This window comes from Moschus berezovskii, chromosome X (assembly GCF_049115385.1).
Source record: "Moschus berezovskii isolate FMDL1 chromosome X, NW_MosBer_1.0, whole genome shotgun sequence".
NCBI lineage: Eukaryota > Metazoa > Chordata > Mammalia > Artiodactyla > Moschidae > Moschus > Moschus berezovskii.
This window is the reverse complement of record NC_142488.1, coordinates 65,739,191-65,811,279: the sequence shown is the minus strand read 5'-3', so window position 1 is coordinate 65,811,279 and position 72,089 is coordinate 65,739,191. Positions and strand designations below refer to the sequence as shown.

At 38.8% G+C, this 72,089-nt stretch overlaps 1 protein-coding gene across 1 annotated transcript; it reads right to left on the bottom strand.

Moving 5' to 3' along the window:
• Positions 1-28,310: 28,310 nt before the first annotated feature.
• On the bottom strand, positions 28,311-70,359 carry UPRT (uracil phosphoribosyltransferase homolog). Its single transcript, XM_055437900.2, has 7 exons — positions 69,819-70,359; positions 54,689-54,731; positions 50,826-50,895; positions 49,588-49,650; positions 47,221-47,382; positions 46,444-46,542; positions 28,311-41,320 (listed from the first exon to the last, which is right to left on the bottom strand). Exons 1-7 carry the CDS (start codon positions 70,193-70,195, stop codon positions 41,214-41,216), a joined length of 921 nt encoding a protein of 306 aa, XP_055293875.1. The 5' UTR covers positions 70,196-70,359; the 3' UTR covers positions 28,311-41,213.
• Between the last annotated feature and the right edge of the window lie 1,730 nt (positions 70,360-72,089).

Sequence of the window (72,089 nt, the reverse complement as noted above, 5' to 3'; positions counted from 1 at the left end):
CAGATCTGCATTTCCATCACTGCCTCTGTCTGATTATTGTAACAGAACAGATCTTGGGTGGCCTTGGCTTGCAACAGCTTAGAGCAAGGCTTGGATTTCCAACCAGAGACTGAGGCCAGGTCACGGTGGTGAGAGCACCAGATCCTAGCCAGTAGCCCAGGGGTTAATGACAAGGGCCCTGGCCTTTTGGCTTTGCAGAAAAGAGTTCCTACAAAGACAGAAAGTAGTGAAACAAGTAAAGTATTTATGAAAGGGGGGACAAAAGTACAGTACGTCTGGATAAACACATGGGTGGACTTGGAGAGGGTCCCTGAGCCATGCCCTCACGGCAGTTTGAATTACTTTTATGGAGCATTTCTTTTGACCAATCCTTTGGCATCCTTGCACAATGAATGAATTGCAATTATTTTTCTTGAATTTTTATATGATACAACCAGATTTATTTTAGAGTTTGCCAATGGCAGCTAAAGAATGTTGCTTGCCATCCAGGTTTCCTTTGGTTAATCATTTTGATTTGCCTGGTTCACAGTCCATAGTTGGTATATCTCAGGATCCTCCCATATGTGTGCATGCATCTCTTAGCCAAGATGGATTTTACTGAAAAGACACGTATAGCCTGGCATTAATTAGCATCACTCACCTTTGGTCTCCAAGGAGCTTTTCTGGACATGTGTGGTCAGGGAGGTCTCCTGACTTCAAGAAGGAGAAGTATGTGGTTTTGACAAGGCCTAGCTTCCTCCCTTAATTGTCCTTCTATTCTCATCTTGGAGTTTCAGTCCATAGGGATGAATCTCCAATCAATATACCATGGGGGAGGGGGGCATCTACCTCCTGGCCCAGAAACACCTGGAGTATATAATTATAAATATTATTTTTAAATACTTTCATTGATCCTGAACTTAGGAAGTTATTGAAGACCTAGGTTTGATCCCTGAGTTGGGAAGATCCCCTGGAGAAGGGAATAGCTACCCACTCCAGTATTCTTGGGGATTCCCTGGTGGCTCAGGTGGTAAAGAATCTGCCTGCAGTGAGGGAGACCTGGGCTCAGTCCCTGGGTCAGGAAGATACCCTGAAGAAGAGAATGGCTACCCTCTTCAATATTCTTGCCTGGAGAATTCCATGGACAGAGGAGCTTGGCAGGCTACAGTACATGGGATCACAAAGAGTCAGACATAACTGAGAGACTAACATTTTCACTTTTCCCTTAGGAGGTTTTCTACTTTTCATGCACCTGATAGTTTTAGACAAATTCAGTTCAACCATAGTAATCAGAAACAACTTTGCCTTCTATGACTGTTTTCAAAAGGTATAGATACTACAATCCTAGTTGACAAATAAAACAGTGTACTTTTAGATGCAGTCTTTCCAGTGCTATCAAATCTAGCTCTAAATCTGCTTCTTTATAACAATTCTCACTGTTGTGAGCAATTAATATTGTGAACACTAATGTCAAGAAAGAGAAGATGGGTAGTAGAAAGAGAAGGAGAGAGAAATTGAACTCTTTTGAGGTTGCATTAAACCAGAGACCCTAAACCTTATTTTGGTCATGCACTCCTTTAAGAATCTAAAGAAAGCTATGGACTCTCTCCACATAAAAGTGATGCACACACAGAGAGAATTTTATAATTTCAGAGGGCTTCCAGAGTCTCTAAAATGTGTTCATATATGCTAGTTATGAACTACCACACAATTGTATTCATCTCACACATTAGCAAAGTAATGCTCAAAACACTAACCGTAACTTCCAGATGGTCAAGCTGGATTTAGAAAGGGCAGAGGAACCAGAGATCAAACTGTCAACATCCACTGGATCATCAAAAAAGCAAGAGAGTTCCAGAAAAACATCTACTTCTGCTTTATTGACTACAACAAAGCCTTTGACTGGGTGGATCACAATAAACTGTAGAAAATTCTAAAAGAGATGGAAATACCAGACCACCTGACCTGCCTCCTGAGAAATCTGTATGCAAGTCAAGAAGCAACAGTTAGAACTGGATGTGGAACAATGGACTGGTGCCAAATTGGGAAAGGAGTACGTCAAGGCTGTATATTGTTACCCTGCTTATTTAACTTATATACAGAGTACATCATGGGAAATGCCAGGCTGGATGAAACACAAGAAATCAAGATCCCTGGGAGGAATATCAGTAACCTCAGATATGCAGATGACACCACCCTTATGGCAGAAATTGAAGAACTAAAGAGCCTCTTGATGAAAGTGAAGGAGGAGAGTTAAAAAGTCGGCTTAAAACTCAACTTTCAAAAAATGAAGATCGTGGCATAAGGTCCCATCACTTCATGAAAAATAGATGGGGAAACAATACAAACAGTGACAGATTTTATTTTGGGGGGACTCCAAAATCATGGTGGACAGTGAATGCACAGATGAAATTAAAAGATGCTTACTCCTTGGAAGAAAAGCTGTGAAAAACCTAGACAGCATATTAAAAAGCAGTGACATTACTTAGCCAACAAGGTTCCATCTAGTGAAGGTTATGGTTTATCCAGTAGTCATGTTGGATGTTAGAGTTGGACTGTAAAGAAAGCTGAGCACTGAAGGATTGATACTTTTGAACTGTGGTGTTGGAGAAGACTCTTGAGAGTCCCTTGGACTGCAAGGAGATCCAACCACTCCATCCTAATTGAAATCAGGACTGAATATTCATTGGAAGGACTGATACTGAAGCTGAAACTCCAATAATTTGGCCACCTGATGCAAAAAACTGACTCATTGGAAAAGACCATGATGCTGGGAAAGATTGAAGGCAGAAGGAGAAGGGGACAACGGAGGATGAGATGGTTGGATAGCATCCCTGACTTGACAGACTTGAGATTGTGCAAGCTCCAGGAGTTGGAGATGGACAGAGAAGCCTGGTGTTTTGCAGTCCATGGTGTCACAAAGAGTCAGACATGACTGAGTGACTAAACTGAACGCTAGTTAAAAATTCCTACCTTAAATTGTGTTGAATCTTCAAAAAATCATCAAATCAAATAAGTGAACCTGTATGTGGTACTGTGTTACATTATCAAATGGAGCTACAGATTACCAATTAAGGCAAAGTCTATGACTGATGACCATTATATCTACTACTGTGGGCAGGAATCCCTTAGAAGAAATGGAGTAGCCATCATGGTCAACAAAAGATTCTGAAATGCAGTACTCGGATGCAATCTTAAAAACGAAAGAATGATTTCTGTTCGTTTCCAAGGGAAAACCATTCAATATTACATTAATCCAAGCCTATGCCCCAACCATAACGCTGAAGAAGCCGAAGTTGAATGGTTCTGTGAAGACCTACAAGACCTTTTAAAACTAATACCCAAAAAAGATGTCCTTTTCATTATAGGGGGCTGGAATGCAAAAGTAGGAAGTCAAGAAACACCTGGAGTAACAGGCAAATTTGGCCTTGGAGCACGGAATGAAGCAGGGCAAAGGCTAATAGAGTTTTGTCAAGAGAACGCACTGGTCATAGCAAACACCCTCTTCCAACAACACAAGAGAAGACTCTACACATGGACATCACCAGATGGTCAACACCAAAATCAGATTGATTATATTCTTTGCAGCCAAAGATGGAGAAGCTCTATACAGTTAGCCAAAACAAGACAAGGATCTGACTGTGGCTCAGATCATGTACTCCTTATTGCCAAATTGAGGATTCAATTGAAGAAAGTAGGGAAAACCACTAGACCATTCAGATATGACCTAAATCAAATCCCTTATGATTATACAGTGGAAGTGAGAAATAGATTTAATGGACTAGATCTGATAGATAGATTGTCTGATGAACTATGGATGGAGGTTCGTTACATTATACAGGAGACAGGGACCAAGACCATCCCCATGGAAAAGAAAAGGAAAAAAGCAAAATGGCTGTCTGGTGAGGGCTTACAAATAGCTGTGAAAAGAAGAGAAGGGAAAAGTAAAGGAGATAAGGAAAGATATAAGCAGATGAATGCAGAGTTCCAAAGAATAGCAAGGAGAGATAAGAAAGCCTTCCTCAGCGATCAATGCAAAGAAATAGAGGAAAACAACAGAATAGGAAAGACTAGAGATCTCTTCAAGAAAATTAGAGATACCAAGGGAACATTACTTGCAAAGATGGGCTCGATAAAGGACAGAATTGATATGGACCTAACAGAAGCAGAAGATATTAAGAAGAGGTGGCAAGAATACACAGAAAAACAGTACTAAAAAGATCATCATGACCAAGATAATCACGATGGCGTGATCATTCCTCTAGAGCCAGACATCTTGGAATGTGAAGTCAAGTGGACCTTAGAAAGCATCACTACGAACAAAGCTAGTGGAGGTGATGGAATTCCAGTTGAGCTATTTCAAATCCCGAAAGATGATGCTGTGAAAGTGATGCACTCAATATGCCTGCAAATTTGGAAAACTCAGCAGTGGCCACAAGACTGGAAAATGTCAGTCTTCATTCCAATCCCAAAGAAAGGGAATGCCAAAGAATGCTCAAACTACTACACAATTGCACTCATCTCACATGTAGTAAAGTCATGCTCAAAATTCTCCAAGCCAGGCTTCAGCAATACGTGAACCGTGAACTCCCAGATGTTCAAGCAGGTTTTAGAAAAGGCAGAGGCACCAGAGATCAAATTGCCAACATCCGCGGGATCATGGAGAAAGCAAGAAAGTTCCAGAAAAACACCTATTTCTGCTTCATTGACTATGCCAAAGCCTTTGACTGTGTGGATCACAATAGACTGTGGAACATTCTGAAAGAGATGGGAATACCAGACCACCTGACCTGCCTCTTGAGAAACCTGTATGCAGGTCAGGAAGCAACAGTTAGAACTGGACATGGAACAACAGACTGGTTCCAAATAGGAAAAGAAGTACGTCAAGGTTGTATATTGTCACCCTGCTTATTTAACTTATATGCAGAGTACATCATGAGGAACGCTGGGCTGGAAGAAGCACAAGCTGGAATGAAGTTTGCCGGGAGAAATATCAATCACCTCAGATATGCAGAAGACACCACTCTTATGGCAGAAAGTGAAGAGGAACTCAAAAGCCTCTTGATGAAAGGAAAGAGGAGAGTGAAAAGATTGGCTTGAAGCTCAGCATTCAGAAAAATAAGATCATGGCATCTGGTCCCATCACTTCATGGGAAATAGATGGGGAAACAGTGGAAAGAGTGTCAGACTTTATTTTTTGGGGCTCCAAAATCACTGCGGATGCTGATTGCAGCCATGAAATTAAAAGACGCTTACTCCTTGGAAGGAAAGTTATGACCAACCTAGAGAGTATATTAAAAAGCAGAGACGTTACTTTGCCAACAAAGGTCCGTCTAGTCAAGGCTATGGTTTTTCCCATGGTCATGTATGGATGTGAGATTTGGACTGTGAAGAAAGCTGATCACCGAAGAATTGATGCTTTTGAACTGTGGTGTTGGAGAAGACTCTTGAGATTCCCTTGGACTGCAAGGAGATCCAACCAGTCCATTCTAAAGGAGATCGATCCTGGGTGTTCATTTGAAGGACTGATGCTAAAGCTGAAACTCCAATACTTTGGCCACCTCATGCCACGAGGTGACTCACTGGAAAAGAGTCTGATGCTGGGAGGGATTGGGGGCTGGAGGAGAAGGGGACGACAGAGAATGAGATGGCTGGATGGCATCACCGACTCTGTGGACATGAGTTTGAGTGAACTCTGGGAGTTGGTGATGGACAGGGAGGCATGGCGTGCTGTGATTCATGGGGTTGCAAAGAGTCGGACACGACTGAGAGACTGAACTGAACTGAACTGATGACTGAATTTATTATATTTTCAGAATTTGCTATTTTTACAATCCCCCATCCCATTACCCAAAACTTTGGAGCAGTTGGATAAGCAGCAGAATGACGGTTGCTAAGGATATCAGAGAGATGGTCTATGTACACAGCAGGTATTATATAAAGTCTTCTCTTCCAACAGGGAACCAAATGTTTCTCATCAAATTCAAGGAGCTTTTATTAACATGACAGATGTTGGAATATTTATCTCATAGCAGTGTTATTTTTAGTGAGACACTGATTTTTATATGTCAGAAGTGGACTTTTAAGGAGACTTTTCTACTATAAGCATTATGCCTTTTTTTTTTTAACTGTCAATCCCCCTGTCATTTATTGGATCCTGCAAATTTCATGCCTAAAGTTTAAATAACCCTTTTAAAGCTATGTGAGTTTATGTTACACGGCCAGGGTTCCCAAATGGAGACCCTCAAGAACTATCCAAAAAGAGTATGGGATACTGTCTCTGGATCTCTGGGCCAGAAATAGCTCATTTTGCCTTTAGCCAGAGTGGAAAAATCTGGTAACTCGTGGACCAAGATCTCTAGTCTCATAAGGCTATAATGTAGTGAGTAATAGGGAAAATTATGCCTTGACTAAAGGGTGCTCTAGACCGACTGAGAAAAGCTTAAATACAAGCGCTATGAAGATTGAAATGTTCATAAGTAACTTCACTGTGTCCCAGAACAAGACTCAAGAATATTAATGATAATGAAAATATCTAGCACCCAACATGAAATTCACAGTATTTGGCATTCAATACATAATTACCAGCCATTCAATGAGCAGTATAATAAAACCAATAAAGGAAAGAAAAATTAATGGTAAAAGCAGACCAACGAGTGACTGAAATAGTAGAATTAATAGAAAACAAATGCTAAAACAGTTACTATATTCCATATGCTCAAAAGGGTAGAAGAAAACATAAGCATGTTAAGAAGAAACATGAAGAATATGAAAATTGAACGTCTATAATTAAAAGAATGACAGATGAAAATGTGCTATATGGTATTAACAGATCATTAGAAACAAAAGAAAAATGACTAGTGAATTTGATTATGTAGCAAATTGTTTAGAAACTATCTAAAATTAAATAGAAGAAAAAAGACTAAAACAAAAAGAACAATCATTGAGATGTGAGACAACTTCAAGCTGTTTAATATAAATGTAATTGTATTAAGAGGAGGATGCAAAAAAACACTTTTAAGAAATAATGACCAAAGGAGATAAATTTCACAACAGTGGTATGAAAAGGGCTTCACTGATGGTTTGTATGGTAAAAAATCCACCTGCAATGCAGGACACCTGGGTTCAATCTTTGGGTTTGGAAAATTCCTTGGAGAAGGGAACAGCTACCCACTCCAGTATTCTTGTCTGGAGAATTCCATGGATAGAGGAGCCTGGCTGGTTACAGTTCATGGGATTGCAAAGAGTCAGACATGACTGAATGACTTTCAACTCCACAGACACTTTTCCCGTCAAAAATTATTTTTAAAACAGGCATTTTAAGTCTATGGGAATCCTTCTAAGAGCATACAGCAAATGGAGAAACAATGATATAAGAAAATCTACTAAAATCACTACTAATGGCAAGTTTATGGTATTTGAAATACAACCTGCTCCCTGCAATTGCACCCCTCACCAGCTCAGCATGTTTTAAGCTCTACCCCAAGTAGATGCAGCCCAACTCTCCCCCCAATTTACCAGTGAAGTCTATGGCATTTGCTCTGTAGTGGCAGACCACCCTCATCCCACCCTCCAGTTGCATGTGGCAGAAGCTCTCTCCTAGGCAAGAGTGACTTAGAACTTTAGGACTCTTCATCCACCAGCCCACAATTGTGGGACAGAAGATCCCCTCCAGGCAAGGCAGGTTGAGAATTCCAGTGGCTGATCATCATTACACAGGCTTGCTCAGGCAGCAAGGAGATGCTGCCAAGGAGAGAGCTCCAGGAAAGATAAGCCAAGAAGACCAGAGGTTACTACCCTCAATTAGCACGTTGCTCATAAATCAGAAGTTTTAGTCTGAAAGAATTAGGCCACTTTTCCTGCCAACTGTTCTGGGGCAGTGGTGTGGAGATTTTGTTCAGGATGAGAGGCAGGAAATAAGAACAGATAGGTTAATGCTTTCCGTCAAGAAAACAATTCATTTAGAATACAATGTAGGGTAATTTAAGCCTAAGGGTGCTCTTAAAAGCAATGGAGATTTTAGTAGTAAGCAACGAAGGGGATCCTATATAGCTCAGCAGTCCCCAGTCTTCTTGACACCATGGATCAGTTTCATGGAAGACAATTTTTCCATGGAGAGAGGTAAGGGTGGAGTGGGGAAAGGGGGTGCGGGTGGGAATGGTTCAGGTGGTAATGCAAGCAATGGTTCAAGAGGTAATGCCAGTAATGCAAACAATGGGGAGTGATGGGGAGCAGTGGGCAGTGATGGAGAGGGGCAAATGAAGCTTTGCTCACTCACCCTCCTCTCACCTCCTGCTGTGCAGCCAGGTTCCTAACAGACCATAGACTGGTAATTGTTCATAGCCCAGGGGTTGGGGACCTCTGCTGTAACTCCATTAGAGAAATAAGCTAAGCCATAGAACAGCTAGATGTTTAACAGAGGGAATCATGAAAAGAGACAACTGAAAGAGAGCAGATTTTGCCACCTCAAAATATGGGGCATATTGACTATTTTAAGCTGGTTATTAAAAAAAAAAAAAAAAAGCAGACACGAGAGCAGCTCTGAAAACTTAGATTTTACCATTTTATAAGGCACATTTACATTTATAAGGGGACTCTCCATTTCTAAGTAAATCTCCCTTTTTGCATCAGAAAGAGAAGGGTGACTCTAAATCTCTAAAAACTCTTAGCAATGTAGAAGGCAATGGCTTCAATGTGTTTAACTACCTCATCCTTGTTTACTGTGCTTTTCCTATTAACCTCCCATAACTTACTTCCCACCCTCAATATCTTGTGTCTTTAGTTGAAGATAGTACTTAAGATGATGGCTTCATCCATTTCAGAGAGTCACTTAATTTTCCTGGGTATCTATCATGTATACAGGAAGTATGCAAATTATTAAACTTCTGTTTGTTTTTATTATTAATCTGTCTTATATCAGTTTAATTATTAGACCAGCCAAATAACTTAGAAGTGGGAATGGAAAAAATTTCCACCCCCACACAGCAAACAAGAGCTCTCCTATAATAGAAACAAATCTTGAAAACTGGTTTCAGGAGCACGGGAAGATGGTGGAGGAATAGGACGGGGCGACCACTTTCTCCCCCCACAAAATCAGCAAAAGAACATTTGAACGCTGAGTAAATCCCACAAAACAACTTCTGAATACCAGCAGAGGACATCAGGCACTCAGAAAAGCAGCGCATAGTCGTCGAAAGGAGGTAGGAAATAGTATAAAAGATAAAAAGAGAGAATAAAGAGGGAGGGACAGAGCTCCATCCCGGGAAGGGAGGCTTTAAAACAAAAAGAGAAGTTTCCAAACACCTGGAAACACTGGCGAATGGAACCTCAGAGGGCCGCATAACTGGGAGACAAAAGACATAAATAATTAAAACTCACAGACTAAGTGTCCAGAGGAAACTCTCAGCGGAGAAGCGAGAAGCGGCGCAGAAGCCCACGCCCCCCACTAGCAGGTGGGGGCTGGGCAGGGAGGCGCGGGCGGCAGCGCTTAGAGGGAGAACTGGGCTTGAAAGACCCAGGGCAAACTGAGGGTGTGAACTTAAAATAGTAAAGCAGACGCTGCAGCTAAAAAGTGAAAAGGCTAGGAAAAGCCTGCGAAAAGCCCCAACCCAGGACTCCACCATCCCCGCCCACAGAACAGGGCGCTGAGCGGAGCGAGCCGGCAGTGGGCAGCCCATGCCCCAGCCCACGCCGAAGCTGCTGGAGAGGGCAGCCAGTGCCGGGGCGGGGGCAGCTGCGACCCCAGAGGCTTCTCGTGCCAAGCTGCAGGCAGACTTCCTTGCTGGCAAGGACTTCTTGGGTTCAGGCTGGTCGATATCTGCCTGAGAAAGTGCACTGGTTGTACTCCCAGAAAACTGAGCGGCAGGGACCGGGAAGGCGATAAGTCGCAGCGACCGCGCTCGCAAAACACCTGGTCACCTGAGCTGCTTGGACAGGGGAAGGCACAAAATGCAGGCCCAGCCAAGTCTGCACCTTTGTGGAGTACCCGAGGACCTGAACTTGAGCCGCTCAGACCTGGGAAGAGCATGCACCCCAGCGCCAGCCGCAGACAGCTCCCAGCAGAGCAACCTAGAGCCTAAGCAGCATAAACTGGGAAAGCACACACGCCTCGAGTGGGAGCATTCCCAGTGTAGCCGAGACACTGCGAGCACTCCCTACAGACGCCAGGGATATTTGTTAGCTGCGTTCCTCCCTCCCTACAGCAGGACAGAACAGGTGAGCCGGGGGAAAAAAAAAAGTGTCCACCACCGCATCCTGGTGTCAGGATGGGAATTAGACACTGAGGAGACCAGAAAACAGAAGAGCTTTTTCAACAGAAGGAACTGCCTTGGAAGTAACAGAGGGAGAAGCCTTGAGCCTACTGCAAGAATAAGACTGAAAAACAGAGGCAGAGGCTTAAGTCCAAATCCTGAGAACACCAGAGATCTCCTGTTCCAGAGAACATTATGATAGGTAATCATCAAATGCCTCCATACATACACTGAAACCAGGCACCACCCAAGGGTCAACAAGTTTCAGTGAAAGACATACTATGCAAACTATGCAGCAACACAGGAGAATAGCACTAAGCTTCAATATACAGGCTGCCCAAAGCCACTCCGAAGAAGGCAACGGCAAGCCACTCCAGTACTCTTGCCTGGAAAATCTCATGGATGGAGGAACTTGGTGGGCTGCAGTCCGTGGGGTCGCTAGCAGTCGGACACAACTGAGCGACTTCACTTTCACTTTTCACTTTCACACATTGGAGAAGGAAATGGCAACCCACTCCAGTGTTCTTGCCTGGAGAATCCCAGGGACAGGGGAGCCTGGTGGGCTTCCATCTATGGGGTCACACAGAGTCGGACACGACTGAAGTGACTTAGCAGCAGCAAAGCCACTCCAAACCCACTGACATCTCAACTCATTACTGGACACTTCATTGCACTCCAGAGAGAAGAAATCCAATTCCACCCACCAGAACATCGACACAAGCTTCCCGAACCAGGGAGCCTTGACAAATCACCCATCCAACCCCTCACACAACGAGGTAACTACATAATAAAGAGAACTCCACAAACTGCCAGAAGACGGAAAGGCCACCCCAAACACAGCAATACAAGCAAGATGAAGAGGCAGAGAAATACCCAGCAAGTAAAAAAACAGGATAAATTCCCACCAACACAAACAAAAGTGGAAGATATAGAGAACCTACCCGATAAAGAATTTCGAATTTTAATTGTGAAAATGATTCAAAATCTGGAAAGCAAAATGGAGTTACAGATAAATAAACTGGAGAAAAGGATTGAGAAGATGCAAGAAATGTTCAATAAGGAATTAGAGGAAACAAAAAAGAATCAATATACAATGAATAATGCAATAGATGAGATCAGAAACACTCTGGAGGGCACAAACAGTAGAATAACGGAGGCAGAAGACAGGATAAGCGAGATAGAAGATAGAATTGTAGAGATAAATGAAACAAAGACGGAAAAAGAAAAAAGAAATAAAGAAATGAGGACAATATTAGAGACATATGGGACAATATTAAACGCCCCAACATTTGAATCATAGGAGTCCCAGAAGAAGACAAAAAGAAAGACCATGAGAGAATACTTGAGGAGATAATAGTTGAAAACTTCCCTAAAATGGGGAAGGAAATAATCACCCAAGTCCAAGAAACACAGAGAATCCCTAACAGGATAAACCCAAGGCGAAATACTCCAAGGCACATAGTAATCAAATTAACAAAGTTCAAACACAAAGAACAAATATTAAAAGCAGCAAGGGAAAAACAACAAATAACACACAAGGGGATCCCCATAAGGATAACAGCTGATCTTTCAACAGAAACTCTTCAGGCCAGGAGGGAATGGCAAGACATATTTAAAGTGATGAAAGAAAATACCCTACAGCCCAGATTACTATACCGAGCAAGGATCTCATTCAAATATGAAGGAGAATTCAAAAGCTTTACAGACAAACAAAAGCTGAGAGAATTCAGTATCACCAAACCAGCTCTCCAACAAATACTAAAGGATCTTTTCTAGACAGGAAACACAGAAAGGGTATATAAACTCGAACTCAAAACAATAAAGAAAATGGCAACGGGATCATACTTATCAATAATCACCTTAAACGTAAATGGGTTGAATGCCCCAACCAAAAGACAAAGGCTGGCTGAATGGATACAAAAACAAGACCCCCATATATGTTGTCTACAAGAGACCCACCTCAAAACGAGGGACACATACACACTGAAAGTGAAGGGCTAGAAAAAGATATTCCACGCAAATAGAGGCCAAAGGAAAGCAGGAGTATCAATACTCATACCAGATAAAATAGATTTTAAAACAAAGGCTGTGAAAACAAAGAAGGAAACTACATAATGATCAAAGGATCAATCCAAGAAGAAGATATAACAATTATAAATATTTATGCACCCAACATAGCAGCACCGCAATATGTAAGAAAATTATTAACGAGTATGAAAGGGGAAATTAACAATAACACAATAATAGTGGGAGTCTTTAATACCCTACTTACATCTATGGATAGATCAACTAAACAGAAAATTAACAAGGAAAGACAAACTTTAAATGATACAATAGACCAGTTAGACCTACTAGATCTCTATAGGACATTTCACTCGAAAACAATGAATTTCACCTTTTTCTCAAGCGCACACGGAATCTTTTCCAGGACAGATCACATCCTGGGCCATAAATCTAGCCTTAATAAATTCAAAAAATTGAAATCATTCCAAGCATCTTTTCCGACCACAGTGCAGTAATATTAGACCTCAATTACAGGGGAAAAACTATTAAAAAATGCCAACATATGGAGGCTGAACAACGTGCTGCTGAATAACGAACAAATCATAGAAGAAATCAAAAGAGAAATCAAAATATGCATAGAAATGAGCGAAAATGAAAACACAACAACCCAAAACCTCTTGGACACTGTAAAAACAGTGCTAAGGGGGAAGTTCATAGCAATACAGGCACACCTCAAGAAACAAGAAAAAAGTCAACTAAATAACCTAACTCTACGTCTAAAGAAAGTAGAAAAGGAAGAGATGAAGAACGCCAGGGTTAGTAGAAGGAAAGAAATCGTAAAAATTAGGGCAGAAACCAATGCAAAAGAAACAAAAGAGACCATAGCAAAAATCAACAAAGCCAAAAGCTGGTTCTTTGAGAAGGTAAATAAAATTGGCAAACCAATAGCCAGACTCATCAAGAAACAAAAGGAGAAGAACCAAATCAATAAAATTAGAAATGAAAATGGAGAGATCACAACCGACAACACAGAAATACAAAGGATTATTAGAGAATACTATCAGCAATTATATGGCAATAAGATGAACAACTTGGAAGGAATGGACAAATTCCTAGAAAAGTACACCTTGCCAAAACTGAAGCAGGAAGGAATAGAAAATCTGAACAGACCCATCACAAGCACGGAACTAGAGGAAGTAATCAGAAATTTTCCAGCCAACAAAAGCCCAGGTCCAGACGGCTTCACAGCTGAATTCTACCAAAAATTTAGAGAAGAGCTAACACCTATTCTACTCAAACTCTTCCAGAAAATTGCTGAGGAAGGGGAACTTCCAAATTCATTCTATGAGGCCACCATCACCCTAATCCCAAAACCTGGTAAAGATCCCACAAAAAAAAACTATAGGCAAATATCACTGATGAACATAGATGCAAAAATCCTTAACAAAATTCTAGCAATCAGAATCCAACAGCATATTAAGAAGATCATACATCATGACCAAGTGGGCTTTATCCCAGGAATGCAAGGATTCCTCAATATCCGCAAATCAATCAATGTAATACACCATATTAACAAACTGAAAAATAAAAATCATATGATTATTTCAATAGATGCAGAGAAAGCCTTTGACAAAATACAACATCCATTTATGATAAAAAAAAAAAAACCTCCAGAAAGTGGGAATAGAAGGGACATATCTCAACATAATAAAAGGTATATATGACAAACCCACAGCAAACATTATCCTCAATGGTGAAAACCTGAAAGCATTTCCCCTAAAGTCAGGAACAAGACAAGGGTGCCCACTCTCACCACTACTATTCAACATAGTTCTGGAAGTTTTGGCTACAGCAATCAGAGCAGAAAAAGACATAAAAGGAATACAAATTGGAAAAGAAGAAGTAAAATTTTCACTATTCACTGATGACATGATCCTCTACACAGAAAACCCTAAAGACTCTACCAGAAAACTACTAGAGCTAGTCAATGAATACAGTAAAGTTGCAGGATATAAAATCAACACAGAGAAATCCCTTGCATTCCTAAACACTAATAATGAGAAAATAGAAAGAGAAATTAAGGAAACTATTCCATTCACTGTTGCAATGAAAAGAATTAAATACTTAGGAATATACCTACATAAGGAAACAAAAGACTTGTACATAGAAAACTATAAAACACTAATGAAAGTAATCAAAGAGGACACTAATAGATGGAGAAATATACCGTGTTCGTGGATTGGAAGAATAAATATTGTAAAAATGAGCATACTACCCAAAGTAATTTATATATTCAATGCAATCCCTATCAAGCTACCAACGATATTTTTCACAGAACTAGAACAAATAATCTCACAATTTGTATGGAATTACAAAAAACCTCAAATAGCCAAAACAATCTTGAAGAAGAAGAATGGAACTGGAGGAATTAACCTGCCGGACTTCAGGCTCTACTACAAAGCCACAGTCATCAAGACAGTATGGTACTGGCATAAAGACAGAAACATAGATGAAAGGAACAAAATAGAAAGCCCAGAGATAAATCCACGCACCTATGGACACCTTATCTTCGACAAAGGAGGCAAGAATATAAAATGGAGAAAAGACAGTCTCTTTAACAAGTGGTGCTGGGAAAACTGGTCAGCCACTTGTAAAAGAATGAGACTAGAACACTTCCTAACACCATACACCAAAATAAACTCAAAATGGGTTAGAGAGCTAAATGTAAGACCAGAAACTATAAAACTCCTAGAGGAGAATGTAGGCAAAACACTCTCTGACATAAATCACAGCAGGATCCTCCAAGACCCACCTCCCAGAATATTGGAAATAAAAGCAGAAATAAACAAATGGGACCTAGTTAAAATCAAAAGCTTCTGCACAGCAAAGGAAACTATAAGCAAGGTGAAAAGACAGCCTTCAGAATGGGAGAAAATAATAGCAAATGAAGCAACTGATAAAGGATTAATCTCCAAAATATACAAGCAGCTCCTGCAGCTCAATTCCAGAAAAATAAGTGACCCAATCATAAAATGGGCCAAAGAACTAAACAGACATTTCTCCAAAGAAGACATAAAGATGGCTAACAAACACAGGAAAAAATGCTCAATATCCCTCATAATCAGAGAAATGCAAATCAAAACCACAATGAGATACCATTTCACACCAGTCAGAATGGCTGCTATCCAAAAGTCTACATGCAATAAATGTTGGAAAGGGTGTGGAGAAAAGGGAACCCTCTTACACTGTTGGTGGGAATGCAAACTAATACAGCCACTGTGGAGAACAGTGTGGAGATTCCTCAAAAAACTGGAAATAGAACTGCCATATGATCCAGCAATTCCACTCCTGGGCATACACACCGAGGAAACCAGAATTGAAAGAGATACATGTACTCCAATGTTCATTGTAGCACTGTTTATAATAGCCACGACATGGAAGCAACCTAGATGTCCATCTGCAGATGAATGGATAAGAAAGCTTTGGTACGTATACACAATGGAGTATTTTTCAGCCATCAAAAAGAATGTATTTGAATCAGTTTTAATGAGGTGGATGAAATTGGAGCCTATTATACAGAGTGAAGTCAGCCAGAAAGAAAAACATCAATACAGTATACTAACGCATATATATGGAATTTAGAAAGATGGTAACCTTAACCCTGTATACGAGACTGCAAAAGAGACATAGGTATATAGAACAGTCTTTGGGACTCTGTGGGAGAGTGTGAAGGTGGGATGATTGTGGAGAACGGCATTGTAGCATGTATATTATCATATGTGAAATGAATCACCAGTCCAGGTTCGACGCATGATACAGGATGCTTGGGGCCGGTGCACAGGGATGACCCAGAGGGAGGATATGGGGAGGAGGGAGGTGGGAGGGGGGGTTCAAGAAAGGGAACACATGTACACCCGAGGCGGATATGTGTCAATGTATGTCAAAACCAACCAATATATTAATGTAAGGTAATTTGCCTCCAATAAAATAAATTAAAAAAATTAAAAAAATTTAAAAAAGTAAACTGGTTTCGAATACTACTGCTGTAAAAACTGCCCAAATTTAATTGGACTAGACAGTACAGCAAATTATGACCCAGGTCACTGTTTTAACAAATAGGACAATCACCCAGCAATTAGTAGAGGCAACTGGCTGAATAAATATACTAACAGAGGCAGACAACAGATATAAGGGAAAGAGACAATAATAAAGAGATCTACTAAAATTATGTGATCACATGGGGGCTGTATGCATGCCTAAGGCTTCATGCTCTGAAGAGTGAAATCAGATACTTCATATTGCAGCAGAAATAGACTTCAATAAAATGGTATATCCAAGTCTCTGAACTAAAAAACAAGTCAAAAAAATGAGCCTTAGAGGCAACGTGGTCAGTATGCCAGATCAGTATGTAGTATCAGCACTACAATAATTACCAATTCCCAACAATAAATTATGGAACATGCAAAGAAAGATGAAGTATGATCGGTACATAGGGGAAAATCAGGTAACACAGCTACCTTTGAGAGAGCCCACATGTTGGATTTAGCAGGAAAAGATTTCAAAGCAGCTATGATAGATATGCTCAAAGAACTAAAGGAAACCATGATAAAAGCAATAAAAGTGTGATGAATCTTTTCTTCAAATAGAATCAATAGACAAAAATTTACCAAGAACCCAACAGTAAAAAATTCTGGAGTTGAAAACTAAAATAATTTAAATGAAAATTTTACTGAGGTGCTCAGCAGTACAGTTGAGTTAGAATATGGAAGAAACAGCAAACTTGAAGATACATGGTGGAAATTATTGCAATCCAAAGAACACAGAGGAAAAAGAAAAGGAAAAATAGTAAGGTTAAATGAAGGGCACCTTTAAATAAACCAGCATACATGTAATGGAAGTACTACAAGGAGAAAAGAGAGAAGGGAACACAAAATTTATCCAAAGAAATAATGGCTGAAAAATCCCCAAATTCAATGAAAAACATTAGGTTATATATCCAAGAGTTCAATAAACTCCAATAGGATAAAAGCAAGGAGATCTATACTCAGACACCTTCACTTAAAAAAATTTCGAAACTCAAAGACAAATAGACAATCTAGAAAACAGCGAGAGAATTATGACTCATGATGTACAAGACAATCTCAGTAAGAGCAGCAGTTTATTTCTCACCAGAAACAATGTATACCAGAAGATAGAAAGGAGATATAATCAAAAAGCTGAAAGAAGTCAGTGAAGAATTTTACATCCAACAAAACCGTCTTTCAAAATTAAAAGTTACATCAACAAAATGGCTAAGCAGGCCAATCTAAGTTCCTGTTCTCTGACAGATGTGTGTGTGTGTGTGTGTGTGTGTGTGTGTGTGTGTTTAGTGTGTATTGGCCACATCAGGTAGCATGTAGGATCCTAGTTTTCAGACCAGGGATTGAACCTGTGCCTCTTACAATGGAAGCACAGAGTCTTAACCACTGGACTGCCAAGGAAGTCCTTCAAAGAAATATTTAAAAAAAAACAAACAAAAAAAAAACAGTAGAAATAGAACAAACTTTGTCAGAAATCTGGAAAACAGTCAGCTGTTTATAGCAACCAAGTGAACATTGAATTAAGAAAAAGGAAATGTGAAATCATAGGAAAACATTCGGGCATTTTTATTTACCCTTGTCATACCCACTCCTTGATGCAGCAGCAGTCTTAAAGTGGTGGTGGACCATTTTTTCCCGGTGGGATTTTGCTCTCTACTTCTAGTTGAAGCAGAGCAGAACTTATTCTGATCTGACTTGTGCATGTCTGTTCAACTTACCTGGGGAAAAACCTGAAGGACTGATGTAAGACAGTCTTTAGTTTCCGAACTTGGAACTCAGAATGGAAGAGTTGTGGGCATTGCTGGAAAATACTGTAAAGAGAAATAAACACTACAGATGCCTAGAGCAGAAGATATGACTAAGACAATAAACCACTTAAAGTCTGAGAGGAAAATCTGAGGGAAGTCTTTTGAAAAATTAGGATATCCAAATGCACTCATGGATACAGGTGAATTTAAATAACCATGCTCATGTCCAGGGCAAGAGAGAAATTCTAAGCGTTTACTTCGGGCTTATCCTTGGGTTTAAAGCAAGACTCAAAGGATTGCACCCAAACAGAGTCAATCTGCAAAAACTGGAAGAGATGTTTGATTGGGAAGGTTGATTTAGTTTACCTTTTTATGTTTCTTTTATTATCCCTTATTTTGTCTTTATCTCTTGGCATTCAAGAAATATCTGTCAAAGCATTAGCTGAACATGAGCAAAAGGAACAGAGACTTCAGTGACTACAAACAAATAGGAACACATTGTATATAAAAGTAATTTGTAAAAGTTAATAAACATATAGTGTAAATTATTTAAAAGTTAGAATGTTACAGCGTTGGGACTTCCTTGGTGGTCCAGGGGTTGAAACACAGCACACCACTGTAGGCAGCACAGGCTTGACCCCTGAATGGAGAACTAACATCCCACATGCAACATGGCACAGCCAAATAGTAGGGGAAAAAATTACAATGTAAAATATCCACTTAAATATAATGAGGAAATTCCCTGACAGTCCATTGGTTAGAACTCCATGCTTTCACTGAAGGGGACATGAGTTTGATCCCTGGTTGGGGAACTAAGATCTCGCAAAACATATAGTAAGGCCAAAAGGAAAAATCAGCAAAGGCGAAATGAAGGAAAAAGAATAAGGCACACGGATAATAAAAAGTAATATGGCATAAAAACACAACGATAACTATTTTTGAAAGGTCACTAAACAAACGGACGAAAACAGTTTTCCAAAATAAAAAATAAACCCAGAGAATCTTGGTGTTATGAATTGAATTATGTCCCCTCAAAATTCATAAGTTCAGTTCAGTTCACTTGCTCAGTCGTGTCTGACTCTTTGTGACCCCATGAATTGCAGCATGCCAGGCCTCCCTGTCCATCACTAACTCCCGGAGTCTACTCAAATCCATGTCCACTGAGTCGGTGATGCCATCCAACCATCTCATCCTCTGTCGCCCCCTTCTCCTCCTGGCTTCAATCTTTCCCAGCATCAGGGTCTTTTCCAATGAGTCAGCTCTTCGCATCAGGTGGCCAAATTATTGGAGTTTCAGCTTCAGTCCTTCTAATGAATATTCAGGACCAATTTCCTTTAGGATGGACTAGTTGGATTTCTTTGCAGTCCGAGGGACTCTCAAGAGTCTTCTCCAACACCACAGTTCAAAAGCATCAGCTCTTCAACACTCAGCTTTCTTTATGGTCGAATTGTCACATCCATATATGACTACTGGAAAAACCATAGCTTTGACTAGACAGACCTTTGTTGGCAAAGTAATGTCTCTGCTTTTTAGTAAGCTGCCTAGGTTGGTGCAACATTTCTTCCAAGGAGCAAGTATCTTTTAATTGAATTATGTCCCCACAAAATTCATAAATTTAACCCCTAAATAGCATTTAATGGTATTTGGAAATAGGGTCTTTAATGAGGTAATTAACATTAAACAAGGGCATAACGATGGGGTCCTGATCCAACAGGATTTCTTTCCTTACTGAGAGGAAAAGACACCAGGCAGGCATGTACATAGGAGAAATGTCATATGAGATAACAAGAATTTTGAAAGCCAGGAAGACAGGGCTTATCAGAAACCAATCCTGCCAGCACTCTAATCTTAAATTTACAGCTTCTAGAACTGTGAGAAAACAAATTTGTTGCTTATACCTCTCAGTCTGTGGTATTTTATTATGGTATCCTAAGGTCAGGAAGCAACAGTTAGAACTGGACGTGGAACAACAGACTGGTTCCAAATAGGAAAAGGAGTACGTCAAGGCTGTATATTGTCACCATGCTTATTTAACTTATATGCAGAGTACATCATGAGGAACGCTGGGCTGGAAGAAGCACAAACTGGAATCAAGATTGCCGGGAGAAATATCAATAACCTCAGAATATGCAGATGACACCACCCTTATGGCAGAAAGTGAAGAGGAACTAAAAAGCCTCTTGATGAAAGTGAAAGAGGAGAGCGAAAAAGTTGGCTTAAAGCTCAACATTCAGAAAACTAAGATCATGGCAGCTGGTCCCATCACTTCATGGCAAATAGATGGGCAAACAGTGGAAACAGTGTCAGACTTTATTTTTTTGGGCTCCAAAATCACTGCAGATGCTGATTACAGTCATGAAATTAAAAGACGCTTACTCCTTGGAAGGAAAGTTATGACCAACCTGACAGCATATTAACAACCAAAGACATTACTTTGCCAACCAAGGTCCATCTAGTCAAGGCTACGGTTTTTCTAGTGGTCATGTGTGAATGTGAGAGCTGGACTGTGAAGAAAGCTGATCGCCGAAGAACTGATGCTTTTGAACTGTGGTGTTAAAGAAGACTCTTGAGAGTCCCTTGGATTGCAAGGAGATCCAACCAGTCCATCCTAAGGGAGATCAGTCCTGGGTGTTCATTGGAAGGACTGATGCTAAAGCTGAAATTCCAATACTTTGGCCACCTCATGTCACCTTTTCCTCATTGGAAAAGACTCTGATGCTGGGAGGGATTGGGGGCAGGAGGAGAAGGGGACGACAGAGGATGAGATGGCTGGATGGCATCACCGACTTGATGCATATGAGTTTGGGTGAACTCCAAGAGTTGGTGATGGACAGGGAGGCCTGGCATGCTGTGATTCATGGGGTCACAAAGAGTTAGACGCGACTGAAATGAACTGAGCTGAGGAACTATATACCTGGGAAAGAGAAGAATCTGATTTTCATAATTGCCTCATGATAATATCCAAGTTGCCAACATCTATTGGATCATAGAAAAAAATATTCAAATTGCCAACATCTGTTGGATCATAGAAAAAGCAAGAGAGTTCCAGGAAACATCTATTTCTGCTTCATTGACTACACTAAACCCTTTGACTCTGTGGATCACAACAAATTGTGGAAAATTCTTAAAGAAATGGAAATACCAGGCCACCTTACCTGTCTCCTGAGAAATCTGTATTCAGGTCAAGAAGCAACAGTTAGAACTAGATATGGCACAAAGGACTGGTTCCAAATTGGGAAAGGAGTACATCAAGGCTATCTATTGTCACCCTGCTTATTTATCTTATATGCAGAATATATCATACAAAGTTCCAAGCTGGATGAAGCACAAGCTAGAATCAAGATTGCCAGGAGAAATATCAGTAACCTCAGACATGCAGATGATGCCACCCTAATGTGAGAAAGCAAAGAGGAACTAAAGAGCCTCTTGATGAAGGTGAAAGAGGAGAATGAAAAAGCGTGTTTAAACCTCAAAATTCATAAAATGTAGATCATGGCATCCAGTCCCATCACTTCATGGCAAATAGATGGGGAAATAATGGAAACAGTGACAGACTTTATTTTCTTCAGCTCCAAAATCACTGCAGACAGTGACTTCAGCCATAAAATTAAATGGTGTTTGCTCCTTGGAAGAAAAGCTATGAAAAACCTAGACAGCATATTAAAAAGCAGAGACATCACTTTGTTGTCAAAGGTTCATATATTCAAAGTTATGGTTTTCCAGTAGTCATGAACAGATGAGAGAGTTGGATCATAATGAAGTCTGAGCACCGAAGAATTGATGCTTTCAAACCATGGTGCTGGTGAAGACTCTAGAGAGTCCCTTGCACAGCAAGGAGATCAAACCAGTCAATCCTAAAGGAAATCAACCCTTAATATTCATTGGAAGATCTGATCCTGAAACTGAAACTCCAATATTATGACCACCTGATTTGAAGAGCTGACTCATTGGAAAAGAACTTGATGCTGGGAAAAATTGAGAAGAGAAGGAGAAGGGGGCAACAGATGAGATTGTTGGACGGCATCACCAACTAAATGGACATGAGTTTGAGCAAAATCCAGGAGATAGTGAAGGACAGGGAAGCCTGGCACACTGCAGTCTATGGGGTCACAAAGAGTTGGTTGGACATGACTGAGCAACTGAACAAAACAAATATTCAAATACTCAATTTCTTAAAAAGAGCATTTATAAAACAGGTAATTATGGCACAAAAGAGGAAATATATTGACAGGAACAGACCTGAAGAAGCCCAGATATTGAATTTACTAGGTAAAATTTTTAAATCAACTGTCATAAATATGATAAAAGCCATAAGGAAACCACGGTCAGAGAAGAAAAGAAAATATTAAAACAGGTATAAAAATGAAGATACCAAGAAAAATATTGTAATAAAAAACAACAGAAATTCTGAACCTGAAAAGTAAAATAACTGAAATTAAAATTCAATAGAGGGATTTAACAGCCTAAGAATCAGTGAAATTAAAAATTATGAAATTAAGTCTGAAGAGCAGAAAGGAAAAGAATGAAGGAAAGTGAACAGAGTTTATTACGGAAGAGAAGGAGGGAGGGAAAAAGGAGAAATAGAAGAAGAGAAGAAGGAAGAGGAGAATGGAGGAGGGCAGGGAAATGAGAAAGAGGGAGAAGAGAAGGTAGAGAAAGAAGAGGAACGAGGAGGAGGAGAGAAGAGACAAAGGGACATAAAAAGATTTGAAGAAATAATGTCTGAAATCTAATCAAATTTGATGAAAGACACAAATTTGAAGACTGACAAAAGTTCAACCAGCTCCAAGCAAGATAAATTCAGAGATATGGGCTGAGACACAGTATAGGCAAATTGTCAAAAGCCAAAGAAATGAAAGCATCTTGAAAGCAGCAAGAGAGAAATAATATGTCACATGTGTGTGATCTTCAGTAAGATGAACAACTGTTCTCATAAAAAAAACAATGGCAACAAGAAGACAGTTGGATGACATATTTAAAATGCAGAAAGGAAAAAATTGAAAACCAAGAATTTTATATCCAACAAAACTATCATTCAAAAATGAAGGAGGAGTAAAGACATTCCCATATAAACAAAGCTGAAGGAGTTTGTTACCTCTGGCACTGCCATACAAAATATGCTTACAGGAGTCTTTTGATCTGAAATGAAATTTAAAAAACTAGACAATAATTAAAAACTATATGAGGATATAAAAGTCTCTGGTAAAGGTAAATACATGGGAAAACATAAAAGACAGTATTACTGTATTTTTATTTATTTATATATATATATATAATTTTAATTTCCTACATGATTTAAAAGGTGAATGCATAAAAATAATTATAAACCTGTTATTGGGAACATTGTATAAAGATGCAATTTGTGACAACAATGATGTAGAGAGAGGATGGAGCTATATAGGAGCATAATTTTTGTATGCTATAGAAATTAGGTTAGTATCAATTCAAATTAGATTGCTATATATATATATCAGATATTAAATAACCCCATTTTAAATAATAAAAATAACTAAAGAATATACACAAAAATAAATAAGGGAATCAAAACAGTTCATTACCAAAAAAATCATCTAACTACAAACGAATACAGAAACACTATAAGATATAAAACAAATGACAGAAGAAAGTCCATTCTTAGCAGGAAAGTAAATAGATTAAACACTTCAGTCAATATTAGGGATGTGAAGAATGGATAAAAATGTATAGTCCAAAAATATGCTGTCTATAAGAGATTCATTTCAGATCCAAAGATACAAATAGATTCATAATGAATGGGTGAAAAAAGTATTTCATTTAAATAGTAGCCCAAAGAGAACTAGCATCACTACATCATTAGATAAGATAAATGTTAAGTAAAAAATTATTCCGTATTCCAAGGCCAAATTTGCCTGTTACTCCAGGTGTTTCTTGACTTCCTACTTTTGCATTCCAGTCCCCTATAATGAAAAGGACATCTTTTTTGGGTGTTAGTTCTAAAAGGTCTTGTAGGTCTTCATAGAACCTTTCAACTTCAGCTTTTTCAGCGTTACTGGTTGGGGCATAGGCTTGGATTACTGTGATATTGAATGGTTTGGCTTGAAAACGAACAGAGATCATTCTGTCGTTTTTGAGATTGCATCCAAATACTGCATTTTGGACTCTTTTGTTGGCCATGATGGCTACTCCATTTCTTCTAAGGGATTCCTGCCCACAGTAGTAGATACAATGGTCATCTGAGTTAAATTCACCCATTCCAGTCCATTTTAGTTCACTGATTCCTAGAATGTCGACGTTCACTCTTGCCATCTCCTGTTTGACCACTTCCAATTTGCTTGATTCATGGACCTAACATTCCAGGTTCCTATGCAATATTGCTCTTTACAGCATCAGACCTTGTTTCTATCACCAGTCACATCCACAACTGGGTATTGTTCTTGCTTTGGCTCCATCTCTTTATTCTTTGTGGAGTTATTTCTCCACTGATCTCCAGTAGCATATTGGGCACCTATTGACCTGGGGAGTTCCTCTTTCAGTATACTATCATTTTGCATTTTCATACTGTTCATGGGGTTCTCAAGGCAAGAATACTGAAGTGGCTTCCCATTCCCTTCTCCAGTGGACCACATTCTGTCAGACCTCTCCACCATGACCCCCCGATCTTGGGTGGCCCCACACGGCATGGCTTAGTTTTACTGAGTTAGATGGAATGAAGCAGGGCAAAGGCTAATAGTGTTTTGCCAAGAGAATGCACTGGTCATAGCAAACACCCTCTTCCAACAACACAAGAGAAAACTCTACACATGGACATCACCAGATGGTCAACACCGAAATCAGATTGATTATATTCTTTGCAGCCAAAGATGGAGAAGCTCTATGCAGTTAGCATAAACAAGACCAGGAGCTGACTGTGGCTCAGATCATGAACTCCTTATTGCCAAATTTAGACTTAAATTGAAGAAAGTAGGGAAAACCACTAGATCATTCAGATATGACCTAAATCAAATGCCTTATGATTATACAGTGGAAGTGAGAAATAGATTTAAGGGAATAGATCTGATAGAGTGACTGATGAACTCTGGACGGAGGTTCGTGACATTGTACAGGAGACAGGGATCAAGACCATCTCAATGGAAAAGAAATGCAAAAAAGCAAAATGGCTGTCTGGGGAGGCCTTACAAATATCTATGAGAAGAAGAGAAGTGAAAAGCAAAGGAGAAAAGAAAAGATATAAGCATCTGAATGCAGAGTTCCAATGAATAAAAAGGAGAGATAAGAAAGCCTTCCTCAGAGAGCAATGCAAAGAAATAGAGGAAAACAACAGAATAGGAAAGACTAGAGATCTCTTCAAGAAAATTAGAGATACCAAGGGAACATTTCATGCAAAGATGAGCTCGATAAAGGACAGAGATGATATGGACCTAACAGAAGCAGAAGATATTAAGAAGAGGTGGCAAGAATACACAGAAGAACTGTGCAAAAAAGATCTTCATGACCAAGATAATCACGATGGTGTGATCACTCACCTAGAGCCAGACATCCTGGAATGTTAAGTCAAGTGGGCCTTAGGAAGCATCACTACGAACAAAGCTAGTGGAGGTGATGGAATTCCAGTTGAGCTATTTCAAATCCTGAAAGATGATGCTGTGAAAGTGTTGCACTCAATAGGCTAGCACTGGAAAAGGTCAGTTTTCATTCCATTCCCTAAGAAAGGCAATGCCAAAGAATGTTCAAACTATCATACAATTGCACTCTTCTCACACTCTAGTAAAGTAATGCTCACATTTCTCCAAGCCAGGCTTCAGCAATATGTCAACCATGAACTTCCAGATGTTCAATCTGGTTTTAGAAAAGGAAGAGGAACCAGAGATCAAATTGCCAACATTTACTGGATTATGGAGAAAGCAAGAGAGTTCCAGAAAAATATCTATTTCTGCTTTATTGACTATGCCAAAGCCTTTGACTGTGTGGATCACAATAAACTGTGGAAAATTCTGAAAAAGATGGGAATACCAGACCACCTGACCTGCCTCTTGAGAAACCTATATGCAGCTCAGGAAGCAACAGTTAGAACTGGACATGGAACAAAGGACTGGTTCCAAATAAGAAAAAGAGTATGTCAAGGCTGTATATTGTCACCCTGCTTATTTAACTTATATGCAGAGTACATCATGAGAAACACTGGGCTGGAAGAAGCACAAACTGGAATCAAGATTGCTAGGAGAAATATCAATAACCGCAGATATGCAGATGCCAACACGCTTATGGCAGAAAGTGAAGAGGAACTAAAAACCCTCTTGATGAACGTGAAAGAGGAGAGTGAAAAAGTTGGCTTAAAACTCAACATTCAAAAAACGAAGATGCTAGCACCCAGTTCCATCACTTAATGGCAAATAGATGGGGAAATAATGGAAACAGTGAGAGACTTTATTTTGTGGGGCTCCAAAATGGCTGATGACCACAGCCATGAAATTAAAAGACGCTTGTTCCTTGGATGAAGCGTTATGACCAAACTAGACAGCATGTTAAAAAGCAGAGACACTACTTTGCTGACAAAGGTCCATCCAGTCAAAGCTATGGCTTTTCTAGTAGTCATGTATAGATGTTAGAGTTGGACTATAAAGAAAGTTGAGTGCCAAAGAGTTGATGGTTTTGAAATGTTGTGTTGGAGAGGACTCTTGACAATCCCTTGGACTGCAAGGAGATCCAACCAGTCCATCCTAAAGGAAATCAGTCCTGAATATTCATTGGAAAGACTGATGCTGAAGCTGAAACTCCAATACTTTGGCCACCTGATGCAAAAAAACTGACTCATTGGAAAAGACCCTGATGCTGGGAGGGATTGGAGGCAGGAGGAGAAGGGGATGATATGGATGAGATGGCTGGATGGCATCACTGACTCAGTGGACACGAGTTTGAGCAAGCTCCAGGAGTTGGTGATGGGCAAGGGAAGCCTGGGGTGCTGTAGTCCATGGGGTCTCAGAGTCGCACACAACGGAGCAACTGAATTATAACAATGAACTGTTGGATTTGTAACATTTAGATGTAGTACACATAACAATAACAAAGAAGGGGAAGAAAGAATAGAGCTATCCAGGAGTAACATTTCTATCTGTTATTGGAAGTAAGTCAGTATGAATCTAAACTAGAGTCTGGTAAACTGAGATGTATATGGTAAGCCATGAAGTCTAAAGTAACCACTAAGTAAATAACTCAAAAATACAGTGAACAATAATTAAAGTGCAATATTATAAATCTTAATATAAAAGAAAGTAGGGAAGGGAGAATGGAGGAACAAGAATGATACACGACGTACAGAAATGAAAAAGTAAAATGGCAGACATAAACTCAAGTACATCAATAATAATATTAAATGTGAATGAATTAATCGATACAATCAAAAGGTAGAGATCAAATGGTTAAAATAATATCCAACAACATGCTGTTTATAGCAGAGAGTTTAGATTAAAAAATAAAAGTAGGCTAAAAGTAAAAATAAATCATGCATGAGTAGAGAGGGTGGGACAAATTAAGAGAGTAGCACTGATATATATACATTACCATGTGTAAAATAAATAGGTAGTAGGAAGCTGCTATGTAACACAGTGAACGCAGTTCAGTGCTGTGATGACCTAGAGAGGAGGGATGGGGGTCAGGTGGGAAGGAGGCTCAGCAAGGAGGGAATATATGTATACACATGGCTGATTCACATTGTTGTATGGCAAAAACCAACATAACATTGTAAAGCAATTATCCTCCAATTAAAAAAACAGAGTATGGGAAAATACGAGTATTTGTTCCTTGAGAGATAAAATTGTGTCATTAAGTGGTGAGTGGGAACAGACTCAGAGAAAGAAAATTATATCCATCCATATTGTATGCATTAATTTGTATGATAAACTAATAAAGATATATTTTTAAATTATGCAGAAAAAAAGAAAAATTAAGTGTACATACTATTATCAGGTCTTCCCTGATAACTCAGTTGGTAAAGAATCCACGTGCAATGCAGGAGACCCCAGTTCGATTCCTGGGTTGGGAAGATCTGCTGGAGAAGGGATAGGCTACCCACTACAGTATTCTGGCCTGGAGAATTCCATGGACTGTATAGTCCATGGGGTAGCAAAGAGTTGGACATGACTGAGCAACTTTAACTCTCACTTTCATACTATTATCAGCCCAAACAGACTTTAAACAAAACATAAGAGAGATGCAGTAGTATACATTTTATAATGATACTCAATGATGAAATTCTGAAATTATCCTCCCTGAGGTCAGGAACAAGACAAAGATGCCTGCTTTCATCACTTTTATTCAACATTACAATGGGAGTTCTAGCCACAACAATTATGGCAAAAAAAAGGCATTCAAATTAAAAAGAAAGAAGTAAAATTATTTCTATATGCATATAACAATCATATACAGAAAATCCTAAAGAATGTACACACAAAAACAAACCTTATAGTGCTAATAAATTCAACAAAGTTGCAGGATATAAGATCAACAAAGAAAATCACTATACAGTAGCAATAAACATTCTGAAAAGAAATTATAAGAAAAGAATTCCATTTACAATAGCATCAAAATGAATAAAATACTTAAGGATAAATTTAATCAAAGAGGTACAAGACTTGCACACTGAAAACTACAAAATACTGTTGAAAGAAATAAAAGACACAAATAAATGGAAAGATATTTCATGTTCATGAACTGATTGTTAAGATGTTGACATGACTCAAAGTGACCTGCAGATTCAATACAGTCCATATCAAAATCTCAGTGGTCCATTTTACAGAAATGGAAAAGCTTATCCTAAAATTCATAATGAATTCCAAGGGATTTCAAGTAACCAAAACAATCCTGAAAACAGAACAAAGATGCTGAGGCTGTACATTTATATAAAATGTACAGTAATATATTAACATGAATATGCCCAGCATGATAGTACTGATAGACATGAAGAAACAACTCATCCATCCTATAAAATGCTATACTAAATACCGGAGAAGGCAGTGGCACCCCACTCCAGTACTCTTGCCTGGAAAATCCAATGGACGGAGGAGCCTGGTAGGCTGCAGTCCATGGGGTCGCGAAGAGTTGGACACGACTGAGCGCCTTCAATTTCACTTTTTACTTTCATGCATTGGAGAAGGAAATGGCAACCCACTCCAGTGTTCTTGCCTGGAGAATCCCAGGGACGGGGGAGCCTGGTGGGCTTCTTTCTATGGGGTCTCACAGAGTTGGACACGACTGAAGCGACTTAGCAGCAGCAGCATACTAAATACAGGTACTAAGAAAAATACCATCATTTTCCTGTAAGAGAGCCAAAGATCAAGAGCGCCAATTTTGCAGGAAAGAGTTAACTTAACAATCTTAGCTGCTCAAAATTTGCACACTCCCTAAAGAGTTTATTTTTATTAAAGGCTCTTGTCCAACTACTAGGAATTGAGCTCTTAGAATGTTTTAACTTGAAGAGGGAGGAAGATGGCGGAGGAATAGGATGGGGAGACCACTTACTCCCCCACAAATTCATCAAAAGAACATTTGAACGCTGAGTAAATTCCACAAAACAACTTCTGAATGCTGGCAGAGGACATCAGGCACCCAGAAAACAAACCCAATGTCTTTGAAAGGAAGTAGAAATTAATATAAAAGATAAAAAGAGAGACAAAAGAGGTAGGGACGGAGATCCGTCCCAGGAAGGAAGGCTTAAAAAAGAGAGAAGTTTCCAAACACCAGGAAACACTCTCACTGGTGAGTCTGTGGCGAGCCTTGGAAACAGAGAGGGCAAAATATCCGGGAGGAAAAATAAATAATTTAAACCCACAGATTACATGCCCAACGGTAACTCCCAGCAGAGAAGCAGCTCAGACAACTGCATCCACCACTAGCAAGCAGGGGCTGGGCAGGGAGGCACAGGCTGCATTGCTTAGAGTAAGGACCAGACCTGAATGCCCCGAGGGCAATCTGAGGGAACTAACTTCAGATAGCAAAGCAGACCTTGGGATAGCTACCCCGCGAAAAAGTGAAAAGCCTTAACCTAAGACACTGCAAGACCCGCTCACAGAACAAAGGACTGTATAGAGCTTCCGGCTGTGGATGGCTCATCCCCCATCCCCTGCTGAGAAAGGCAGGGGAGGGCTGCCAGAGCCGGAAGGGGGCAATTGCGACCCCACAGAGGCATCCGATACCAAACTGCAAGCAGGCTTCTTTGCTAACCAAGACTTCTTGGGTTTCTGAATGGTCAACATCCACCTGAGAAGGTGCGCCAGTTGTACACCCAGAAAACAGAGTGGCAGGGACTGGGAAGGTGATAAGTCCAAGCAACCGTGCTCACCAAACACCTGGTCACCTGAGCTGCTCGGACCGGGGAAGGGCACAAAACGCAGCCCAACCAAGTCTGTACCTTTGTGGAGTACCCAAGTACCTGAACCTGAGCGGCTTAGACCTCGGAACAGCATGCAACCCAGTACCGGCCTCAGACAGTTCCCAGCAGAGCAACCTAGAGCCTGTGCAGTATAGACTGGGACAGCACACACACCGTGAGCGTGGGAACCCCACTGTGACCGAGAAACTGTGAGCACTCCCCACAGATGCCAGTGTTATTTGTTTGTAGTGTTCCTCCCTCCCCACAGCACAACTAAACAAATGACCCTTAAAAAGTGTCCACCACTGCCCCCTAGTGTCAGGGTGGAAATTAGACACTGAAGAGACCAGCAAAAGAAGCTAAAACATAGGGAACCACCTTGGAAGTGACAGATGGAGAAGTCTTGAGGCTACTGAAAGAATAAGACTGAAAAGCAGAGGCAGGAAGCTTAAGTCCAAATCCTGAGACCCCAGAGAACTCCTGATTCCAAGGAACATTAATCAATAGGAGCTCATCAAACACCTCCATACTTACACTGAAACCAAGCACCACCCAAGAGTCAACAAGTTCCAGAGCAAGACATACCACGCAAATTCTCCAGCAACACAGGAACATAGCCCTGAGCTTCAATATACAGGCTGCCCAAAGTCACTCCAAACCCACTGACATCTCATAACTCATTACTGGACACTTCATTGCAATCCAGAGAGAAGAAATCCAGCTCCACCCACCAGAACACAGACACAAGCTTCCCTAACCAGGGAACCTGGACAAAGCCACCAGTCCAAATCCTCCCACAGCGAGGAAACTCCACAATAAAGAGAACTCGACAAACTGCGAGAAGACGGAAAGGCCACCCCAAACACAGCAATATAAGCAAGATGAAGAGGCAGAGAAATACCCAGGAGGTAAAGGAACAGGATAAATGCACACTAACACAAACAAAAGAGGAAGAGAGTGTGAACCTACCTGATAAAGAATTCCGAATAATGATAGTGAAAATGATCCAAAATCTTGAAAGCAAATTGGAGTTACAGATAAATAACCTGGAGACAAAGATTGAGAAGATGCAAGAAAAGTTTAACAAGAATCCAGAAGAAATAAAAAAGAGTCAATATACAATGAATAATGTAATAGATGAGATAAAAAACACTCTGGAGGGAACCAACAGTAGAATAATGGAGGCAGAAGATAGGATAAGTAAGTTAGAAGATAGAATGGTAGAAATAAGTGAAACAGAGAGGAAAAAACAAAAACGAATTAAAAGAAATGAGGACAATCTCAGAGACCTCTGTGACAATATTAAACGCCCCAACATTCGAATCACAGGAGTCCCAGGAGAAGAAGACAAAAAGAAAGACCATGTGAAAATACTTGAGGAGATAATAGTTGAAAATTTTCCTAAAATGGGAAAGGAAATAATCACCCAAGTCCAAGAAACCCAGAGCATCCCAAACATGATAAACCCAAGGCGAAATACCCCAAGACACATATTAGTCAAATTAACAAAGATCAAACTCAAAGAACAAATATTAAAAGCAGCAAGAGAAAAACAACAAATAACACACAAGGGGATTATTATAAGGATAACAGCTGATCTTTCAATAGAAACTCTTCAGGACAGGAGGGAATGGCAGGGCATACTTAAAGTGTTGAAAGAAAATAACCTACAGCCCAGATTACTGTACCCAGCAGGGATCTCATTCACATATGAAGGAGAAATCAAAAGCTTTACAGACAAGCAAAAGCTGAGAGAATTCAGCATCACCAAACCAGCTCTCCAACAAATACTAAAGGATCTTTTCTAGACAGGAAACACAGAAAGGGTGTATAAACTCGAACCCAAAACAATAAAGTAAATGGCAATGGGATCATACTCATCAATAATTACCTTAAATGTAAATGGGTTGAATGCCCCAACCAAAAGACAAAGGCTGGATGAATGGATACAAAAACAAGATCCCTATATATGTTGTCTACAAAAGACCCAACTCGAAACAAGGGACACATAGAGACTGCAAGTGAAGGGCTAGAAAAAGATATTCCACGCAAATAGAGACTACAAGAAAGTAGGAGTAGCAATACTCATATCAGATAAAATAGACTTTAAAACAAAGCTGTGAAAAGAGACAAAGAAGGACACTACATAATGAACAAAGGATCAATCCAAGAAGAAGATATAACAATTATATATACACCCAACATAGGAGCACCACAATATGTAAGACAAATGCTAACAAGTATGAAAGGGGAAATTAACAATAACACAATAATAGTGGGAGACTTTAATACCCCACTCACACCTATGGAGAGATCAACTAAACAGAAGATCAACAAGGAAACACAAACATTAAATGATACAACAGACCAATTAGAACTATTGATATCTATAGGACATTTCAACACAAAACAATGAATTTCAACTTTTTCTCAAGCGCACAAAGAACCTTCTCCAGGATAGATCACATCCTGGGCCATAAATCTGGCTTTGGTAAATTCAAAAATATTGAAATCATTCCAAGCATCTTTTCTGACCACAATGAAGTAAGACTAGATCTCAATTACAGGAGAAAAACTATTTAAAATTATTTCAGTATATGGAGGCTGAACAACACGCTGCTGAATAACCAACAAATCATAGAAGAAATCAAAATATGCATAGAAACGAATGAAAATGAAAACACAACCCAAAACCTCTAGGACACTTTAAAAGCAGTGCTAAGGTGAAGATTCACAGCAATACAGGCACACCTCAAGAAACAAGAAAAAAGTGAACTAAATAACCTAACTCTATGTCTAAAGAAAGTAGAAAAGAAAGAAATGAAGAACCCCAGGGTTATAGAAGGAAAGAAATCATAAAAATTAGGGCAGAGATAAATGCAAAAGAAACAAAAGAGACCATAGCAAAAATCAACAAAGCCAAAAGCTGTTTCTTTGAGAAGGTAAATAAAATTGACAAACCAATAGCCAGACTCATCAAGAAACAAAAGGAGAACCAAATCAATAAAATTAGAAATGAAAATGGAGAGATCACAACCGACACCACAGAAATACAAAGGATCATAAGTGACTACTATCAGCAATTATATGCCAATAAAATGGACAACTTGGAAGAAATGGACAAATTCTTAGAAAAGTACAACTTTCCAAAACTGAACCAGGAAGAAATAGAAAATCTTAACAGACCCATTACAAGCAGGGAAATCGAAACTGCAATAAGAAATCTTCCGGCAAACAAAAGCCCAGGTCCAGACGGCTTCACAGCTGAATTCTACCAAAAATTTAGAGAAGAGCTAACACCTATCCTACTCAAACTCTTCCAGAAAATTGCAGAGGAAGGTAAACTTTCAAACTCATTCTATGAGCCCATCATCACCCTAATAGCAAAACCTGACAAAGATGCTACAAAAAAAAGAGAACTACAGGACAATATCACTGATGAACACAGATGCAAAAATCCTTAACAAAATTCTAGCAATCAGAATCCAACAGCACATTAAAAAGATCATACATCACGACCAAGTGGGCTTTATCCCAGGGATGAAAGTATTCTTCAATATCAGCAAATCAATCAATATAATAAACCACATTAACAAAGTGAAGAATAAAAACCATATGATTATCCCAATAGATCTAGAAAAAGCCTTTGACAAAATTCAACATTCATTTATGATAAAAAACCTCCAGAAAGTGGGAATAGAAGGAACATTCCTCAACATAATAAAAGCTATATATGACAAAACCACAGCAAACATTATCCTCAATGGTGAAAAATTGAAAGCGTTTCCCTTAAAGTCAAGAACAAGACAAGGGTGCCCACTCTCACCACTACTATTCAACATAGTTTTGGAAGTTTTGGCCACAGCAATCAGAGCAGAAAAAGATAAAAGGAATCCAAACTGGAAAAGAAGAAGTAAAACTCTCACTGCAGATGACATGATCCGCCACTCAGAAAACCCTAAAGACTCTACCAGATAATTACTAGAGCTAATCAAACTTTCCTTTCAATCAATACTATAGTAAAGTTTCAGGATATAAAATCAACACACAGAAATCCCTTGCATTCCTATACACTAATAATGAGAAAATAGAAAGAGAAATTAAGGAAACCATTCCATTCACCATTGCAAAGAAAAGAATAAGACACTTAGGAATATATCTACCTAAAGAAACAAAAGACCTATATATAGAAAACGATAAAACACTGGTGAAAAAAATCAAAGAGGACACTAATAGATGGAGAAATATACCGTGTTCGTGGATGGGAAGAATAAATATTGTGAAAATGAGTATATTTACCAAAGTAATTTATAGGTTCAATGCAATCCCTATCAAGCTACCAACAGTATTTTTCACACAGCTAGAACAAATAATTTCACAATTTGTATGGAAATACAAAAACCTGAAATAGCCAAAGCAATCTTGTGAAAGAAGAATGGAACTGGGGGAATCAACCTGCCGGACTTCAGGCTCTACTACAAAGCCACAGTCATCAAGACAGAATGGTACTGGCACAAAGACAGAAATATAGATCAATGGGAAAAATAGAAAGCCCAGAGATAAATCCATGCACCTATGAGCACCTTATCTTTGACAAAGGAGGCAAGAATATTCAATGGAGAAAAGACAATCTCTTTAACAAGTGGTACTGGGAAAACTGGTCAGCCACTTGTAAAAGAATGAAACTAGAACACTTTCTAACACCATACACAAAAATAAACTCAAAATGGATTCAAGATCTAAATGTAAGACCAGAAACTATAAAACTCCTAGAGGACAATATAGGCAAAACACTCTCTGACATAAATCACAGCAGGATCCTCTATGACCCACCTCCCAGAATACTGGAAATAAAAGCAAAACTAAACAAATGGGATCTAATTAAAATCAAAAGCTTCTGCACAGCAAAGGAAACGATAAGCAAGGTGAAAAGACAGCCTTCAGAATGGGAGAAAATAATAGCAAATGAAGCAACTGATAAAGGATTAATCTCCAAAATATACAAGCAACTTTTGCAGCTCAGTTCCAGAAAAATAAATGACCCAATCAAAAAATGGAGCAAATAACTAAACAGACATTTCTCCAAAGAAGACATACAGATGGCTAACAAACACATGAAAAGATGCTCAACAACACTCATAATCAGAGAAATGCAAATCAAAACCACAATGAGATACCATTTCACACCAGTCAGAATGGCTGCTATCCAAAAGTCTACATGCAATAAATGCTGGAGAGGGTGTGGAGAAAAGGAAACCCTCTTACACTGTTGGTGGGAATGCAAACTAGTACAGCCACTATGGAGAAAGTGTGGAGATTCCTTAAAACACTGGAAATAGAACTGCCATTCGACCCAGCAATCGCACTCCTGGGCATACACACTGAGGAAACCAGAATTGAAAGAGACACATGTACTCCAATGTTCATCGTAGCACTGTTTAAAATAGCCAGGACATGGAAGCAACCTAGATGTCCATCAGCAGACGAATGGATAAGAAAGCTGTGGCACATATACACAATGGAGTATTACTCAGCCATTAAAAATACATTTGATTCAGTTCTAATGAGGTGGATGAAACTGGAGCCTATTATACAGAGTGAAGTAAAGCCAGAAAGAAAAATACCAATACAGTATACTACCGCATATATATTGAATTTAGAAAGATGCTAACGATAACCCTGTATACAAGACAGCAAAAGAGACACAGATGTATAGAACAGTCTTTTGGACTCTGTGGGAGACGGCAAGGGTGGGATGATTTGGGAGAATGGCATTGAAACCTGTACATTATCATATATGAAATGAATCGCCAGTCCATGTTTGATGCATGATACAGGATGTTCGGGGCTGGTGCACTGGGATGACCCAGAGGGATAATATGGGGAGGGAGGTGGGAACACATGTACACCCAGGGCGGATTCACGTCAATGTATGGGAAAACCAATACAATATTGTAAAGTAATTAGCCTCTAATTAAAATAAATAAATTTAAAAAAATGTTTTACCTCACAGAACTGTTTCTGTACACTCGTAGCTTTGAAACACACTGTACCAATATGTCTAGTTGGTCTGTGTAAATAATGTGATTTATGGTGAACATTTGCTTTCCTTAGGTGATCTGTTTTGCTAACTGGTCAATCATGCAGGCAATGGGTACCTATGTTACCAGATCCCAGTAAAAACTCTGGAGTCTTAAGCAAGTGAACAACCCTGGTAGACTACTTTGCATACACTATTCCATCTATAGATAGAGGAATTAAGTGTATCCTATGCAGTTCTACAAGAAGAGGACTCTTGGAAGCCTATACCTGATCTTCTACAGACTTTATCCCTTGCACCTGCTGACTGTGATTCATATTCTTTTGTTGTAATAAATCATAAACATAAACATAATGATTTCTGATTCCTAATTAGTTCTTGAGTGGTCTGGGGGATCCTTGGCATAAGCACACATAGAAATACACAATTAACATAAAAGAAAGCAGTAATGGAAGAATAGAGAAACAAAATAAGATATATAAGACAAATAGAAAACAAATAGTAAAATGGCAGATGTAAACCCTACTTTATTACTAAGTGCATTAAATATAAATGGAAGAATAACAGCAGATATATCAATAACATGCAAGAAAGATGGTGAAGCAACATCTTTATGCTACTGAAAGAAAAAAAAAATACTGCCAACCTAAAATTCCACACTGGAGAAATACCTTTCAAAGCAGAGGTGAAGGAACTTCCCTTGGCTATCCAATGGTTAAAATGCCACGCTTCCACTGCAGCAGGGCACAGATTAGATCCCTGGATGGGGAAGTAAGATCCTGCATGCTGCATAGGACAGCAAAAGAGTAAAAAAAAAAAAAGCAGAGGTGAAATGAAGACTTTCTCAAACACACAAAAGCTGAAAGAATCTCTTACTAGGAGACCTGTACTATAAGAAATATTAAAGGAAGTCTTTTGTGTAGAAAGAAAAATAAAATGTGAACCCTGAATCTACACAAAGAAATGGAAATCACCCAATATGGATAAATTAAAATGACTTTTCCCCTTATTTCTTCTTACATAGCTTTAAAAGATAACTGTTGAGAGCAAAAAATAATAACAACAGATTGCAGAGTTGAATATGTATAGAAGCAAACTGTATGACCATAACAGTACAAAGGCAGGGGAAGGGGGAATGGAAGCATTTTAAGTTCTGAAATGTGAAACAGATTGTGGTAAGTTAAAGGTATATATATGATAAGCCCTAAAGAAACCACTAGAAAAGCATATCTAATAAATCATTAAAAGAGATAAAATGGAATCAAAAATATTCAATTAATCCAAAGAAGGTCAAAAAGAAGACAAAGCAAATAAAGAACAAATGGGACTTAACAGAAGGCAAATAGCAAAATGGCAGATTAAAACCAAGCCTATCAATAATCACGTTAATTAAAATGATCTAAATACAACCAATTAAAAAAGAGATTGTTGAACTGGATTACAAAAAGAAAGATCTAACTCCAGGCTTCCTGAAGGAAATAAAAACACAATAAGGTAAAAGTAAAAGAATGAGAAAAATATACCATATACTATCAAAAGAAAGCTGGAATGTTTATATTAGTAACAGCAGAAGTAGATTTCAGAACAAAGAATATTACCATGGATAAAAGAAGACATTTCATAATGACAAAGCGTCAGTCCATCAAGAGGACATAACAGTCTTAAAAGTTCATGCACTTAACAACAGAGCTTCAAAACATATGAAGGAAAAACTGATAGAATTGAAAAGAGAAACAGATGAATTCAAAATTTCAGAGATTTCAACACCCCCTCTCAATAATTGATGGAAGGAATAGACAGAAAATTTGTAAATAAATCAAAGACCTGAGCAACACTATCAATCAACATAACCTAATTGACATTTATAGAACACTCCATGCAACAACAGTAGTTATACACATACTTCTAAAGCACAGGGAAGATTTACCAAGAGAGACTATATTATGAGCCATAAAACAAATAATTTAAAATTGAAAAGGATTCAAATCATATGAAATGTATTCTCTGAATTAAATTAGGAGTCAATATTGAAAAGGAATATAGAAAATCCAATAAATATTTGAAAATTATACAGCACATTTCTAAACAGCCTTAGGTCAAAGAAGAAATCAAAAGGGAAATGAAGTATTTTGACCCAAATGAAATGAAAAACACATTTCAAAATTTGCGGAGTATAACTACACCAGTATGTATAGGGAAATTTGTACCATTAAATGCTTACATAAGAAGAAATGTCTGAAAAAAAAAAAGAATATCTGAAATCAAGTTGTGGCCACCAGACCAGCAACATGGGTATTACCAAGGAATTCACATATGCAAGTCCTTGGGCCCTACTTCAGACCTACTGAACCAGAAACTCTAGGTGTGAGGCCCAGCTATCTGTGGCCCTCCAAGTGATTCTGCAGTACGTTCAACTTTTGAGAAACACTGATGTATACTGCTTCTTATTTTTATTGTGTCAGGATTTCTTCAACAAGGAGTTTATACTGTGGTGAAGTTCATGTCATTAAAAACAATATAGTTTTGAATAGTCTGCTAATTTTTTGTCATTTAGAAAACTTCCTGGGCTCAAAAAGTCCTGGCAAGTAAGTGATTGTGCTGTGCTTAGTCATTCAGTTGTGTCCAACTCTTTGTAACCCCAAGGACTGTAGCCTTCCAGGCTTCTCTATCATTGGGATTCTGCAGGCAAGAATACTGGAGTGGGTTTGGATTGAACCCGGGTCTCCCGCATTGCATGTGGATTCTTTATGGTCAAGCAGCCAGGCAAGTGATTAACCCAACAAATAATGCTTCATTTGTTAAAAAGATCCAAACTTCAGAAGACATAGTTACAACTGTTTTTGAAATCTCCAGGGGAAATATAACCCCACTGAATAATTCCTACTGCCTATAGTAGGAATTCTCTTCATGTGGGAACAAAATATAATCAATTACCAATCATGTATAGTGAAGAAAAGGAACAGAGACATATTAAATTTAAATAGCTGATAATATAAAATTAATTTGCTTGAAATATGGTTTTATAACTTTACTCAAATATGAATTTGTCTCATGTTCTAGAAAGTCATTTCTAACAAAATATTGAAACCCTAACATAAGCACTAACTCAGAAGCACTGATGGCTACAGTGGAAGACATCATCTTTCCAACTAATTCAATGCATCAACCTAAAGAAGATCTGGTCTCTATCTAAATTTGCTGACTCACATTTTTCCTGGGACAAGGAGAGAAAGATTTTGGTTTTAATGTGCTTCAGTTACAGCTTCTGCTAATCAGGAAAAAAGGATATCCACATTGTATCAAAATACTTAACTGACAAGTATAGATGATAATATGAAAACAACATTTGCCTTGTAATATGGGTAATCTATTGATCTTGGTTTTTTATGACAGTATTCAAAAATAAAGGGAAAAATATAGTGAAGTGCTTCTGGACTCCAAAGGGAAAACGTAATCCATTCTATACTAAATCTTTTTTTTTGGCTTTTTTGATTTTCCCAAATCTTTGCTGACTTCTATCAGCTTTAGTTCTTTCTAAGAAACTGCCTGCTGCTCTTTTCCATTTCTTTTGTTTGTTTGTTCGCTTCTTTTAAACAGAAGCCACAACAGCTGCCTATGGGGCTATGGGAGTATAATTAATCAAGTAATCAACCAGCCACCACTGTTAAAAATTTTTTAATATCTATGTAAAATGAGATCAGGGTTTTACAAGCAAGTTTCAGAATGTGAACATCGATTTCTAAGATAATTTCTCTTTTTTTCAGAAGCCTAAATATGAACACATATAAATCTTAGGGTTTTTTTAATATCAAGGTATTTTTCCCATTTTAATACAACTATAATTGACAAACATGCAAAATAACTAAGCTCCAAATCGAAGACTTTTAGTAGAAACATCCAAGTGAAAAATGAAGTATTTTAATTTCCTTATTGGCCATAAACTCAGCAAGAAACCATCTTTCCTACCATATCTCAGAAAAACCACCAACAACTAATTTATTTCTAGTGCATCAATACCATTAACACTATTTAGCCCTCCTTTGTCAGCATGCAGATATCCCTGGTTCAAACTAAGTAAATTAATGTCACAGATCCAGTGCTGGAAATGCCCCACCGTCCTCTTCACTGCATTACACTGACAAGGCACCTACCAACAATGCACAGGGTAGGAAATGAGCCACGAAGAACATAATGGCTTGACTGAAGAGTGCCAACTGAGTGCCAATTGAGTGAGGATATTAGTGGAAACATAAAATTCTAGGAGGTGTTCTTTTTTCATTCTCTCCAAGTTACCAACATGTATAGTACCACAAAGTAAAGAGTAGGGGAAGGTGACAACAGCCACATACATGAAATCTCCCTAGAACTAAAAGCAAACTAAACAAAATGCAAACTATAGTGGGCCACTGAACTGACTTCCATTTGGGTTTTATTTGTGGCTTCAAGCAACCTCTAAACTGAGATTCATAAATTAGGGAACAGTTTCAATGCACTGAGGGATCAGCAATTTTTATAAGAGCATTATTAAAATATTTTCAGAGTTGTATGTGCTTCATTGTTGAATTTGGTACCAACAGTCAAGAAATAACTAAATAATAATTAAAAAAAAAAAAAAACCTCAAGTATTTCCTTTTTACTATACCTACTTCCAAACATTACAAAGTATCTTTAACACAATTTTCTGTCATTCCTTAAGTGAGTTAGCCAAACAGGTAGAAACTCAAAACATAACTGTAATATTACACAGAAGAATAATTTTCCTTCAATAACTTAGTCTGTTCCAAAGTATTTCTGTCCGAAATGTGTAGGTGCAACAGGATGAACTTCAGTAGTTAAAATTGTGATCTCTGGAAACTCTTGAATGATTGATTTGGCACCTTCAAAAAGAAAAGAAAAATTGTCATTATGGTGGGAATTTTTTGATAACATTTCCTGGAATTCAGTAATTTTATGGTCAGTCAGTAGGTCTACTACTGACAGAAGACAGAGAGCAATAATCTTTGGACAAATAGTTAGACTTGGTTCATCTCTTATTTATATAATTTCTGATACCTGAAAAGTTTTTATAGTAGCCAGACTATGTTTCCACCCATTCACTAATAAATTCTTAGAATCAAACTGTTTTGTATTCAATACATGAAAAATATATTCAGTTATAGCAACTTTTTCCCTAACGAGTCTTGTTTGTTTTATTTTAAAGGCAGCTGAAATAGAATACAGTCCTTCTGGAAACAGGATCATACATTAGATGGTGGTTTCTCAATTGGAACACTGTTGAAACAAGTGCAAAGACTTTTTTGTTATGTCACAGAAAGCTAGTTTTTGAGAATTTATAACTCTAGCCTGGGTGGGGAGGAGGTGGAGGAGGAAAGGACAGGGACTAGCTTGGATCCCAGCCAAACTAAAAAGCCATAGCAAGGATGCTACAGAATAAGATTTTTTCATCTATAATGTCAAAGAATGAGTATCCTATTCTACTAACGCATATATATGGAATTTAGAAAGATGTGGGGAGGGAGGTGAGAGGGGGGTTCAAGATGGGGAACACATGTACACCCAGGGCGGATTCATGTCAATGTGTGGCAAAACCAATACAATATTGTAAAATAATTAGCCTCCAATTAAAATAAATAAATTAAAAATAAAAATATTTCAATAATAATAATAAAGAAAGATGGTAATGATAACCCTGTATGCAAGACAGCAAAAGAGACACAGATGTATACAACAGTCTTTTGGATTCTGTGGGAGAGGGCAAGGGCGGGATGATTTGGGAGAATGGCATTGAAACATATAAATTATCATATGTGAAATGAATCACCAGTCCAGGTTCGTTGCATGATACAGGGTGCTTGGGGCTGGTGCAATGGGATGACGCAGAGGAGATGGGATGGGGAGGGAGGTGGGAGGGGGGTTTAGGATGGGGAACACATGTACACCCATGGCAGATTCATGTCAATGTATGGCAAAACCAATACAACATTGTAAAGTAAAAATTTTTTTAAAAATTAAAAAAAGAACTAACACAGTTACTTTTCTACTCCCAAAGACAGAAAACCCAATAATTATTTGGTTATCTCAAAATTTACAATGCTACCTCTGTTATATAGACAGATGACCAAGCAAATCAGCCTTTGTAACCATCAACATTTGAACTACAGGTAATTTTTTATTATGAAAAAGCAAAATAATCAATGGCTTACTAAGTGTGATTCTCTCAAGTGGTTTCTCTGTAGCTTCTTCACGGTTGACTGAGATATAGAACCTTCGGAAATGAGGGAATGCTCTAACTAGAAGCAACACATTTCTCTTTCTTAATGAAACAAATATAAATTCATTGTAGAACATTGGGAAAATACAAAAAAAAAAGCTTAAACAATAACATAAGTCACTTAGAATTCCACCACCCTAAGATAAAAGCAAAGGAGAAAAGGAAAGATATAAGCATCTGAATGCAGAGTTCCAAAGAATAGCAAGGAGAGATAAGAAAGACTTCCTCAGTGATCAATGCAAAGAAATAGAGGAAAACAACAGAATAGGAAAAACAAGAGACCTCTTCAAGAAAATTAGAGATTCCAAGGGAACATTTCATGCAAAGATGGGCTCGATAAAGGACAGAAATGGTATGGACCTAACAGAAGCAGAAGATATTAAGAAGAGGTGGCAGGAATACACAGAAGAACTGTACAAAAAAGATCTTCACGACCAAGATAGTCACGATAATGTGATCACTGACCTAGAGCCAGACATCTTGGAATGTGAAGTCAAGTGGGCATTAGAAAGCATCACTACTAACAAAGCTAGTGGAGGTGATGGAATTCCAGTTGAGCTATTTCAAGTCTTGAAAGATGATGCTGTGAAAGTGCTGCACTCAATATGCCAGCAGATTTGGAAAACTCAGCAGTGGCCACAGGACTGGAAGAGGTCAGTCTTCATTCCAATCCCAAAGAAAGGCAATGCCAAAGAATGCTCAAACTACCGCACAATTGCACTCATCTCACACGCTAGTAAAGTCATGCTCAAAATTCTCCAAGCCAGGCTTCAGCAGTATGTAAACCGTGAACTCCCAGATGTTCAAGCAGGTTTTAGAAAAGGCAGAGGCACCAGAGATCAAATTGCCAACATCTGCTGGATCATGGAGAAAGCAAGAGAGTTCCAGAAAAACATCTATTTCTGCTTCATTGACTATGCCAAAGCCTTTGACTGTGTGGATCACAATAAACTGTGGAACATTCTGAAAGAGATGGGAATCCCAGACCACCTGACCTGCCTCTTGAGAAACCTGTATGCAGGTCAGGAAGCAACAGTTAGAACTGGACATGGAACAACAGACTGGTTCCAAATAGGAAAAGGTGTACGTCAAGGTTGTATATTGTCACCTTGCTTATTTAACTTATATGCAGAGTACATCATGAGGAACGCTGGGCTGGAAGAAGCACAAGCTGGAATCAAGATTGCCGGGAGAAATATCAATAACCTCAGATATGAAGATGACACCACCCTTATGGCAGAAAGTGAAGAAGAACTCAAAAGCCTCTTGATGAAAGTGAAAGAGGAGAGTGAAAAGGTTGGCTTGAAGCTCAACATTCAGAAAACAAAGATCATGGCATCTGGTCCCATCACTTCATGGGAAATAGATGGAAAAACAGTGGAAACAGTGTCAGACTTTGTTTTTTTGGGCTCCAAAATCACCGCAGATGCTGATTGCAGCCATGAAATTAAAAGACGCTTGCTCCTTGGAAGGAAAGCTATGACCAACCTTGATAGTATATTAAAAAGCAGAGACATTACTTTGCCAACCAAGGTCCGTCTAGTCAAGGCTATGGTTTATCCCGTGGTCATGTATGGATGTGAGAGTTGGACTGTGAAGAAGGCTGATCGCCGAAGAATCGATGCTTTTGAACTGTGGTGCTGGAGAAGACTCTTGAGAGTCCCTTGGACTGCAAGGAGATCCAACCAGTCCATTCTAAAGGAGATCAATCCTGGATGTTCATTGGAGGGACTGATGCCAAAGCTGAAACTGCAATACTTTGGCCACCTCATGCGACGAGTTGACTCACTGGAAAAGACTCTGATGCTGGGAAAGGTTGGGGGCAGGAGGAGAAGGGGACGACGGAGAATGAGATGGCTGGATGGCATCACCGACTCTGTGGACATGAGTTTGAATGTACTCCGGGAGTTGGTGATGGACAGGGAGGCCTGGCGTGCTGTGATTCATGGGGTCGCGGAGAGTCGGACACAACTGAGCGACTGAACTGAACTGAACTGAAGATAACCACTATTAATTTAAAATAAAAATTGAAATAGTATTGTGCATCTGTCTAGCCTCTCATGTTGAGGAAAGACTTATTAGGTTTCACGTTAAATCCAAATCTGATTTTGGTAGTCATAATAATTTGTATTAGTCATCTCTAAATTTGGTGATGGCATTTTATTCTATTCTAATGCTGATGTGTTTCTGTTGTTTTGATTGACCAAATTTTTTTATTGTTGCAATGATGTCAAAACATATAAAATTTTACATTTTAAATATGTGATATATGTCTATAATATCTCAATAAAGTTGCTAAAAATAGATTGATCAAACATGACAAATACTGTAAGCAGGTCCTGGATATGACCTTCCTATACGTAAAGCTCGGAGAAGGCAATGGCAAGCCACTCCAGTACTCTTGCCTAGAAAATCCCATGGATGGAGGAGCCTGGTTGGCTGTAGTCTGTGGGGTCGCTAAGGGTCGGACACGACTGAGCAACTTCACTTTAACTTTTCATTTTCACACATTGGAGAAGGAAATGGCAATCCACTCCAGTGTTCTTGCCTGGAGAATCCCAGGGATGGGGGAGCCTGGTGGGCGTCCGTCTATGGGGTCGCACAGAGTCGAACACGACTGAAGTGACTTAGCAGCAGCAGCATACGTAAAGCTAAAGTCATTCCTTTTCTGACTCTTAAAAAAGTCTGCAGCCTAACTCATAGTTCTGAAAGTCAACAGAAGACTGTGGTGATGGCTGAGTGGTCAGCCTCACTAAATCTATTGTTTATTCTGCTCTTACATTTAGATTTTCTGACATCATTAAACATTTTTTCAAAAACATGATTTAACAGTTTTATAATATTACATACAGTTGATCCTTGAACAACATAGAGGCTAATCCACATATAAGTTATAGTCAGTCCTCTGTATCTGTAGTTCCTCTACATACACGAATTCAACCAACCATGGATTGTGTTGTACTACAGTATTTACTACTGAAAAATATCCACGTATAAGTGGATCCACACAGTTCAAACCCACATTGTTCAAGGGTCAACTGTATATTTATTTAACTATTTCCAAGCAAGTCACTTATATACTTTCAAATTTTTTCTTACATGAAAATGATAGTCTCTCCAATGACTATCCTAAACACTGAATTTCTACATGCTTTTATGATTATTTTTTTAGGATACTTTCATAATTGTCTTAGCTTATATGGCAAAGAAACCCAGTGTCTTAAATTAGGCTTACCTCTCTCAGGAAATGGAGAACACAAGTTCTTTCATCATGCCCTTTGAGCAGAAGTCTAAGTTTAACAACTTCTGCTCTTTGCTTCATACTACAAAGCTTACTTCAGAAAGACCACAGGGCTAGCTAGAACCTTGATTTTCTTGCTGTTTGAGAGCATTTCTCAAGCTCAGGTGGGGAGCCAGGAGAAATAGGAAACTTTCAGCCACAGGCAAGCTCTGCTCACACAGGGCCACTACGAAAACAACTGTAATTCCCTTCAGTGTGGTTAGTTCATACTTTTCATTTGAATTTGAACAACGTTAGAATGGTTGAATGGTGTAAAGTATTACAACTAAGCTTAGAGATGACAAACACAAGTTATAATTATCAAAATTCAGTTAGGAATTAATGTGAAAGCAAATGAACTTTTCTTCAGGATGAATGGCTGGACAGATGCACACTTAACCATTCCATGACCATCCAGAGCTCCAGTTGCTGCCTCTTGTTGAACTCACCATGAGGAGTGGAGAACAGACTGAGTAGGATAATAACACTAGGTTGAACTCCATGTTCTATGAGAACCTTTACAGCTTCAATTACAGTATTTCCAGTACCTGAAATCAAATGAAAATCAAATGCATTGGCAATTTTAACATTCATCTCAAAATATCTTTGAAGTTGCTTCAAAGTAAAAGCAGTTTAGTAATCTAACAAAAGATACTACTAGATAAAGCTTCATGTGAAGATGTCTGTTTTTTATAAATGATGTTATTTTCAACAATAGATATAACCCATGTACTTTTCAGTTTTCAAATGCAAAAGCCCTAAATTCATTCAGTATTTGAGATATCAAATGTAATACCCACCTGCTACCCCCAATTCTAGGATCTGAGCAAGCATAGGAAAAGACTAGAATAGGAGAAAAAAATATTACCTCCAAAGAGAATAAATCCTTGAGAAAATCATTGCTATACTCTGAGCTAGAAAAGGGACATATTTCAATATATATTTTGTGTTCTATATATTTTGCCTCATTAAATCTTCTGCTTCAATCTGTTAATCTTAAAACAGAAGCTTTTTGGAGCTAATAAAGTTTGACTAATGTGTATTTTCTTATTACACAATAAAAATTCCCCAGAGAACTGCCCAGGGCAACTCCAAATCCAACTGAGAAAAACAAAAAGAACACATTTAGAAACAGTTTCATTTTTAAAGAAGGGTACCTAGAAGGTAGACCCTAACCTGAATTTTAACCCTAATGAAACCTTACAAGTTAAATGCAAGCAACTCACTGAGAATTGGATACATCAGAAGGACTTTTCTTCTGTAAATGTCTGGGGGGAACTTGGCATAATATACTTTGGCTCTTTGTGTCTCCTCATCACTCTGAATCAGGATCTTTCCAATTCGTATGGATCGACAGCAGTCTCGTAAACCTTGTTCCATTGCCTCACCTTGAAGTAGGAAATAAAAGAGTGATTAAGAGTAGATACAGTGAAAGTCCAAGAATAAGCCAAAGTAGAGCTTGTGACTATTATTAACACAATAAAGACACTGTCAAAATGGAAGCAATTCTTCTAAGCTAACAGCTTTCACTTCTGATAAAATATGATTTTACACTTAGTTTGGGTCAATGAAACTAGATTAAGGGCTGGTCAATGAAACTAGGCTAAGCTAACTTTACTGCTGGTTTACAAGTTTTAGAGTTGTCATGCTTCCATGATTACAGGTAATAAAGCGTTTAAGTTGCTCTCTGAACTTTTCTGTATCAGGAACATTTTAATTCTATTATTTTAAGGACACTGTATTACTTTCATCTGACAAAAATATAAAATATTATGGAAGAATGAGGGCTGTAGACCAAAGGCTCTCCATTTAGATCAAGCTGACATCAAGAGATATCATGTAGCCCCAGCAATGACTTCAATGGCAGAGGCTTGGCTGGTAAACAGTGAAAAAGTAATATGCTGTTCCCTCTTCCCCTAGAGATCCAGACCAAAACCACCATCATCCCCTTGGTTTCTGAAGCTAAAGCTATTTTGGGGTCTGAATCCATTTAAGGAAGTGTTTGCTAAAAGTCAATCATTCTCACATCATCTTCAAGATTTTTAGGCCACATCAAAATTCTTCTTGTATTTACTTAATATATTAATTATTTTTGTTTACATTTAAGAGGAAACTTTATATCACTAGTGAAAATATAAAAAGTTTCTTTCTAATAGATATGGAAATAAACCAAGAGCTGCTAAAGTTAAAAACACCCTCTCTATGCATCACTCCAAGGTCATCTGGTATACACTAGGGGTGTGAGGACCATGCTGCTGCCTTTAGGGCAGAAGCTGGACTAAAACAAAAGAAATTGTGCCTTTGGGAGAATGTCATTGAAACATGTATATTATCATATGTGAAACGAATTGCCAGTCCAGGTTCAATGCATGAGACAGGATGCTCAGGGCTGGTGCACTGGGGTGACCCAGAGGGATGAAATGGGGAGGGAGGTGGGGGGGGGTTCAAGATGGGGAACACATGTACACCCGGGGCGGATTCATGTCAATGTATGGCAAAACCAATACAATACTGTAAAGTAATTAGCCTCCAATTAAAAGTTTTTAAAAAGTCCATCTCCATTGTCTTTACCAGTTTTAAAAGGCTGAACAGCATTGTTCTGAAAATCCTATCATTACTTAAGAGCTACTTTCTATTTTAAGAAAAGGAGCTTAAAGCTCTTATTTTATTTGAGATACCCAGTTGCTCACAAACAGAACTTCATAGCCAGAGAAGCAATGGGAATGTTTATATGCGGGAAAAAAAAATCCGGGACTTTCCTGGTGGTCCATAGATTAAGACTCCACACTCCCAGTGCAGGGAGCATGGGTTCAGTCCTTGGCAGGGCAACTAAGATCCCACATGCACAAGGTTCAGCCAAAGGGAAAAAAAATCCATCTGTTTCCAATGCAAGCAAATGGGGATTCTACCATACCCTGGATCTTGTACAAAGAATAATTAATGAATTAAGTTGCTGAATGGAAATAATCATCCCCATGTAACAGGTATAGGTCCTAGTTACAGGCATGTGATTTTGCTGCACAAAGGTTAATTTACAAGGGCAATTGGTTGGACTCAAACACAAACACATTAGACTAGCAATTGGAAATACGTAGAGTTAAGCACAGTTAAGTTCTTTTGCCTACATAATCACATACTCATCAAATATAAAACTGAAAATATTAAACAAGCCATTCAGTCCAGCTCCTGACAGGGTAGGACTGTTCCTCACAAAAGAAATTTAAAAATCAGAACAAAGATTTTCTCTAGTCAAGTGCTCAAAGATCTACAGGTCTGAATTTGTGCTATTACATACTCCATCAATCTTCAAGATTCCCTATTCTCTCCAAGATAGTATAATTGCATCCTCCTATTCTTCCACTCTGCTCCGAATTTTTCAAAGCTGGCTTGCCCATGGGGACACACCACTAGGGAAGATGTTTTGCAATTAAAATTAGCCAAACTCAGCAACACGTGGGCCATGATTCAAAGGCACTATGAGGATAGACAACACAGGTGGTGAGATTTAAGCTCAGGAGACAAGCCTGCCTCTCAGAAAACAGCAACTGTATCTAAGAATGCAAAGAGACAAAGTCACACATACACAAACCTACCGCTTCTCATTATGCTGACCCCACAATTTCCCTTTTCAAATTTCACTCCTTCATACTTGTACCCTGTTGGGGAATAAAACCAAATAATTTATCTTTCACCATTGGAGCAACTATTTATTTAATAAAGTATCTATGGTTTAAAGCAGATGGGCACAAAACAACTATTTTCCAGGCATACTGTATAATATCTTAGGTTCCCTGTGAAAGCAATAAGAAGAGGCATGATTTTTCATAGTTAATTCTTCATAAGAAACCTGTGGGAATAATTGGGAGAGGTAGACTTCATCGAGCAGGAATAAGCCTTATGATAGCATGATATTTACATACATGTTTCTTAAATTGAATTCAGAGGAGAATTGTTGCATTCCAAAAATGCTAGAAACCCCATAAATTCAAACTAGGAGCCCACTGTGAGCCATAGGAGAGAGACTCCTTATTCCTGTCCACTTTTATTAAACTGCATTCTGTCTTTAAAAGCAGAAGAGAAAGACTGAAGTAATTATCAAGACACATTCATGCCTTGGTCTCAGACTGAATTTGTATCAATTTTGATGCAGCAAGCTTAGTCCCTAATTTTCACAAAATCAACCTTTGGATATAACAGTTTCCATTATCTAATAAAGAACCATATCAGAATTTCAATCCCTAAAACAGGGATCCTTGACTGCTCTCTGTTAGAGCAGAACAAATCTAAATCCTCTTCTCCAATCCTCATCGTTTTTATTTTCTTTTTTACTTTTCCTTCTTTTACCTGGAGTATCCATTGCTAAACCACCCCACTCATTTGTTAACACCAGCATCTTCCCCACAAAGGTGAAGGTAAGCTGACAGCAATTCTTAGCTCTGGTCCCAATGTGCCTTCATCAAAGGTAACATCCGAATGCTGAAGAATATTTATTAACCTTTAACTTCAACTGACAAAAGTGAAAATGAAGTCACTCAGTCGTGTCCGACTCTTTGCGACTCCATGGACTGTAGCCTACCAGGCTCCTCAGTCCATGGGATTTTCCAGGCAAGAATACTGGAGTGGGTTGCCACTGACAAGCAAGCTATTAACAAAAGTCATTCACATAAATTTCTTTACTAAATGTCCCCAAATTTAATAAGTTGTTTAAAAGAACAGCTCCATGCAGATGCCTCGTTTTGCATACTGATTTACTCAGACTGCTTTCTTCTCATTTCCCCCCAATTCCACCCCAGAATTATTATGAGAATATAAGAGCAACAGCCCTGGTTACCTGTTGGAGTTGTCACCATGCATTCTGTATATGGAAGCTGATTCAATCCCTCTTCCACAACAAGTCTGATCTAGAGAGCCAAAGGAAGAATAATTTGAGAACTTGCTAAGAATCTCCTGTTAGCTGTTAGCCTCAGGAGTTTAACACCAGGCAAAAAGTCAGCAACATACTAGGCAAGGATTTAACTTATAGTAGTAGGAAGGGCGACCCTATCATGTGTTAGATTCAATTCAGTTCAGTTCAGTCTCAGTCATGTCCTACTTTTTGTGACCCCATGGACTGCAGCACGCCAGGCCTCTCTGTCCATCACCAACTCCCGGAGTTTACTCAAACTCATGTCCATTGAGTCCTTGACGCCATCCAACCATCTCATCCTCTGTTGTTCCCTTCTCCTCCCACCTTCAATCTTTCCCAGCATCAGGGTCTTTTCAAATGAGTCAGCTCTTCTCATCAGGTGGCCAAAGTATTGGAATTTCTGCTTCAACATCAGTCCTTCAAATGAATATTCAGGACTGATTTCCTTTAGGATGGACTGGTTGGATCTCCTTGCAGTCCAGGGGACTCTCAAGAGTCTTCTCCAACATCACAGTTCAAAAGCATCAATTCTTCAGCACTCAGCCTTCTTTATAGTCCAACTCTTACATCCATACATGACTACTAGAAAAACCATAGCTTTGACTAGACGGACCTTGGTTGGCAAACTAATGTCTCTGCTATTTAATATGCTGTCTAGGTTGGTCATAACTTTCCTTCCAAGGAGCAAGCGTCTCTTAATTTCATGGCTTCAGTCCCCATCTGCAGTGATTTTGCAGCCCAGAAAAATAAAGTCTGTCACTGTTTCCAGTTTCCCTGTCTATTTGCCATGAAGTGATGGGACCAGATGCCATGATCTTAGCTTTCTGAATGTTGAGTTTTAAGCCAACTTTTTCACTCTCCTCTTTCACTTTCATCAAGAGGCTCTTTAGTTCCTCTTTGCTTTCTGCCATAAGGGTGATGTCATCTGCATATCTGAGGTCATTGATATTTCTCCTGGCAATCTTGATTCCAGCTTATGCTTCATCCAGCCCAGCATTTCACATGATGTACTCTGAAGATAAGTTAAATAAGCAGGGTGACAATATACAGCTCTGACATACTCCTTTCCCGATTTGGAACCAGTCTGTTGTTCCATGTCCAGTTCTCACTGTTGCTTCTTGACCTGCATACAGATTTCTCAGGAGGCAGGTTAGATGGTCTGGTATCTCTTGAAGAATTTTCCACATATTTTTTTGTGATCCACACAGTCAAAGGCTTTGGCATAGTCAATAAAGCATAAGTAGATGTTTTTCTGGAACTGTTAGATTTTCTGTTAGATTCAGAGATAGAACCAAATGTCAAGTTGCTTGCTGCTAGGTATCCAACCTTGGTGAGGCACATGATTGACACTAAAAGGATCAAGTATGCCTTCTGATTCTCATTCAGTTAGTCCAGGCTATGAGAAATGCAAAACCACAGCAGGTGCAAGAGTCATGGAAAGAACACTTGGACATAATACACTTCTGGTAATTCTGGAAATACTGCCCACCGGGAACTGCTTTGCCTTGTTTAGTACTTTGAAATTGTTAAGTTGGATGCTTTTTAACAAAAGCCCACTATGATGCGAAATAAATCCTGAATTTCTTAGGAGGAAATAAATGAGTGGATGGAACTGAACCAATTTACTGAGCTTGAAGTAGGATCCAGTTGAATGTATTAGGACTTCTCAGCTTTAAAAAAAAAAAAAGACTCCTAATGATCTTAATGTGTACAGAGCAAAGAATCCATCAGAACTACAAGGAATATCCCTCAAAACACATCAGATATTCCTATGAACATCCAGAGGCCACTACAAAAAGGCAGTGCTGAATCTGTAGAGCACATTTTCTCCAATCAGTATTACATTACTGATTAAGAACAGCAGAGAGAAATGTCAAGCCCTATGCTCTAACATCCTGCTGCCATTAAAATGATAAATGTTAAATGGGCTGTACTGTGTCAACCTGGAATACCAGAGGGTCCAGGAACCTCATGAATACTGTGTGTGTGTGCATACTCACCTCTAGCCACCCCCATCTGTGGAGATTAATGTTTCTTATAAGCAAAGTACAAAGAAAGAAGAGAATCATTTTCTTTGAGGAGCCTTGTTTTCCTTCTAGTAATACTCCTCTAAAGAGTCTTACCACCTGCCCATCTCCTGCAACATTGGGACAAGAATTAGTGTGTCCAAGCTTTACAGAACATAAACCAGAAGAAGGATTTAACCTCTTCTCAAAAGTTAAATATCAAAATCTGAGTGCCAGGAAAGCCAATCCTGACAAATTCAGGACAGAATTAATGTCAACTATAACAGGACCCTTGTGCTAGAAGAGACAGTATACTAGAAATTCCCATCACCAGGAACCTCAACAGCTCCAGTCCCTACCACAACCACAACTGACCTTCCACACCCCCAACCCCCAATATCAGGACCTTCAAATCCAACTGAGAGAACAGAGAGGTCCAAAATTACCATCGACTCAGGTGAATTTTGCCCTGGGTCCTTATTATCTCATTTGACTAAGATATAATGCCTGCCCTTTCAAGCAAGCATTTTATAATAACCATGACCTTAATTCCTATGTTCTATAGGAAAATGGCACAAGGAGAGCAAAAGAGAGAGAAATCATTGTCTATCAGTGAACACCAAGATCTCTGTTTTCCCCTTCAGCAGCCACAACTGTCTTAAACCCTTTGGTTTGATAAAAACAAAAAGAACAACCTATCATTCCAAGCATGTCAACTACATTTATCTTGATGCAACCCAAGGATTTTTACTGCCCTGGAAGCTCAAATAGAAGTGGCCTTTGAACCAAGAGTACTTAAAAGTCAAAAGTAGAATATGTGCTGTTTACACTCTTTTGGAATAAAGATTTCCCTAGGAAAGATGTAAATGAAGAGTTTCATACCTCACCCCCACCCAACATCATCACATTCCCTTTAATAATCTATCTTTTACTATCTGGTTATAACTATAAGCTTAATAAGTCAATTTTATTTCTTCCCCAGACTAAACAATGAGAACAGTATTTAGACTGTAAACCACACAAGATCAGGGACCATGTCTTTATGCCTTACCACTCAATCTCCTCCCACCTACAACACAATCTGGCACAGTGTCTGACTCACATGAGTTCAATGTATATTTCATGAAGTGATGAATACTAGCAACCACAGTAGAACACGTGTCAATCTCATTCCAAGCACTAAACAAACTTAGATATGCACACAAGAAGTAAACAGGGCTTACCTAAGACAGCCCAATTTGGCCTGAGATCCTCTTAGATGACACTAGCTAAACAGAATTGGGCTTGGTCAATTCTTAACAGGAATTCCCTAAGTGTAGACAGTATTCACATGTGAAGATACTATAGAAAATAAGAGGCAAAATAGACATCCATCCCCATGTAAACTGTAAGATAGCTATTATCTTTTGTGCATTCTATGGACACCACAAGGGTAACTACTAGGTCTCTTTACATCTTTGGTTTCCTTTTAATTTACTTCACCTCACTGACCTAAGAAGAGGTACTTAAGGCTCAGGATCAAGTTACCAAGATCCACTTGAAAAGTAGTGGTACGTCAGAACTATAGACAGTGAGTTCGTAGGCAATGATTTGAGGTGAATGGGACTGAGGCAGAGTTTTAATGCAAAAGTAGAAACCACACTTGCAAAATCTAGCAAGATGTTACTTGGTACCACCTCTCTCAACCCCAGAATGTTCTCAAACAAAAAGCCCCTTGGGCTACTATGATTATAACACTAGGAACAACAATGAAATGAAAATTGAAAGCCTCCATCCACCTACCAAACGATCCGCAGAAAACATGAAGTCCCCTCTACTGGCTGTCCTAAAAAAAAAAGTACAAGTTTTAGTCTAGATTAGAGCTTTAAAGTGAAATATTACTTAACATACATACAGTAACATGGATATTAAAACCTATTACATGCTAAAAGCTTACCTGTAATAGACTATTATTGAGACATGATATTTTTCACTAGGATACAGGAACCTAAATGTAATGACTTGATAAATATTATTAAAAATGCTCATCTGATACCATTAGAGACAGAAATTGAAAACATCATGTAGTCTCCCACTGAACTGCTCAAGTATATACTCTTCAACCAGGAGATGAACAAGTTCTTCCTGGAAAATGGCAGCATATCCAGAGCTCAAGTTAAGAAAAAAAAATTTGCAGTAAGAAAACCAGGTTCTCCCCATTCTCACACACCTTTCACCCCAATTTAAAATCCTTATTACCAACATAAGTAACCGTCTACTTTGCCTGTAATTATTTTTGGAATGAGAACTGTACAAACAAGTCAATCCTCTATTTTTGTTATTGCTTCCAAGAACACCTAACCTAATTAACAAGACCTCTTTCTCAATCTATTGATAAATTGTTCTGTTTTTCAATCAAATAGCTTATTCCATAGATCTTTCTACCAATTTTCTGTACAATTCCTTCTGGTCAGTATTTTCAGATCCTGAGGTACCCAAGTAATAATAATCCAGGGTTGTACCTACCCACAAACTGTTAAACAGCCAAAAGGGAAATGTTATAAGGCTGATATTTTTTCTTTTGTAAAAATCTATTATTGTTCCTCCTCCTTCTCTCATGTAAGTTAAATGATCTGACTGATTTACAGTTTATATACTTAAAAATCTCCATCTGCCTATCCATTGCATACCTAAAATATTCCCCAACATAGCAACATAATGGCATATGCGAGCAAATATTATCTCAGTATACCATTAATCACAACTCTTTTTCAAGCTGCATTTACTTTCTCTGACAGGAAAAAGCAATGAAATATCCCTTACACAAATGGTGTTAGGTTTCTTAGAGTAACCACAGTTCTTTCATTATTACAGATACTAACTCTCTAAAATATAGCAAGAATATAGGTCTAGGTCTGTATTCTTTATATATAAATACTCCCTAAACTTTATATATAAATACTCCCTAAACTAAGAAAACTCTACATGACTACACACAGAGACCTCATTTAAAACAGGCTTTAGGGGCTCCTCTGGTGGCCCAGTGGTAAAGAAATGCCTGCCAGTGCAGGAGACACTGGTTCAATCCCTGAGCCGGGAAGATCCCACATGCAGCAGAGCAACTAATCCACGCTCCACAACTATTGAGCCTGTGCTCCAGAGCCCAGCAGCCACAACTGCTGAGCTGATGTGCCACAACTACTGAAGCCCACACACCCTAGAGCCCATGCTCCGCAACAAGAGCAGCCACTGTAATGAGAAACCCCCGCATTGGCAGCTACAGAGTAGCCTCCACTCACTGCAACTAGAAAAAAGCCTACACAGCAACGAAGATCCAGCACAACCAAAATAAATAAATATAACAGGCTTTATTTTATGTATTGTGGTTTTCAAATGAAAATATACTATTACATCAGCACTTTTCATTTCTATAATAAGTCTTCACAACATGCTTGTCAAAGAAGTAAAAGCCAGTGAACCACAAAAAAAAAAAATACTGAAGACTACTACCCTGTTTGGTAGACCTACACAAACTTGTCTAAGCAGCCAGAACACAGTTTCTCAATAGGGTAGAAAAGTCTGGATTCTTTAACAAGTCTTTAAAAAAATCCAGTAATATATTTTGAGAACACACCTGAAATGTTTGTCTTTAATTTCTGATCAGCTACATATAAATATATTACAAAGAAAAGTTATATTAGGTTAAGTGATTGGAGTTGCTCAAATTCATTATTTTACTTTAGAATGAGACATTAACATCTTCACACTCTTCTTAAAAATGTCAGCTTCAGTTGACAACTTTTGCATGATAAACATTTCTCTACATTCCAAAAAATGTACACGATGTGAGAACCTAATAAGAACTATCATCTCTTGTTATTTGACTTCCAGTAAAACTCAAAATCTTCCCACTACAAACAGTAATTACTAAGCTAAACACTGCTGTTTTTGACAGACTTCAGACTCATTCCATTTAATTTGAGTCAATTTAGAAATTAAAGTAAAGCTGCTGCTGTTGCTGCTAAGTCACTTCAGTCGTGTCCGACTCTGTGTGACCCCATAGACGGAAGCCCACTAGGCTCCCCCATCCCTGGGATTCTCCAGGCAAGAACACTGGAGTGGGTTGCCAGTTCCTTCTCCAATGTGTGAAAGTGAAGTCGCTCAGTCGTGTCTGACCCTTAGCGACCCCACGGACTGCAGCCTACCAGGCTCCTCCATCCATGGGATTTTCTAGGCAATAGTATTGGAGTGGCTTGCCATTGCCTTCTCCGAAAGTAAAGCTAGAATACAGTAATTTGGTTGCATTTTGAACAAAACCCACAGTGGCCTTCAATATCCACATCTAAATCCTTTACATTGTTAACACCAGAGTTTCATTAAGCAGATATTTCCTGTTAGATCAATCAAGTTGCATATAATCTCTAGGCCTCTACTTTAGACCCAACACTGGACTAAAGTTATGTGTTAATAAAGTTGTTTTAATGTAAAACAGATCCCAGGTCTTATTCACTCCATATACTTGGTTTCAAATCATAACTCTATTCACCTCTGTCTCAAAACCATTCTTTAAAAAAATCTATCATACTGGAAACAAAGTTTTGAGAGACATTTTAATCATTTTGTATCTGACAACTTTCCCAAATAAAATCTAATACAAGATCATCACAAAACAACAAACACACTGACACATACCCCTGGATTATTGTATAATATATTCAAATATTTAAACAGTGATATCCAGGCGCTCATAATTCAAAGCACAGAAATCTAATTAATATTGAGTACCTTTTAAGTTGTGTAAACTCCAAATAGGATTAATAATGCAGACCTAACCATATCTGAGAAAAGTGTCAACTTATCTTGACACTTTGCCCAACAAATGTGCCACACATCTGTAGTAACAAAATTAAAAATGAAAGCCAAAGATACCATTAAAAAAAAAAAATTTCACAGCGAAACAACAAAAGAATAAGAATTACACCAGAAACCATATCCTCACTTCAATGTGGATTTGGTAAATCGGACTCTTCCCTACTTAAGACAGTGTATAAAGCACTTTAAAGTTTCCAGAGAAGCTACAGCAACTGTATATAGTTTAAAATATGGACATCTCAAAGCAGACCCAAACCAAGATGAAATCAGCAGAAATCTCTGACCTTTCTTTCAAAATGGGCCAATAGGTATTTACTTATCATCCACAACATATGGAACTATGAGAGGAATGTTTTATAATATGAAAAAATTAAGACTTTAAGTAGAGATCTTCTCCTGTCTTCTTACTACACCTCATTACTACTACCAACTACTTTGCTGTTGCTGCTACTACTACTACTATCACTACTACCACCACTAGAGGAATTCTCTAGTATTTTGGAAGACATCCTTTCCTGGGGCAATTACAACTTCAATTTCTACAGCAGAAACTGCCATTTGATCACTACCTGCTACTTACCTATTCAAAATAAACTTGAAAACCTCACCTCTTTATAAGAAAAATCATTTTAATAACTGTACACACACACCCAAGCATACAGATTTATTTAGAAGGCCTTTCTTAAATGGTCCAAAAGTAACAACAGGTAATGGTAATATACATATATTACTCCCTTTCCCACAGATCATCATTTATTAAAAGCTTCTTTGGTGCTACGTATTAAGCACTTTTGATGCATTATCTGATCTAATCCTCACATAATCTTAACAAGTAGAATCTGCTGTTATCAATACCACTTTTTTAGTAATGAAAGTAGATAGGCTTACAGAGGTGAAGAATTCCAAGGTTCTTACCAGCCTAAAGCTAAGTCCCTGAATAAAGCTATTATCTATATTTTGCTAAAATAAGGGAACGTTTACTAAAAAGTAATCAGTTTTTAGGTGTATTTTAATGATATTTATCTTCCTGTGAATCAGATGGGCATTTACATACAATGCAAATAATGAAATAAAGATTCTGGCAGGCAAATCATTAAAATGTTCCTTTTTAAGATGCAGAAGCTACTATTATAATGCGGCTTGTAAAGAGTTTATTGTTGTTCAGTCGCTCAGTCATGCCCAACTCTTCACAACCCCATGGACTGCAGCACACCAGGCTTCCCTGCCCTTCACCATCTCCCGGAGCTTGCTCAAACTCATATCTATTGAATCAGAGATGCCAGTCAACCATCTCATCCTCTGTCATTCCCATCTCCTGCCTTCAATCTTTCCCAGCATCAGGGTCTTTTCTAATGATTCTTTGCATCAGGTGGCCAAAGTATTGGTTTCAGTTTCAGCATCAGTCCTTCTAATGAATATTCAGGATTGATTTCCTTTAGGATTGACTGGTTTGATCTCCTTACAGTCCAAGGGACTCTCAAGAGTATTCTCCAACATCACAGTTCAAAAGCATCAATTCTTCAGCACTCAGCCTTCTTTATAGTGTAACTCTCACATCCATACATGACTACTGGAAAACCATAGCTTTAACCAGACAGACCTTTGTCAGCAAAGTAAAGTCTGTATTTTAATATGCTGTCCAGCTTAGTCATAGCTTTCCTACCAAGGAGTATGAGTCTTTTAATGTCATGGCTGCAGTCACCATCTGCAGTGATTTTGGAGGCCCCCCAAAAATAAAGTCTGTCACTGTTTCCATTGTTTCCCCATCTACTTGCCATGAAGTGATGGGACCGGATGCCATGATCTTGGTTTTCTGAATGTTGAGTTTTAAGCCAGCCAGCTTTTTCACTCTCCTCTTTCACTCTCATTAAGAGACTCTTTAGTTCTTCTTCGCTTTCTGCCGTAAGTGTGGTGTCATCTGCATATGAGGTTATTGATACTTCCCCTGGCAATCTTGATTTCAGTTTGTGCTTCATCCAGCCTGGCATTTCACATGATGTACTCTGCATAGAAGTTAAATAAGCAGGGTGACAATATACAGCCTTGACATACTCCTTTCCCAATTTGGAACCAGTCCATTGTTCCATGTCCAGTTCTAACAGTTGCTTCTTGACCTGCATACAGGTTTTGCAGGAGGCAGGTAAGGTCCCATCTCTCTAAGAATTTTCCAGTTTGTTGTGATCCACGTAGTCAAAGGTTTTAGCGCAGTCAATGAGGCAGAAGTAGATTTTTTTTCTGGAATTCTCTTGCCTTTTCTATGATCCAACAGGTGTTGGCAGTTTGACCTCTAGTTCCTCTGCCTTTTCTAAATCCAGATTGAACATCTGGAAGTTCTCAATTCATGTACTGCTGAAGCCTGGCTTGGAGAATTTTGAGCATTACTTTGCTAGCAATGTGAAATGAGTGCAATTTTGTGGTAGTTTGAATACTCTTTGGCATTGCCCTTCTTTGTGAGTATAAAGGGTATATAATTAAGGTTAACACAAGAATACACCCTTTTCAAATGATTAAATTAAAACCTGTGACTCATAACTTAAAAGACAATTTAATTTAAATCAAACCCCATAAATACAAAAAAAGATTTAAAACAAGTAAAAAAATAAATAAATAAACTAAACCCTAGCAGTAATGAATTAGGTACTATTTCTGAAAATGAAGATTATATAAAAGGATTGTCTTTAGCATTTGCTGTGGGAGAAGTTATGTCTGGGCATAAAGTTGCCACATTTAGCAAATAAAAATACAGGACAACCAGCTAAATTTGTATTTCAGAAGTGTGTCACATACAATGTTTAGGATATATTTATACTAAGAAAAGTATTCACTGTTTATCTGAACTCCAATTTAACTGGGAGTCCTGTATTTACCGAGCAACCTAAGCTAAGGAGGAAGAACTAATTTGGACTCAATTTTAGCGCTAATATTATCTTGTTTGTTTTTGTTTAAGCAACAGGTTAAAGGGAAGTAAAAATAGAAGTTTTTCTGACAGGTTTAAACCAAAGGAATGTTTCACTAAGAGTTAATGTTTAGTGGAAGATCCAAAAAACATAAGCTTTACTTCCATGATGGCTGTGGTAGTTTAGTCACCAAGTCATGTCCCACTCTTGCAACCCCATGGACTGTGACCTGCTAGGCTCTTCTGTCCATAGGGATTCTCCAGGCAAGAATACTGGAGTGGGTTGCCATGCCCTCTTCCAGCGTATCTTCCCAACCCAGGGATCAAATCTGTATCTCCTACACTGCAGGTAGATTCTTTACCACTGAGAAATCAGGAATAGCAAGCTCTACCACCATAGCTACTTTGTTATGTCATCATTACAAAAAGAATAGCTCCAATGTTTGTCATGGTATGCAGATGATTTAGAAATTATTTTCCTCCTCCTCCCTTCCCCCTCAAAAAAAAAAAAAAAAACCAGTCTTGGAGCAAACCTAATCTGACGTGAAAAACAAAAACAAAGTAAAACAAAAAAATAGTTTTTAGAGTGCTACCTGCCAAGTACAAGTCATCACAGCACTTTAGCACCTTCTTAAGAATCTCATAAAATAGTGGCATTAATTATTTATTTGCACCTCAAGGCAAAGTTCAATGTAAACATTTGAGATCAGGTAGAAAAAGAAGTTGTTCAGTAGCTCAGTTGTGTCCGACTCTTTGTGGCACCATGAATTACAGCACGCTAGGCTTCCCTGCAGAGAAGGCAATGGCAAGCCACTCCAGTACTATTGCCTAGAAAATCCCATGGATGGAGGAGCCTGGTAGGCTGCAGTCCGTGGGGTCGCTAAGGGTCAGACACGACTGAGCGACTTCACTTTCACTTTTCACTTTCACACATTGGAGAAGGAAATGGCAACCCACTCCAGTGTTCTTGCCTGGAGAATCCCAGGGACGGGGGAGCCTGGTGGGCTTCCGTCTATGGGGTCACACAGAGTCGGACATGACTGAAGTGACTTAGCAGCAGCAGCAGGCTTCCCTGTCCTTCACTATTTCCTGGAGTTCGCTCAAACTCATGTCCACTGAGTTGGTGATGCCATCCAACCATCTCATCCTCTGTCATCCCCTTCTCCTCCTGCCTTCTATCTTTCTCAGCATCAGAGTCTTTTCCAGCATTGGAAAATACAACAGAGACACGTATAAAGAAGCAACACCCTCACTCCTGGCCTTAAGGCCAGTTAGAAAATTCACACAGAAAACCAAAATCACGTCCATGATTTAAATAACTTATAGGTCACAGTGTTTTTTGTGATTGACTTTTTGGTTTTGTACAAGTTGAAGGGGTTCTGAGATTTTCCATTCTCAGGGTGATGCCAGGCCAGGCTCTCTAGGCTGGCTCTGTGCAATTTAGAAACCCTGATTCAGCCTATATCCCACAACCAAAACCAGCCAAATCACGATGCAAGGGAGAATAGCCCTTCTTCCATGGTCAGTGGCCCAGACTGAGTACAGCACAAACACCTGTGGTATCTGAAAAGCTCCAAGCACTCAGATTCCACCCAATTACTATTCAACTCTAAGGATGGGTTCCAAAAAAAAAGACTCCCGAAGCAATTCAAATGAACAGCTTTGGTTAAGAACATTACCAAGACAAATGACTCAAATCACATCGAGCTGCCTTCATATTATGGCTGTACAGGATGTTCATCCATCCTGAGGTTAATGGTCTTCCCATCAGGTGACTAAAAAAATCCACAAGGCTGAATGTGCTCCTTCTTTAGTGCTATTTCATGGACTAAAATAAGATTGTTCAACTTTCATCCAAGCTGCCTGCTGCCATGACAAAATCCCTTTGAGGGCAAATATACAGAAAACATGCAATAGTTCATGAAACAGCTTTAATGTTTCAGGAGACAAAAGAAAACCAACAACAACAATAACGGTGGGGTGGGGGGGGCGGGTGATCTTTTAAATACACTGAACTGCCTTATATATGAAGTATTATGTTCAAGCAAACTGCATTACACTCAGATATTGCTGCGTTTAATATATAAAGGAGGCAGAAAGGGAAGAATGTGTGGTTTAAATCCATTGGAACAACAAAAACTGTAAATGAAGCAGTCATTTATTTCTGAGTTCACCAGTAACACCTGTGTGACTGAGTAAATTATCTGATGCTTGATATTTAGATTACTGGATACTCAGAGAGAAAACCATTTCTTTGAAATTCAATAATACAACTAACATATTATGTTGCAAATATTGTGCAGTTCAAAAAAATAAACACATTTAAAATCAGTGCAATGTTCTCAATCTTGCCTGCTTTATGTATTTACAACAGAATGCAGTCCTCTTACTCAACTCCATTTCTCCATGCCAAAGTCAATTTAGAAAGCAATTCCTTCACGAAATAGATACTAAGGACCAGGAACAATAAAAGGAATAACAAGTACTCCAATGGCTTCTATCATGACAGAGTTCCATAGTGCACATACATAATGTCACATCAAAATAGAGAAGAGCATAAGGGTCTAAGGAAGACAGACTGTGATAGGTACGATAACTATACCCATGTAAATATAGCTGCTTTAACCACCAGCACTCTACATCAGTCCCCCAAAGGGGAAGAAACAACAGGTCCTGTTTGTGTGAGAGGATACCAATTTTTGAAGATAAAGGAACAGAGGCCTCTATTGACAAACAGATTTGAGTAACAAAAACAAAACTAAGTGTCTCCATCGTAAATAACTAAGCATCAATCCAGTTCAGTTCAGATGCTCAGCTGTGTCCAACTCTTTATGACCCCATGGACTGCAGTATGACAGGTTTCCATGTCAATTAGTTATCAAAATTAGCATCAATTAGTTATCAAAAATTGTAGTGAGTTTTTCTATTCTGTATCATAGCAGGATAAAAATTATCTAGGCTCTCTCCGTGTTTTTTTTTTTTTAATAAGAATGTGAGTTCTATATTCTGGAGATTAATCCCTTATTGATTGCTTTGTTGAAAATATTTTCTCCTATTCTGGGGGTTGTCTTTCATTTTGTTTAGGGTTACCTTTGCTGTACAAAAGTGCTTTTCTGTAATTTATTTTTTAATTGAAGGATAATTGCTTTACAGAATTTTGTTGGATTCCACCAAACATCAACATGAATCAGCCATATGTCCCCCCGACTCTTGAACCCCCCTCCCATCCCCCCCTCATCCTACCCCTCTAGGTTGGTTACAGAGTCCCTGTTTGAGTTTCCAGATTCATACAGCAAATTCCCACTGACTATCTAGTTTACACATGGTAATGTATCTAGTTTACACATGGTAATGTAAGTTTCCATGTTACTGTCTCTATACATCCCACCCTCTCCTTCCTCCCCCTGCCTCCATGTTCATAAGTCTGTTCTCTATGTCTGTGTCTCCATCGCTGCCCTGCAAATAATTTCATCAGTACCAAGACCTAAATATAAGACCAGAAACTATGAAACTCTTAGAGGAAAACATTGGCAGAACACTCAATGACATAAATCAAAACAAGATCCTCTAGGACCCACCACCTAGAGTAATGGAAATGAAAACAAAAATAAATAAATGGGACCTAATTAAACTTAAAAGCTTTTGAACAGCAAAGGAAACTGTAAACAAGGTGAAAAGACAACCCTCAGAATGGGAGAAAATAATAGTAAATGAAACAACTGACAAAAGATTAATTTCCAAAATACACAAGCAGCTCATACAAGCCAATAACAGAAAAACAAACAACTCAATCAAAAAGTGAGAAAAAGACCTTAACAGACATTTCTCCAAAGACACACAGATGGCTAGCAAACACATGAAAAGACGCTCAACATCACTCATTATTAGAGAAATGCTAATCAAAACTACAATGAGGTATCACCTCATAGAGGTCATAATGGCCATTATTAAAGTCTACAAACAGTAAATCCTGGAGAGGGTGTGGAGAAAAGGGAACTCTCTTGCACTGTTGGTGGGAATGTAAATTGATTCAGCCACCATGGAAGAAGGTATGGAGATTCCTTAAAAAAAAAAAAAAAAAACTAGGAAAAAAACCACCATTAGTTCAGTCACTCAGTTGTGTCCGACTCTTTGTAACCCCATGGATTGCAGCACACCAGGCCTCCCTGTTCACTACCAACTCCTGGAGTTTACTCAAACTCATGTTCATCAAGTCGGTGATGCCATCCAACAATCTCATCCTCTGTTTTTCCCTTCTCCTCCCACCTTCAATCTTTCCAAGCATCAGGGTCTTTTCCAATGAGTCAGCTCTTCGCATCAGGTGGCCAAAGTATTGGAGTTTCAGCTTCAGTCCTTCCAATGAATATCCAGGACTGATTTCCTTTAGGATGGACTGGTTGGGTCTCCTTGTTGTGCAAAGGACTCTCAAGAATCTTCTCCAACACCACAGTTCAAAAGCATCAATTCTTTTGCACTCAACTTTCTTTATAGTCCAACTCTCACATCCATACATGACTAATGGGAAAACCATAGCCTTAACTAGATGGACCTTTGTTGGCAAAGTAATGTCCCTGCTTTTTAATATGCTGTCAAGGTTGGTCATAACTTTTCTTCCAAAGAGCAAGCATCTTTTAATTTCATGGCTGAAGTCACCATCTGCAGTAATAATGGAACTCAAAAAAATAAACTCTGCCACAGTTTCCACTGTTTCTCCATTTATTTGCCATGAAGTGATGGGACCAGATGCCATGATATTTGTTTTCTGAAAGTTGAGCTTTAAGCCAACTTTTTCACTCTCCTCTTTCACTTTCATCAAGAGGCTCTTTAGTTCTTCTTCACTTTCTGTCATAAGGGTGGTGTCATTTGCATATCTGAGGTTATTGATATTTCTCCCAGCAATCTTGATTCCAGCTTGTGCTTCATCCAGCCCAGCATTTCACGTGATGTACTCTGTATATAAGTTAAATAAGCACGGTGACAATATACAGCCTTGATCTACTCTTTTTCATATTTGGAACCGGTCTGTTGTTCCATGTTCAGTTCTAACTGTTGCTTCCTGACCTTCATACAGATTTCTCAAGAGGTAGGTCAGGTGGTCTGGTATTCCCATCTCTTTCAGAATTTTCCACAGTTTATTGTGATCCACACAGTCAAAGGCTTTGGCATAGTCAATGAAGCAGAAATCAATGTTTTTCTGGAACTCTCTTGCTTTCTCCATGATCCAGCAGATGTTGGCAATTTGATCTCTGGTGCCTCTGCCTTTTCTAAATCCAGCTTGAACATCTGGAAATTCACGGTTCACACATTGTTGAAGCCTGGCTTGGAGAATTTTGAGCATTATTTTACTAGCATGTGAGATGAGTGCAATTGTGCGGTAGTGTGAGCATTCTTTGGTATTGCCTTTCTTAGGGATTGGAATGAAAACTGACCTTTTCCAGTCCTATGGCCACTGTTGAGTTTTCCAAATTTGCTGGCATACTGAGTGCAGCACTTTCACAGCATCATCTTTTAGGTTTGAAATAGTTCGACTGGAATTCCATCACCTCTACTAGCTTTGTTCGTAGTGATGCTTCCTAAGGCCCACTTGACTTCTCATCCCAGTGAGATGGGATGGCTCTCAGTGAGTGATCACACCATTGTGTTTATATGGGTCATGAAGACCTTTTTTATACAGTTCTTCTGTGTATTCTTGCCACCTCTTCTTAATATCTTCTGCTTCTGTTAGGGCCATACCATCTCTCTCCTTTATTGAGCCCATATAATCCATCAATCCCACTCCTAGGCATATACCCTGAGGAAACCAAAATTGAAAAAGACACATGTACCCCAATGTCCACTGTAGCACTATTTACAATAGCTAGAACATGGAAGCAACCTAGATGGCCATCGACAGATGAATGGATAAAGAAGCTGTGGTACATATATACAATGCAATATTACTCAGCCATAAAAAGGTATGCATTTGAGTCAGTTCTAATGAGATGGATGAACCTAGAGCCTATTATACAGAGTGAAGTAAGTCAGAAAGAGAAAGATAAATATCGTATACTAATGTATATATATGGAATGTAGAAAGATGATACTGATGAAAGTATTTGCAGGGCAGCAGTGGAAACACAGACACAGTGATTTTTTTTAAATTCTTTTAACTGAAGGATAATTTCTTTACAGATGTGCAAAGCTTTCAAATTTAATTAAGTCCCATTTGTTTATTTTTGTTTTTATTTTCATTACTTGAGGAGATGGGTCAAAAAAGATCTTGCTGTGTAACTTAGAGTGTTCTGCCTATATTTTCCTATAAGAGTTTCATGGTGTCCAGCCTTACATTTAGGTCTTTAATCTATTTTGAGTTTATTTTTGTGCATGGTGTTATGGAGTATTCTAATTTCATTCTTTTACATGGAGCAGTAGAGTGTTCCTAGCACCACTTACTGAAAAAATTGTCTTTTCTCCACTGTTTAATCTTGCCTCCTTTGTCATAGGTTACTTGACCACTGGTGCATGAGTTTATCTCTGCACTTTCTATTCTGTTCCATTGATCTATATTTCTGTTTTTGTACCAGTACCATACTGCCTTGATTACTGCAGTTTGATTATTTTCAAAGCAGAAACAGAGATACAGATGTAGAGAACAAACTTATCAATACCAAGTGGGGAAGGGAGGGTGGGAGAAATTGGGAGACTGGGATTGACATTTATACACTACTATGTATAAAATAGATAATTAATGAGAACCTACTATATAGTACAGGCAACTCTACTCAGTGCTCTATGGTGACCTAAATAGAGATAAAAACTAAAAAAAAGGGGATATAAGTATAACTGACTCATTTGTGGTACAGTAGAAACTAGTGCAACATTGTAAAGCAATTATACTCCAACAAAAAGTTTTTAAAAAGAATGTGAATTTTACATACAGTTAAATTCCCTTTACTGTCTCCCAACAACTGAAAAAAAACCAGCACTTAGGCAATCTGAACCATGCACAAATCTAAACATGAAGGCTTAAAATGCCTCAAGTGCACATAGCTCTTCAGAATTTATAACAAATGTTCATAGACAGTATCTTGTTTTAGCCTCCTTGGAGTTTCATGAGATATTATGAACATACTAATTTTACAAATAATATAGCTGAAGCACAGAGATGCTAAGCATCTTTCCCTAAGATCACTCTGGATCCTGCTGTCTCCTTCCAAACTCAAAAGAAAAAAAAAAGATTTTGCTTATGCCCAGGTTTACTATACCACCCAGGCTTTTCTGAGTAATGAAGTAAAATCAGGTATTGATACTGTCATACAGTCATATATATGAATACTGAATGCCATGCCCTCTCCAAGTTTTATAAAAATTGTGAAATCTGATGAAGGCAAAGGAATCCTCATCCCATAAAAAGACACATGTGCAAATGTTCATAGTAGCATTATTCATATTAGCCAAAAAATGGAAACCAAATATCCATCACCTGATGAATGGATAAACAAAATATGGTTTATCCATAATAGTGAAATATTACTTAGCCAAAAAAGAAATAGTGTACTGATAGAAGATGGGTGAAGCTTGAAATTACCAGGCTAAATAAAAGAAACTAGTCACAAAAGGCCACATGCTGTACGATTCCATTTACATGAAATGTCCAGAATAGGCACACCAATATAGACAGAAAATAGTTTAGTGATTGTCTAGGGCTCTTGGTAGGTTGGAGGGAAATGGGGAGTGACTGCTCATGGGTATGGGCTTTCTTACTGAGGTGATAAAAACATTCTAAAATCTAATGTGGTGACGGTTAGAAAGCAATGAACATACTTTAAACCCATTGGATTGTACACTTTAAAAGGTGTACTGTATGTACATAAATATAGCTCAATAAAGATATTATTTAAAAAATTACAGATATACAAATAACATTTTCCAGATAATTTCTGAAGGTTTGCTAAAGCCCTGAAGCCCATCTAAAGGTGCAACACAAGGTCCAAGACAGCACAGGTCCAAGACACATGGTCAGTAACTCTTGCTCTACAGAAACAAGAATCATCCTATTTTCTTTTTTACAGATAAGTTTTATTTCAGTTCCCCCTACCACATTTGCCAAATCTATGCCTCCTACTTTTTAAGATCACTACTTCATTAGTTCACAAGACCACAATTTTCAACACTGATTAAATTAAAAATCCTTAAACAGTATACTTTCACAAATATAACTTTAAGAGCTACAAAGAACTTTTAGTAATTGAGTGACAATTGCTTGAAAGACATAGCTGGAATTCAAACATGTAAAAGATAAAATTTTTGCCCTCATGGAGCTTAAAATTGAATAAGTGAGATAAGAGTAAAACAACAGCACACAAAACAGACGGTGAATCTTGCATTAAAAAGTCCAGGTAAGATCAGCAAGGAAGAATGATTGAAGGAAAGCTTCTTGGCAGAGGTAGACATTTAATGTTGAAGAATAGGTAGGATTTGAACACACAGAGGAAAAGTAAAGAGAATTCCAGGTGCGAGTAGAAGTTGGGATGTTTCAGAACTGTTCCTAGGAACCATGAAGAAGGGCCTTAATGTCCATCCTAGGCTCGGAGAAACCAAAGAAGGCTGCTGAGTAGGGCAGTTAGCTAATCAAAGCAGTATATTAAGAAGATTAATTGTTCAGTAATTCGGGGGAACATGTAGAAGAAAGAAAAACTGGAAACAAGGAAACAATTTGGGAGTCTGTTAAACGTTATGAAGTGAAAGAGCTACACTATCTGCCCTGTATCCGTTCAACGTGGTAAACCCATAACCCAGAAATTGTTTCTACCCACGTGAAGAGGCACAGAGCAGATAGCACGTTCACCTGATTTGAATGACTGAGGAATAAGTCATTCAGTCATTCGAACAAATGAATGAGGAATCAGTCATTCGAATGACTGAGGAATGACTCGAGACAAAGAGGAAACCGGAGGTTACCTAAAATGCTTCCTCCCTACACAAAACGACGTTAAGCACCGGTACTGGGAAAGAGAGTAGAAGGCCTGTGTCATGTGACACCGCCCCTCAAAGAAACGGCCCTGCCCAGATCCCAACAGACCAGTTTCCCAACGCCAAGAACCTTCCAATTTCACTAGCCAATTTCACTTCCAATCCCCGCCCACCCCCGCGAGACCCTCCACTTCCCCTTCCGCTCTAGCTTACTTGTCCCGGATGATAGTCTGAAGCTCCCGGATCTGATCATTCATTGGCAGGAGCTTAAGCTGCGCCCCGATCTGCCGGGAGATTTCGCAGTCCCCTAGGAGGGAATCGCTGGCTGGAGCGTCATAGTTGCCAGTGTCACCGTTGTTTTCTGAGTTGAGGGTGGCGCCGCCAGAGGCCTGAGGGTCCCGCTCAGCTGATACGCTAGAATGGGCGTGCCCGCTGAGGAGAGTCAGCTTGGCCTCGGAATCGCTGTTTCCCCCAACGTAGGCCGGGATCAGGTCTCCAGGTTGCTGCAGCTCGGGGTTTTGGGTCGAGGCAGAGTTTACTTGCTGATTGTGCCAGGGCATGGAGTCCGGACACCGTAACTCCGTGGCCATACACCAGGCCCCGGGCTGTCCCCGTAGCTACCGATCCCTACGGATAAAGAAGAGCAGGGAGAAACGGCCAAAGCTCCTGTGCTCTCCCAATCGTCTCGCCTCCTCGCAACCTCTAACCCCCTCTGCCCTCTCACCCCCAGGCTTCTACTATTTCCCTTTTGCGCTCTACGTCGAGGCCCCGCCCACACCAGACGTACTGGCCCGCTTAAACACGTGATTGGCTTTGCTCCCTGCCGCTCTGCAGCGCCCCGATAGTTAACCCTTTGCGTCACCCTGGCTGCTTGACCGAACCTGACAGACAGGTGAGGCTAGGGATGCTTGGTTCTAGGGTCTTCCGGGAGCCCATAGGGATTCTGCATGCAGAATTTGAGTGAGTGATAGAACCAGGAAAAAACTAGGAGTGGAGGGTGATGAAATGGTGACACACAGAGGTCCACGTTTTCAGAATTTGTGTCTTGTCAGAAAAGTTAAACTTAAGGAACTGCTGTAATCTACTGTAAACTTGCCTATGTAACAAAAAAAGGATTCTAAAAGCCTAGCAGCCAGCTGAAGAGTCGGCCCTATACTAGACTGTTCTACCAGCTGCAGCTTCCCAAGCGTGCTTGGCTGCTATAGCTTTCCTTATCTTTATTGGTTGAGCTCTACACTGTACAGTTACCATGGGAATTCTAACAGCATTTCAGGTCCACTCTCGCTTTGTTTCTTTTAAATATCTAGAAAAACTTCTTTTAGTGTGCAGTCTCAGTATAAAGGCTTGAAGTAACGTCTAGGGCAGTACTTTTCAACACCTTTGTGTGTTAGAGCAATTATAAAGTTTGTTCAAATGCAGGTTGTTATGACTTACCTTTAAAATTCTGATTCAGTAGATCTGAGGTGGGACCCAAGAATCTTTATTTTTCACATGTAACCCAGAAATTCTGATTTTTTTAAAGCTGTACTTTTTGAGAGCAGGTGACTTACTGGCTCCCTTTTTGAGAAGCTACAACCAGAAAGTCAGTAACCTACTAGTTCTACTAAAAAATTACTGAGCAGTATTTAACAAGTTCCCTTCGGTCTCTGGACTTGACTTTGCCCATCTATAAGTGAGATGCATTAACTATTTGACCCCTAAATGTTCTTCCAATTTTTACATTCTATAATTCTATTTTGCCCTCCAAAAGCCAATTCTTAAAATTCCTTGTTCCACACAGTAGCATAACCAACATGTGCAGAGATTCAAACAAATATGATTAATGGTTAACAGGAAAATCGAGGCCTTTGATGAGACTTGAGTCTTGATCTGGCTCTCTTTTCCATTTTTTCTTTCTTTGGTTGTTCTTTCCCTATTGGTATTAATGGTATTTTTCACCTTTTTTGTCTCCCGTTTTCTCTGCTTTATGTGTGACCCTCTAGATCAGTACACTATTGGTTGTAATTATAGACAGCTTAAGTTTGATTGGATGAAAAAAATTGCAGCCCTGTATTATAATCCCATTTCTTATTGAAAGTCTGTGCATCTTTTCTCCTAGCACAGAATATGATTCAAAGGATATCTGGGTTTAAAAACTGAATCTGCTAACTTGAAGTGGGCAGGAGCAATTAAATGACTACTTTGCCAATGAGTGAAAACATGGAAATATACTATTTTTTATTACTGATAATTTAAACAGAGTACAGCGAGACATCGACCAAAACTATACTAAAGTCATTTTGTTTAGTGTCGCATCAGGCAAATGACTTCATTTTCAGTGCCACAGAATATGAATTAGAGCAGTACAACCACCAGTGTTCTTGTGTTTTCTCTCTTTTAAGAAACAGCCATTCGTATACTTACCCATACTAACCAATAATCATTAGCAAATCTATTTACCTAGTCAGTTTAATTATTCAAGATGCTATTGAAGTAAAATTTACT

Excerpts from the sequence above, each read along its gene's own strand:
- UPRT (XM_055437900.2), bottom strand. The coding sequence starts at position 70,195 with ATGGCCACGGAGTTACGGTGTCCGGACTCCATGCCCTGGCACAATCAG. Across the intron at positions 54,732-69,818 it reads CAGACTATCATCCGGGACAA|GACAGCCAGTAGAGGGGACT; the intron begins GTAAGCTAGAGC and ends TTTTTTTTTTAG. Across the intron at positions 41,321-46,443 it reads TCTGTTCTCCACTCCTCATG|GTGCCAAATCAATCATTCAA; the intron begins GTGAGTTCAACA and ends TTCTTTTTGAAG.